At 42.5% G+C, this 60,948-nt stretch overlaps 2 protein-coding genes and 1 non-coding gene across 4 annotated transcripts; all 3 read right to left on the bottom strand.

Annotated features, from left to right (window-relative positions):
* Positions 1-3,876: 3,876 nt before the first annotated feature.
* On the bottom strand, positions 3,877-9,482 carry dnase1l1 (deoxyribonuclease I-like 1). The gene is made up of 9 exons (XM_061074376.1): positions 9,326-9,482; positions 7,607-7,775; positions 6,885-6,973; positions 6,700-6,789; positions 6,487-6,599; positions 6,273-6,385; positions 6,017-6,174; positions 4,833-4,929; positions 3,877-4,701 (listed from the first exon to the last, which is right to left on the bottom strand). Exons 2-9 carry the CDS (start codon positions 7,754-7,756, stop codon positions 4,552-4,554), a joined length of 960 nt encoding a protein of 319 aa, XP_060930359.1. The 5' UTR covers positions 7,757-7,775; positions 9,326-9,482; the 3' UTR covers positions 3,877-4,551.
* A 6,420-nt stretch (positions 9,483-15,902) lies between these two features.
* On the bottom strand, positions 15,903-15,985 carry trnal-cag (transfer RNA leucine (anticodon CAG)). The gene has a single exon. It is a non-coding gene; the product is annotated as a tRNA-Leu (tRNA).
* Positions 15,986-17,221: 1,236 nt separating this feature from the next.
* Positions 17,222-30,792, bottom strand: cfap206 (cilia and flagella associated protein 206). Of its 2 annotated transcripts, none has more exons than XM_061075423.1 (12): positions 30,685-30,792; positions 30,439-30,522; positions 29,973-30,063; positions 29,367-29,555; positions 28,500-28,658; positions 27,535-27,752; positions 27,255-27,374; positions 25,832-26,041; positions 25,544-25,679; positions 19,132-19,325; positions 18,087-18,230; positions 17,222-17,443 (listed from the first exon to the last, which is right to left on the bottom strand). In XM_061075423.1, the coding sequence occupies exons 1-12, from the start codon at positions 30,790-30,792 to the stop codon at positions 17,222-17,224; spliced, it is 1,875 nt and encodes a 624-aa protein (XP_060931406.1). The 2 variants fall into 2 exon arrangements, with proteins under 2 accessions (XP_060931406.1, XP_060931407.1); XM_061075424.1 differs by having other exon boundaries at positions 25,544-25,684; positions 25,843-26,041.
* Between the last annotated feature and the right edge of the window lie 30,156 nt (positions 30,793-60,948).

Raw genomic sequence — 60,948 nt, 5'->3', positions numbered from 1 at the left:
TTGCAACCCTAGTGTGGACTACTCTGTACTCTGTCCCTCAGTTTGTAGGCTATGTGTCTGTGCTCTCCCTCTGACTTTATTTTTCTTTGACTGAGACCTATATTCTACTCTATGCTCCCCCTCTCTCTCTCCACTTATGCTTCCACTCTGCTAGTATTTTCTTTTTTTCTGTTTCCCCTTCCTGTTTGTGTGTGCATGTGTGTGAGAGTGATTGTTTTAAGGGCCTTATTTAAACATGCCTGCACCTTTTATTGCAGACATGTGACTGAACGACTGGAAGGAGAGCAGTATCTTTCCTGTTCAGTGGTCTTACCAGCCTTGGACCACCTGTCCAGGGTGATGGAGTCATCTGATGATGATCCCATCTACGTGGTGAAATTCAAAGACAGCTTTACTGCAGACCTTGCCAATCACAAAGACAATACCAATCTGAAGATGCTGAAGATTGCGAAACTTTGTGACCCCAGGTTAAAGACTTGAAGTGCCTCCCGAAAGAGGTGAGGTGTGGGCTTTACTGCGCAACCTGATGCTAGAGCTTCTGCACCTGTGAGAAGAGAGACAGAGGATCCAAAAAAGCAGAGGATGTCTCCCTTCTTGTTGGCCTCCTCTGATACAGATTCAGAGGAAGGAGAGGAGGAGTCCATTGACAAAACTCTGGACCGTTACAGAGCGGAGCCAAAATTGCAGATGGGGGACTGTCCACTAAATTGGTGGTCAGGAATAGCAAAGAAACACCTGTCAACCCCAGTTACCACAGTGCCCTGTGAGCAGCTGTTCTCCCTCTCAGGTCATATTGTCCAGAACAGGAGAGCAGCATTGGCTCCAGAAAATGTGAACATGCTTGTCTGTCTCAGCAATTGGCTGAAAGTCAAAGATGATTAGATTCGCCTGCTCCAGTCCCCGCTCCAGTCCCTATCCCACGCCAGAGGGTCCTGGCAGACGCCACTTTAGTTCCGGTGTCGGAGGTCCTCGCGGTGTCAGCTCCAGTCCCTGTTCCACGCTGGAGGGTCCCGGCAGACGCCACTCTGGTTCCGGCGTCGTAGGTCCTCGCGGTGCCTGCTCCTGTCCCTGTCCCTGTCCCGCGCCAGAGGGTCCCGGCAGACGGCACTCTGGTTCCGGCGTTGGAGGTCCTCGCGGTGTCAGCTCCAGACCCGCTCCAGTCCCTGTCCCACGCCGGAGGGTCACAGCAGACGCCACTCTGGTTCCAGCATCTGAGGTCCTTGCGGTGCCTGCTCCAGTCCCCGCTCCAGTCCCTGTCCCACGCCGGAGGGTCCCAGCAGACACCACTCTGGTTCCGGCGTCGGAGGTCCCCGCGGTGCCAGCTCCAGTCCCTGCTCCAGTCCCTGTCCCGCGCCGGTGGGTCCCGACAGATGCCACTCCGATTCCGGCATCGAAGGTCTTCACGGTGCCAGCTCCAATCCCTGTCCCGCGCCGGAGGGTCCTGGCAGATGCCACTCTGGTTCCGGCATCGGAGGTCTTTGCGGTGCAAGCTCCAGATCCTGCTCCTGTCCCCGATTCAGTCCCTGCCCCACGCCGAAGGGTCCCGGCGAACGTAACTCTGGTTCCAGCGTCGGAGGTCCTCGCGGTGCCATCACCGGTTCCTGCTCCGGGGCTGAGGTCGGAGCCCTTGCCCTCTGCCCCTGACTTGTCTTCGGGCCGCCCGCCTGAGGAGCTCCCGTGCTTGGTCCCTGACCGGCCTCCGCAGCCTCAGAACTCTGCCTTAGAGCGGCCATGGCGCCGCCCTTCTCAGCCCCAGAACTCTGTCCCTGAGCGGCCACGGAGCCGTCCGCCCGAGCCCCTGGGCATGTCCCAGAGTCCCTCCTCCGGTCCCCCCCTCCTCCCTCCCGTTGCAGTTCATGTTTTGGGCCGTCTGGGATCCGGCCCTTGAGAGGGGGGTACTGTCATGTTCTGTCATTTTAGTTTGTTTATTTCTGTCTAGTGTTTTCTATTTTAGTAAATCTCTGTTGTGTGTGTTCTAGTTGGTTTCATGTTTGCACACTGTTTCTGTTTCCTGTTTTATTTTGTAGTCTCTGTTCCTTGTGTGTTGTTTCCGTCTTCACGTCCTGTCTGTGATTGTCAGCCCTGTCCTCATGTGTTACACCTGTGTTCAATTGCCCCTGCTTTCCCTGTGTATTTAAGCCTCTGTCTTCCCTTTGTCCTCTGTCGGATTGTCTGTGTTTCCTGCGGTGTTTGTTGGTGCTGTTTTTCCCTTCCTGCGTTCCTGATCTCCTGAGCCTCGCGTAAGCTTCCTTTTGTTTTGTTTGTTACCTGTTAGTGTTAATGTTTTGTTTTGTTGAAGAACTTATTTAATCAAATTACCTTTTATTTTTATAATCTCTGCATTTGGGTCCATCTCTTCATCTAAACCGTAACAGTCATCCCTAATTTTAACTGGTCTATTTGGCTTTTATGAATAATTATGTTGTATTTATGTCGTTATAGTTTTACGGTGTTTTTACGGCGCCACGATGAGTTGAATGAATAAAGAGCCGTGACATCAGTACAGAACTCTCTGCGTCGTGCTTGGACAAGCCAGGAGCTGTTACAGTAGTGATTAGCAGATTATTATTCTGCAGGAACAGATTTACTTTGATCAACTGAAACAGGAGTATTTGAAAGTCAAATCTGCATTTTACGAACAGCTGTTTAAAGTAGCATTACGTCTCCTAAAGCTCTTTATTGAGAGCATTGGTGTTGATGTGTTGTAACATGTTACAGTGAAAACTAAACTTGTCTGCTACATTCAGTTTTTACATCGATAATCTCAGGGAGACTTAACTGAATTATTGTGTTTAAGTTGACATGCAGAGTCATGTATTTGTTTGTCACATAAATAAATTATAGGAAGTGTAAATTTATTAGAATAGACAGTCACACAACTTTTATTTTTCTGTCTCTTATGGCAAAGAAGAAACAGTGTATCAAATCAGAAAGTAAAAGATGAACATGGTTGTGATAACTGTAATTTTTTTTTACCAACCATAATGAATATAGTAATTGACTCAATATTATCCATGACACTTAGCAATGACTGCCGACTCTAAACAGTTGCAGGCCATCTTTAAGGTGCTGTCCTTGATAGTTATGCGAAACCACATCGTTTTTAAAGATTTTTTGAGAATGTTTTTATCCCTCGTGTTGCTCCTGGGTCGGACTGACCGAGAGTGGGTGTGTGTGTGTCTCTGTGGGGTCATCTAGACCCACAGCTGATTCCAATTGTAATCTCAGGGCGTAAATTAGACCCGCAGAGAAGCCGGTGTGTTTCTCTGTGTGCTGTTCTCCCTGACCAGGTCACAATGTCAGGTCAAGTGCGTTTCACCAGAGAACAGGTTCTCCAACAGCTATTCTCCCAGCAACAATCTTCTGATCCCGAAGAGGACGCGGAAGAGCAAGACAGAGAAGCTGATGGTACGTGTGCGTGCTAATATGTGGTGGGCTATGTGAGGGAGCCAACAGCCAGGGGAAGCAGGGACAACACAAGGGTTGAATAAATAGTTCACAGAAAAATTAATATTCCCTCATTTTCTTCTCACCCCTAGTCTGATGGAGGGTTGGGTGAAGTATTTGAGTCCACAAAACACTGCTGGAGTTTCAGGGGTAAATAGTGTAGCAGCTGAATCCAATACAATTGAAGATATTAGGGGCTTATCTTCAGTTGTAAAAATACAGAAAAATAACATAACATGCCTCCATACTGCTCCTGTGCTGTCATCTGCCAGCCCCAACAGTCATATTGTGGAAACAAGGTAATTTTCACCGTGTTTTAAGGCCACGAGATGTGTACAGTTGCAATCAGAAATATTCAACCCCCTCACCTCAAAATACATTATAGTGACGTGGATGAAAGATAATGACAATAAATGACCAAAAACCTCATTTAACAACAAAAGATATTTATTGATACATATTTGAGTTATTTTGACAACAGAAGTTGACTTAACTTTGAAGTTCAAATGAGAAATGTCACTCTTTTAACATGTGCATGTGCAGTACTATTCAACCCCCAGCTTCAGTACTTTGTTGCGCATCCTTTAGCTTTTATAACTTCTAACAAACGTTTTCGGGAAGTGCGGACAAGCTTCTTACACCTCTCGATCAGAATCTTTGCCTATTCTTCACGTGCAAAAGCCTCTAGCTCAGTGATGTTTGATGGCTTCCCTGTTGCGACTGTCTTCGTCAAATCCCACCAAAGATTTTCAATCAGATTTAAATCTGGTGACTGAGACCCACCCCACCCCAGGACGTTCCAGGATCTTTTACTCAACCAAGCTTTGCTTGACTTGGAGGTGGGCTTTGGATCATTGTCTTGCTGGAAAGTCCAATGTTCACCAATGTTTAATTTGTCAACAGAAGGCATCACATTCCTCTTTAAAATGGCCTGGTATTTCTGGGGATCCATGATGCCATGTACACGATCAAGATTGCCAGTTCCTGCCGCATGTTTGGCACGTCTACACATTGGATAATTATACAGTTCTCATCCGTCCATGAAGTAATCTGTCCTGAGATTGTCCTCAGAAACAAAGCTGCACAGGATATATTGTTCAGTTGTCATGTGAACACTCGAGAGACAAGATGGCTGAGGACAAACAAAGAGAGGAACTTTGTGCTGGTTAGAGAAGTTGCATCATTGAAGGGGAATCTTGACTTGACGACCTTCAGCAGAACTTCCACTGGGTAGTGATCACTGACCTCCAGCGCCTGTGCAGAAACCACAGAAGAAACAGTTTGCAAACCCCACACACATCCACAAACCAGAGTTTTACTTTTATATTGGGGGTTTTGCATATTTTATTTGTTTACTTCAGTTGGTCTCACACACAAACTGTTACCTGCTCCTCTGTGAGTCTGTACTCTGTTTGGAAGTTATATGGTTTGGCGGAAAGAGGCACAATTTCTCTGGTAAATGCTGGCCCATGTACAACGATCCTGTTGTAACACAGAGAATGGACATAACTAAGTTCACATTTTAGTAATACAATATATTCTCATTTTAAATAAGAAAGGAATATTGAAGAATGATAAGTCTGCTATAATTGGTTTTCCTGTTAAAAAACAAAAACAAGAAAACAGGCCAATTTAATATTTTCCTAATATCTGTAAACATTAAAAGCGACAGTAAAAATAAAGTGGAAAAGCTTTTGGTTTGATGTAGTTTTCATTTTTCATTTTTCCCTTGCAAATCAAAGAAGACAGCTGAATGAGATGAAATTGTCATAATAAAAGGAAAAGGTGACAGAACTTTATTGTCCTGAGAACAATTCACCTGGAGAATGAATTGTTTCCCTCTGGCCTGAGATTAAGATAAAGTTCCATATTCCCTACCTAAATAAACCAGCAGAGGTAATCGTGAAGGTTGTTATATTGACATGGTTTTCAATAATAATAACAATAATTGATAAAATTACTATGATAATACATTTTACATTTTAAATTAAATCTTTAGACAGTGCATTATGACATTATAGACAAATGTTACTCTACATTGTATAGCAGATAAAGTAGGCTACTACCAAGTAAACCATATTAATTTGAGAGAATTTTAAACAGCATAATTTTGGTATGAAATAAATTCATTTGAAAGGAGTCGTTTGGATCAGTGGCTTTGCTATGTCGCACCTGAACAGCGCAGCAGGAGCTTCTCCGCTCGACATTTTCACAACAAAACAGGAATTTTCAAAGTATTCAGCTGAGGGGTGCTGCAGCAGGCAGAGGCAGGATGTTACCTATTCATCCAAGTGTTTTTGTTTACCGCACCAGCATTGGCCCTTATAATAAAAAGCTCTCTTGACATCTTTGTCAGTGTCTTCTAAGGTTCTATGTGTGGTTCTGCCTTTCGTCACAGCCTGTCAAGAGAATGCCTGGACAATATATTTACTGAGTTCAGTGCAACCAAGAGCCACTGTGACAGTGCACTAAGCAGTGCAAATACACCACCTTGAAGTTAAGTGAGTCCGAATTTATACGTACATGATGTTGAAAAGCTTATAGCCTGTAGTAAATAGTGTGAAGTCACCTGTCGTAGGTGCAGGAGGTGGTCGCTCGCACGGTGGTGTCAGTTTTATCTTTGATGAGCCAAACGAGATCTGTGTCTGTAATCAGACGAACATTCTTCCTGTTCTTCTTAGCGAGGTAGCCACAGTCAGCGTTGAAGTCACCAAGAAGCATCACATTCTGCTCACATGCATACAAACACAACAACACTCATGGTCACGAAATCTTACAAAACATCTTTTGAAATTCTGTTATTTCAAAAGGATCAAAGCTTTTACCTCAGTTTTCCACATCTTTTTCACATGTTGTAACACATCATACAGTGAATCAAGCTCCTTAGTGGTGTTGACTGGAGTGGTGTGCTGGGGTATGAGGACAAACTCCTTTATAGCTGAATATGTGGATAAGAGAGGAAGGATACAGGTGTTTATTTGCTGAAACATCACCATATGTATTATTGTCTTACATGGCAAACCTGAGTGCATAACTGACTTGTCTTGGGGGCTTTGAAGCGGACAACAAAAGGTTCTCTGGAGAAAGCATCAACATCTCCTGGTCGATCATCGGGATACTGATACTGGTCAGTGAGACTCACTGTATCAGTCCTGCACACATCGGTAAACAGTACAACCTCAACATTACAGTCTGTACTCAGATGCTCTGATCAAGCAGCAAAGTAGCACCAAAGTGGCCAGTTGAGCTCACCTGTAAACAAACACGTACTGCTCCTGGTATGATTCAGATCTGCCCAGCCTCTCACTGGCCACAGCATCGTACTTATGTGCGGTGTCATAGCTGAGGATCGAAGAGACACCAACAGGAAAGTGGACACAGCTGTTAATACTGCTTTTTTATTTTTGTGTGTGTGTTAAAACCAAGTGATTATTCACCTGTTGAGGCGTGTAAGCAGAATTGGTAAAGCTTTCTCCTTACTATCTCTCACTTCCTGAAGCAAGCACACATCACAGCGAGCGATGATCTGGAACAGATACATAATATAGAAAAAAACGAGGAAAAGGTTTTCTGCCAGCGTCCTATGAGTGCTGCAGTGTACTAAAGGAGTTTGCTGCTACATTGCAAGTGTCTTGTCTTGCCTGTTAGTACTGTCACTAAAGAGCTCAGCTAAAAACATTGACATGTCATTTGTTGAATATGTAAAACTATTATTCATACTGAGCATCCAGTAATGCTCAAAAAAGCCCCCTGAGCTGATGTCATGTTTTCTCACTGTTCATCATCATAGTTACTCAAGTAATAGCTGTTAAGGTACACCCTTTCCCACTGGCTCAGCCAAATGCTTTGTTTCACATCAACAATGATAGTGTATGCTCTTATATACTCATTGTCATTTATTTATTAGTCTCTCTCAGACACAAATTAGTGACCCCCTCGTTCACTAACCCCTTGTCCTCTTACTTTGCATTGTTTGCCTAATTTCAATATCCAGACAGTAATTTACTGATACACTGTACATACCAAATAATTACACAGTAATTCGAGGGCTATAACCTAAAAGGGAATAAATAAAATAATTTACCCATCATGTTCAAGACATAGATAAGAAATATACATTTAAGAGTATATAAAGGTAAACCATCTGAATTAGTCTTACCCTGGTAAGAGTGTGCATGACAGTGCTCTTCTTGGACTTGGAATCCCCAAAGTGATGGAGGTTGAAGGCACAGACTCTAAAGTCCAAACCCCCCCGAACCACCATCAAACCAGAGAGGAAGGAGAGCAGGAGGAGAGAGGAACACCTCATGGTACAGAGTTGTAAGACCCTGTAACATATGAGAACAATGACAAAAACACAGAGGCACCATTACATTTGTATCCCTATTCATTAGATTTCTTTTGCTGTAAATGTTCTGTCTGTATTTCTGCTAGGTCTTCTGTTATTGTGAGTGTTAATTGATGACACTGGTGTCTGATTCATTGTAAAGTGTGATTGTCTTCTAGTGGGGTAGGGCTCTTCCCTGCTTTTTTAATTAGCTGGGGTTGTGTTTTTTTGTTGTTGTTGTTGTTGTATGTATCCTTATACATCTAGAAAGTGCTCATGATTTAATTGGTTAATTGTTTTAGATGATAAATGGCTCATTATAAAGTAAAGAAACCCCCATTCTTAGTAATTATATGCTGATGAAAACAAGATTGTAAATATTTAAATCTTACTGTAGTGACATTGAGCAGCAGCTGTTCAATGAAGTATCAGTGGGCTTATGTAGTGTTTGTTAGTGAAATGTCAAAGATAACTGCAGTTAGACAAAGCCACTGCATACTCTGGTCTCAGTCCTATCTGTCCCTCAGCACTCACAGCGGAGCTTCCTGTTTTCTTTGATGGAAACATAAAATGACTTCCCCAAACATCAACACTTATGATGAGTGGGTGTGGAAGGCTAGCGCAGGGTGAGCTAACAGATAAACATATTGAGTCAAATATTGGTTAGTTGTTAAGAGTTAGATGATAAGATCAGTGACAGGTTTCAGCTTGACAGGTCCTGAGATAAGTGTTTGAGTGCCTGAGCAAAAGTAATACTGGCATGTTTGTTTGTAAAGTGTGGTACTAGAGCTGTTCAGACATGTAGCTTCCAAAGTTCAGTTAAGTACTAACATGTCAAGAAGCTAACTTACACAACATATCTGCAGAGATTATAGTGTAAAAATGAAAAGGTGTGTTATATTTGGTCAGTTGCTACATGCAGGGCTGTTCATAGATCCTTAAAATAGCATGCATTTTCACAATTTCTGCTTTATTGTGACGGAGCTCTGTGGCTGAGCATACGTCTACACACTCAAACATTAGATTGTTTGACTCATGCTACCCACAGCCACACAGAAAAATTAGCCATGTGGCAGATCCAGGGGCAGGAGAGGATTCAAATGCTGCTCATGTTCATATTCGGAATGCAGGGGCTTAAACAGAACATGACGTCATGGTAAATAGTGGGAAATTAATCATGTTCAGCTGTGGGTACTACAGCCACAGCCCTTCTGCTTTCAACCAGCACACCAATGTGGTTTTCTTACCTATACGCTATATATATATCATAACTATAATCATAACCGTTCCCATACTGCCTGCATACACTGTCCTTCTGAAGTGGAGGACTTGTTGAAATGTGAGCTGTTTCAGTATACCAGTCACACACACACACACACACACACACACACACACACACACACACACACACACACACACACACACACACACACACACACACACACACACACACACACACACACACAGACATTCGCTACTTAAAGACAGAAACCCAGTCACAGTTATTTCCTCGAGTCCTTCTTTAAAAGAATGAAGCCAAACGCCACTTACCAGCTCACTGGTTCTGGGGTTTCCTAGGTTTGTTTTGTTTTGTTTCTGTTTTTCCTCTTTCATGAAACCTGCGTGGAATCTGAAGCTGTCTCGGCCATATATTTCCTGTGGGAGGGACTTGAGCCGAACTGGAGGCTGCAGTCGACGTTGTGTTGGACTCCTGTCAATAATACGGAAATGTTGTTTCATGTCATATCCATGTCTAAAACAACTATGATAGGTAGGTCACTCTTGGTTATTGAGTGAATTAGGAGTAAGGATAGCAATGACATACACAATGATCTGTCCTGGCTGTAGATAGACAGGAGCCACTTACTTAGTTTGACACTACAGCAGGCTGCGTATAAATAGTATATTTCGAACGAATTAATTTTCTATTCCAAGTGCATGTCTAGTCAGGATGGCCGAGCGGTCTAAGGCGCTGCGTTCAGGTCGCAGTCTCCTCCTTCTGACATTGATGTTTTGTTTTGGTTAGGGAGCGGATGACTGTCACGTTTCCTCATTCTTCATCTTTAAATTTATGGAGGACCATACATGACTTAAGTATAAATAAATAAATACAGAAATAAATAAATAAATACAGCAATAAATAAATAAATACAGAAATAAAAAAGGAAATAAATTGATTAATACAGAAATAAATAAATAAATACGTTAATAACAACAGAAATGTCTAAATAAATGTCTTATAAATATATTTGCACATTTATTTATTCCCTGATTTATATTTTTCACGTTTTCAATCACCTTATGCTAATGAGAAAGGCGGGCCTAACCCCAGTCTCGAGCAGGATTGGTCAACTGAGCTATACACACACACGCACACACAGGCCCCGTGGCTCCGCCCCCCTCAGTGCCACACACTCGCACAGAGACAGAAGTGACTGAGACTTGAGCTCGTCACCGCGAAGCAGCTGCACAGTGACTTTGTAAAACAGTGGAAACAGTGAAAACACAGAGTTTCTCTGGTCACATCTGCTTAGAGATCAGCTGCTTCATGGGCAGAGCAGAAGCTGCAGCTGGTTTGTACCGAGCTGGAGTTTCTGCTTCCTCCTCCTCTCTGCTCGCTCCTTGTGCTCAGGAGAACACGAGACGTGACGCTCACAGTCAGGATTACTGACACCTTAATCATCCCAATAAAAAATAACCTGAACTAACCCTCTGAACTTGAACTAGTTAATTTTAAGTGTGAACTGGCACAACACTGCAAACAGCTACTGGACACCAGTCAGCATTGAAAGGCTGGATCATTACACTCCTGTGACCAATCCTGCATGAGACTGCGGTTAGGCCCGCCTTTCTCATTAGCATAAGGTGATTGAAAACGTGAAAAATATAAATCAGGGAATAAATAAATGTGCAAATATATTTAAGACATTTATTTATTTATTTCTGTTGTTAGTAACGTATTTATTTATTTATTTCTGTATTAATTAATTAATTTCCTTTTTTATTTATTTATTTATTTCTGTATTTATATCTACATTTATTTATTTATTTATTTATACTTATGTCATGTATGGTCCTCCATATAAATTGACCGCTGCAAATAGTCAATTCGTAGGTCGTCCTTCAGCTTTGACAGCCAATCAGTCAGTCCTCCGTTTTCCATATTTTACGTGACTTCACCGCCACTGACAGCCAATTGGTACGTCCGTTCTCCATCTTTGACTCGCGGGCGCTGACTGTAAATTTGACTTGTTTATCGTCCTCTTTGATATTTAATCCGGAGCTAAAATGATGCAAAAGTTATTTTACTCTGTCAGGCTTCTGGTCAGCTCATTTATTACACTGACAATAGACTGTAACACAAAGTTAGTGATTTTAATATATATTTAAAAAATTGTTGTTTATTCATTCATTCAGTCATTTCAGTCTGCATTTGTTACCTTGTTGGGGTATTTAACACTCCATATGCAGCTCGTCTTTATATGAATCAAGCCACGTTACATAGTTAGATCAAGACTGTACAAAATTAAGTATAATTCATAATCATGATCTTTAACTTCATTATAATGCATATTGTTATGCACTATATTATGGCACTTGTAAATGTATATACATATGTATAATATTGGTAAGTTACCATTGCTTACATTTATAATTACATATATAATACAATATGTATTCAAACTGAATTATACTATGTCAGTGGATTTACAATTATTTCATGTTAATTTGAATGAGGACTTTTTATTGTTTTATAATTATACTAAAAGTCAACTTTATTTGTAGCTGTGCACTCAAGAGACAGACAAATAAAAGGCAATTAATACAAATCTGAAGAATAAATACATTGATAAAAGCATAATACCAAAAATTACACTCTAATTAAATGGCATTTCATTTCTAGATTGCGTGTGAGCACACAGATATGCCCCCTGGACCACCAGCCCTTCCTGTTGGCTCTCCCCTTGTCCTGGGCAGACAAGGGGAGAGCCAACAGGAAGGGAAAGTACCATCGGCCTTCCAGCTCCTGTTTCTCAAGTGGGGCTCCTTCAGCGTCACCACCAGTCACCCCTGCTGCAGCTCAACAACTGCTGCTAAGTGATGTTGTTTTTGTATGATTTATCAAAATCGGTTTTACTTGTGTGGTGTGAGGTGGATTTTTTTTTAAATTTCTTTTCTATGTTTTTTTGGTTTCCCAAGCTTTGGATTCAGGGTATTGTCTGGCCCCTTAACTGTCCCCACCAGCTAAGACTCCATCCTTTCTCTCCCCACCACCCCTGTTGCACCAGAGCAACAACTGGTGAGTCTTTTTGTGACAAATTACACTGTGACAAGTTTGTTACTTTTGTGTCTGTGATGGTTTTTTTCTCCTTTTGATATACTCTTATATTTATCAGGCTGTGGATGATCGTTGTATTCTGGTTATGATGGCACCGCTACGGCAGGGCAGAGGACGGACACTGGCCAGTCACTGCAACAACCTGCAGGCCAATACTATTATGCTTGTAGACCGACAATCAGTGCAGTCAGTGTCACCAGCCCTGTAATCATGAAAATGATCAATATTATTATTATATTATCTATACTGTCCTTTTAACACTTACTGTATATAATCCACATGACCAGTGGATGGTTGAGATGCAGAGGAAGCGGGCAAAACAAAGATGATGTATTTCTTTGTTATTAGTGTAAATAGTTTTAAAAATAAAGTATTGTTGCAATAGTTGATTGCTGAAATTATTTTCTTAATATTTAATTTATTCTTTATATTTAATTTATTTATTACCTCCACTAAGGAGGTTATTTTTTCACTCCTGTCTGTTTGTCGATTGGTTTATTTTATTAATTTCTTCGTGGTGACTGTTGTTTGGGGTTCTTTGTGTTAAGATTCACAGTATATTTTGTCATAAATTTGTACAATTTTTCTACAGCATTATATTGTTTATTTCTCCCAAAATGTAAGCAATCTGTAAGCATTACAAACAGAATGTTTTACCATTTGGATCTGTGGTATTGTCAATTAGTCACTGTGCAATTTGTATCAAATATGAAGTGACTAAGTGGCATTTGAAAGTTTCATAATACTAGGTAACAGTTTTGGAAAATAGACACAGGAATTAACCCACTGACGTTTGGATCTACAGCTGCTTATAACTTCTGCCAGGCACCAGGATCAGTTTCAATTGTCGATTCTTTCAATTTTCACAAAATTTCGACTCTGCTGACTTCTCTGCCAGCCTGACTGTATTACAAAGGAAAAAGGCTATCGTTTTTATAAAGAGTTTTTAACCAAGGGTGGTATGTTCACTTACCGTGGCCTGTACACAAGAATTACTGAAGGCTTCAAGATGCACTGAACTCTGCATTATCTTCTGATATTCTCCAGAGGGGCTGTACGTGAGAACACAAATGCCAATACATGACCATATTAGGAACCATACATGACCATCATGAAAGATGGATGTCTTGGATTTAACTGAAAGTATATTGTAAACAAAGTAGGGAAATACTCTATTTAATCTTATTTGAATTCTGGTATCAATGCAAGGTGAATGTGTGTCTGGATGGGGATATGTTTGTCTATGTCGTGTACATACGTCTGATCTCCAATATCTGTCAATATATGTTTTTATGTTTATGATGGTATAAGAAAATGAACATAAACTTATTGTGGAAAAAATAAAGAATAAATAAACCAAACGTTTTCTTGGTGACGCTGGCTTCACAAGAACTTGTGATTTCTACAACAGAAAAAATGTCTTAGCCATTAGATTGCTGGTCAGAACAGAATCAAAGCCTGTAAATAAATTTAGCTTGAGAAGACTGTTACAGAATGATTACTGAACTGCTCTCCTGAAGTCAATTGTGTTGAGCAGTCACAGACAAACCGATCCACAGGTGTGAGCTGGTGTCTTCTTCTCGCAGCAGTGATTACTGAGAAACTCTCTGGGATAAATCTGTGTATTAACTAAGGGTATAGTAGTTGAATGCACTAATTGGAAGTCACTTTTGATAAAAGTGTCAGCTAAATGACATGTAATGTAATTTAATCACAGAAAATACTTTCTCTTCATTGGTCCTTGTGCCCTCTAGTGGGGGTTGTCGGTAGAAGGTTGTGGATAAGACAAACTTCATGAGTCATGCAACAGAAGGCATGGTCTATTTTAGGATCCAACAGGCACCATGTATAGAGGTACACTCTGAACAGACACTGCCCAAATGAAGACGTATGCTTTAATTTGTTATTTTTTTCCACTTAGCCTACAGTAGAGCTATGTGCGAAGTGAACTGAGATCCACGTACAGATGTCCAGAACTTTTGACATATTCATAACATGCTCTGTCCAGATTAAAAACACAATGTCAGAAGTGGGATTCGAACCCATCCAACCCATCCCAGCCATCCTGACTGTATCCAAGATCATATCACTTACTGTATACAAAACATCCAGCAGTAAGGGTCAGATTGCATCAGCAAGTAATAAGTTATATGCAATACTTAAGTGTGAGGAACTATGTATGAGTCTGAAATTAAGTTAAAGAAAGTTAAAGAATAAAGAGAGGTGGTGAAAGAGGCGGCTGCAGGTGCAGCGTGATTGACACATTCCTCAGTAATACACATTTTGCAGCCCTTGTTAAAGTTGGAGGCAATTGCCTAGTTCGCCTATACCGACATGCCGGCAGTGCATGTCAACGCCTTTAGCTCATCTATCTTATTGGGAGGATTCACCTCAAACAAGTGGGTGTGTATATGATGTTTCTAACACATGACAGCCACAAAACGGATGAAAAGAAGAATACAAATATCTCAGGATGAAAAAGAGGAGCCAAACCCGTAGACGAAGATGTCACAATATTTTGTTGACCCCGGTCTATGGTCTGGAAACATAGACATGTGATAGCCATTAGGAACTTTTAATGTTAAATTATCTCTCACTTTAATGCTACAGACATTTCTGTGTTGATATGAACACAACAGACCCCCTGCCACATTGTAGATATGAGAAACATCCTGATGAGAAGGGCTTACATAAAGTGAATCTCAGGTTCCACTGAGATCTGAACTCAGATCACTGGATTCAAAGTCCAGAGTGCTGACCATTACATCATGCAGGAAACATAGAACAACCGAATCATTACTGCCACTACTTCAGGATTGCTGCAGATACACAATACAATCAAAACTAAGCAGGAGACAAGTAATACATACAAATCTAATGAAAATGAATACAAGCACTATAGAACCAAAAATATAACGATAAAATGTTGCAGATTAAATAGGTCATTCAGATCAAAAGGTCTACTTGTGATGATCTGATAATTGATCACCAAATTGATTGATTATGTTTGACTGAAACCTGTCTGAATATGTGGGTTTAAATAAAGCAAAGCCCCCCACCCAAATTAAAACTCATAGTCCTCGAAACACAGGCAGAAGTGGAGGGGTCCCAGCCATCTTTAAATCTGATTTATCAGTCAACACTCAACCTACAGGTACATTTGAAAGTCTCATCGTTAAAAAATGTCTTAGCCAATAGATTGCTGGTCAGAACAGAATCAAAGCCTGTAAATAAATTTAGCTTGAGAAGACTGTTACAGAATGATTACTGAACTGCTCTCCTGAAGTCAATTGTGTGGAGCAGTCACAGACAAACTGATCCACAGGTGTGAGCTGGTGTCTTCTTCTCGCAGCAGTGATTATTGAGAAACTCTCTGGGATAAATCTGTGTATTAACTAAGGGTATAGTAGTAGAATGCACTAATTGGAAGTCACTTTTGATAAAAGTGTCAGCTAAATGACATGTAATGTAATTTAATCACAGAAAATACTTTCTCTTCACTGGTCCTTGGTGCCCTCTAGTGGGGGTTGTCGGTAGAAGGTTGTGGATAAGACAAACTTCATGAGTCATGCAACAGAAGGCATGGTCTATTTTAGGATCCAACAGGCACCATGTATAGAGGTACACTCTGAACAGACACTGCCCAAATGAAGACGTATGCTTTAATTTGTTAGATTTTTTTCCACTTAGCCTACAGTAGAGCTATGTACGAAGTGAACTGACACCACGTACAGATGTCCAGAACTTTTGACATATTCATAACATGCTCTGTCCAGATTAAAAACACAATGTCAGAAGTGGGATTCAAACCCACACCTCCAGAGGAGACTGCGACCTGAACGCAGCGCCTTAGACCGCTCGGCCATCCTGACTGTATCCAAGCCCGTATCACTTACTGTATCCAAAACACTTAGAAGATATGAAATGATAATCCTTTGCAATAATCCAGCGGTAATCCTAGTTACCCTCGTACATGCTAGTTTCAAATCACAATATTGCTAATGACAGCCTTAGCTCTGCATTTAATTCACTGATAGACTCCAGTGGTTTTATTTAACATGTAAATAACCACACTAACTCACTGTTTTAATCGCCCTCTTGATCTTGTTCTGACATATGACTTAGAAATGTAATATTTAATATTTTCCCTAAAACCTCTTCTGTCTGACCATTTCTAATTACATTTGAATTCACAATGATTAACTACACTATGGATCGACAATATAGATCTTTCCAAGGTGACTTTACTAGTCTTCTCATAAACCGCCAACTTGTCTATTAGACCCTAATCCAATAAAGTTTTTGTTCTTATCAACAATCATTTTGTGGAGGGTGATGCCAGCCTACAGGGAGCGGGCCAGTGGAGGGGTCGGGGTGATGTGCTGCCAGGCCTAGCGCTGAAGTCTGTCCAGAACATTGTTTGGTACACTGGACAGGACTCCATTGAGGTGATGAAGGCATGATGAGGGTTTCTGCCAAGGAGTCGGTGAGTGAAGGCCGTTGTCTGGATTTGTTTTTGAGGTGAAAGAAGGTGCATTTGATGTGGGATTGGAAGGAGAGGGTGGAGTCAAGAATGACACTGAAAATGAGTCAAGGATTCAATGTTGTGTCTCTATTTGTTGTTAAACATATACATATATATTCTTTAATTAAGGCGTGTATACAACATGAATTGAACCATCTATACATAGAAGCCAGCAACAGGAATACTAGATTATAGGCAATATTCCATAGAAAATAAAGTTCCTCTGCAGTTTCTCACTAAAATACACTGTGTGTAAAAATATTACAGCAAAGAAGTTATGACAGTTATAGGAATCTTGTAAGGATTGGATTATAAACGGATCTTTGACAAGCTACAGGTTAATGCTTATCATATTTTCCAGGCCACCACCCTTTTAATGTGCCTAGATTTAAATGAGGAAACATACAGTGTACAATTGAAGAAATGCATGTTTTTAATTATACATTATCTGATTCTGGCTTCGTCCTTTATAAAGATGTGTGCCGTCTCCTCAAGACCTCACAAGAGCAAAATTAATAAAAAATTATGATATGTATTACATAAGCTATTTTACTCGACAACAAACTGTTTTTACACACCTTGATTATTCATCCACAGATCTGGTCAGGTTAGTTTTGACCATGTGTCCATCTTTTTGTCCCCTCAGACCTGCCAGGTAGACCTGAGGCCTGGGCACGTTGCTCTCACCGTCTCTCTTGCTTTGACAGGCGGCGTCCTTGGGCAGCCAGGTCTGAGTGATGTTTTCCCGCCTCATGTGGCTCAGATCAGTCTGTGCTGAGTGCGTAACTTTGGTCCGAAGATTAGCCTGGAATTATGAAATGGAAACATTTATTGGTTATATATGGCAGAGCCAAAACAGGTGTTAGTAGACAGGGTAACTTGATTTGCCTCTTTAATGTGGTGTGTATATCTGTACATATTTTTGCTGGGGGTTATTTTCCTCTATTTTAATTTTTTCTACAGGTGTTAGTAGTGTTTTCCCTAATTCAGTGTCAATAAATTGCATCAGGCATTTAGATGAGAATCAGTGCTTTGTTATAACCGTGCACTTGGCTACATTGGTTGGGAGTGAGATATTATCAGGGAAGTTCATTAGTGACAGACTATTGCATTTATCAGACACCAATTCACAGTTCAATGGTGTGTGTTCTCACAGACAGTTAGCATGATGACAACTATTTGACAACTATTTTTTCTTCATGAGATAAATAGCGGTAATACAAAGTACCCGACCAGCATGTATGTGATAGGTCAGTGTAGCACCACATGACATTGTGCTGCATTTTGTTGCAATATAAGTTGGGCCAGGGCCATTCAAATCAATGTGTATTTTCAGTCTAAACTCCTGCCTATTTATCCTGGATGTTGTTTGATGCCAAAAAATAGCAAAAAGAGCAACTTATAAAGCTACATGGTCACTAGTGACATTGTGATTTCACCAGGCTCACCTGTCTGATAGCTTTTCTCCGCAGTTCCCACTCATTCAACTCATATGACTTGACTATGTTTGTCTCCACTGGGTGTAGGTCAGTCTGCGTGCTGCTCTCACACTTAGTGATGGGCTTCACCAGCAAACTCTCTCTTGGCTGCATCTGAAAAACCACAAGTGAGAAACAGATACTGTTAAGTGTTATTTTTAATGCGACCACCAGATCATGCCAAAGTCACGAGAAACGTTTTCAGATATGATCTCCAGAGGAACTCTTGGGTCCAGACATAGTCCAGAGGTCACGTTTCACACATTAACAACAGAGCAGGAAATTCTTTGCGGTTAATCCTAGGGAGGATCTCCTGCTGTGTTCACACATCTGCTGGCATTTGCTGACATCTAAAGGCCGATTTATACTCGGCTTTTTACGGACACACGCACGCACGCGAGCGACGCAACACGCCCCTCGCGTACTTGCGGGGGGCGTGTTGCGGCTTGCGTGCGTCAGCCAATTTTTCTGACTATACGACAAAGCGACGCGAGCCTCACGCAGCCCGCAAGGCTTGTGATTGGTCTGCTTAATACATCCCGTCCAGAGTCGCATTTCCGGTTTCAATCCCGGAAACTGCGGAAGCCACGGAAGATTTAGAAGAACGAATATGGACCAAATAGAAGAGCACTTGGCAGAAAAGATCCGAAACCATGTCCACTAGTATAACCCGTCACTAACCGGCGGATTTGTCCGCCAGAAAAAGGCTCTGAGGAGCCGCTGTGGCGATGTCAATAAACGTGTGCCACACACGAAGAAGAGCCGACTTCAACAACAAACATTACTCCGCCTAGTGGTCTGGCGGTGAATTGCGTTGCAACACGCGCCACTGTAGGGGAACTATAAACCAAAACGAGTCCGTAGAAGCTGCGTGCGTGCGTAAAAAACGACTATAAATCGGCCTTAAGTGCTTTCACACATACACCTCCTCCAGAGGATCTCCGGAGTTCAGTGCATGTTTGAAAACAGCTACACTGTCAAATCCTATGTTTAATTCCCGAGAAAGAAGACTCACCTCACAGTATGGACTGACACAGGAGAGCTGTTGGTGGAGTTTGAGAAACTGAATGAGTTCAGGAGAGAGCTTGGCTTTTTCTGCGACCTCAGCAATGAAGTCGTCTGGACGAGAGGCAAATTTCAAGGCTGCTTCTTTGGAGCTAAAAGCATAAAGCTTCTCTTTATGAATCATGACTCCAATCTGTGGATTACCTGCAAAAGAAATGGGACATTACTTAAAAGGACAAAATAGATAGAGGGCTTCAGATAGACAGGTGCTGTAACCTATATAGTGTTTGAGACAGAGGCTGAAAAGAGGAGCTGCAGGAATGGAAAGCATGAGCAAAGTGATGAGTCTGAACATTCGATTATGTAAACTTTTTATTATCTATTAAAGATAAGACCATGAGAGGGACGGCGGAGCAGCGACATGTGAAGACGTGTCTTGGTGAGCTCTGCTTAGATTGAACATTTACTTAATATTCCTCCTCTCCTTCTCGTCCTTTCCGGTGCGAAAGTGTCTCTAAAGTGCCAGGTCCCTCGAATTAGTCGTTTTTTATTTATTTCTAAGCTGCTCAGAATGCCTAAATGTCAAAAGCCGAAGTCAGGGCCGGACGCCACGGTCTCGCCTGATGTTGATCCGACCGCGGAAGCAAGTTCAGGGCCGGGTCTCGGGGCAATCATGGCGGCCATTAAGCAGTCGGAGCGGAGTGTGCTCACAAAGATCGAATCGTCTGTGACAGCGGCTGCAGATAAACTGCACAAGGAAATAGACAGCTTGGCAAGTGACTTAAAGAAAGAAATCCTGAAGGTGCGCGCAGAGTTTACGAGGGTGACGGAAGAAATTCGGAAAGAAAACGCCACATTCTCAACTTGCATTGGTGATCTCGAGGAGGAAGCTAATGTTCAGGCTAACCGAGTTATAGCACTTGAAGCTAAAGTTAATACGCTGTCTACACAAGTCGTCCGGCTGACAGATAAGACCGATGATTTGGAGTCCCGGCAGCGGCGAGATAACTGCAGGCTGATTGGAGTGGAAGAGGGACTCGGAAACATCCGACCGGAGAGTGCCGTTGCCGAATTGCTGAAGGAAGCGCTGGCCCTCGACTACACGCCGATGCTCGACCGTGCGCACCGGGGCCTGCAGCCGCGACCAAAGGATGGGGATGCCCCGAGGCCAATAATCATCAAGTTCCACTACTTTCAGGAGAAAGTGGATATTCTTCGAAAGGCCATGGGTGCAGGTCTCCTTTTTCCAGCCACACTGAAGATCACGGGCCCAGCTGGCGAGCGGGGATCTTTCGACGACCCGGTCAAGGCAAAGCACTACATCGAGACCAATCTGCACCCACGGGAGATGGAGGGAGAGTGAGAGTTAATTCACGGGGCCATAACAGGTATCATATGCTGCGTGTTAATATTGCACTAGTCTGCACATGCTGAGTTTTTTTTTTTTTGTTGACTGATGGTCGTCACCACACTGCAGTTGGATGCATTTTATGTTTGGACTATGGACAAGTTTAAGTGACATCTTTCAGTCATCTGAGGAATATAAATGAAAATGTAAAAAATTTGTTTAATTCACCCACCACAAGTAGTACTAATTCTAGTTGATTTTACTCTCTTTTTTTTCTGGTGGGGTAATCTTCCAACTGTAAATGTTAAGAACCTTATCAGCCTGTGAACAAATGGTGCCAGCACACACGCAGCAAGAATAGTATCGAGAAGAAAGCCCTTTTACATTTTGTTCTGCCTTTGCAGAGTTCATGCAAGAGTTTAAGTTAGTGTAGACGTGTTATATGCTTAGAAGAGAGAGGAGAGTTTTCAGGGCAGTCTCAGGTTTAAGGAAGACCAGCCCGGGAGTCCAGGATGGTAAGGGGTTTATATATGTCTATTTGTTTGTTTTTGTCCGTTTTCTTTTGGTTTCATTTGTGGTTTATGGTTTGACTCAAACATGCACTAAAGTACTCAGATATAGCCAACATGCAGGACCGGTTCACTACAGACTGTTGCTCTATGATTCTGAATAATGCAAATAATCAACAAGGAGCAATTTCGTTCATTAGCTGGAAAGTCAAAGGCCTGAATAACATGGTTAAACGGAGCAAAATATTTAGTCATCTGAAATCACTAAAACCTGATGTAATATTGCTACAGGAGACACATTTAAATATTAATTCCCAAAAAAGACTAAGTTGTAAATGGATTGGACAAATATATCATTCACGTTTTAATTACAAAGCCAGGGGAACAGCAATCCTGATTAGAAAGGGGATCCCATTTGAACACTCTGAAGTAATATCAGATGCTAATGGCAGATATATTATTGTAGTGGGCAAGCTATTTAATACACCAGTAATATTGGCTAACATTTATGGACCAATCTGGGACAATGCACAATTCTTTCTTAATTTTTTTTCAACTCTTCCGGACCTTAATTCCTACAAGTTAATTTTAGGTGGAGACTTCAACTGCGTCCTTCATACCCAGCTAGACAGGTCAAGTGTAAGGGCAAATAATACTCTCTCATCAGCCGCAGTGGTTATTAATTCCCTCCTCTACTCTTATGGCTTATCAGACCCCTGGCGGACAAAAAATCCAACTACGAAGCAATTCTCCTTCTTTTCCTCCGTTCATCATAGTTATTCCAGGATTGATTATTTCATTGTCGATAACCAGCTACTCCCCTTAATTTCCAGCAGTAAATATCACAGTATAGTGCTATCAGACCACAGCCCAGTACAGATGGATCTAGTTTTTCCAGCCAATGTAGCGCCTCAACGAACTTGGCGGCTTGACCCCCAGCTACTTTTATGTACACATTTTAGAACATTTCTCAACAATCAGATTGACTTCTTTTTGGAAATTAATGATACTCAGGATGTTTCAAGGGGAATTTTATGGGAGTCTATGAAAGCCTATATTAGGGGCCAAGTTATCTCTTATGTGGCACATAGGAATAAGGAGCGTTCCAAACAACTTAAAGAGCTTGCTGACAAAATTGCAGATATTGATAGGCGTTATGCTCTTTCGCCTACACCAGATCTTTTTAAGGAGAAATTACTGTTGCAAACTGAATTCAATAAGCTTATGACATGGAAAGCCGAGAAAAATATTTTTAAATCCAGACAGGTATATTATGAGCATGGAGATAAAGCGGGGAGACTCCTTGCACTTCAACTTAAACAGCAGTCAACTGCACAAATTATCCCAGGAATTAATACAGGCGCTGACTCGATATCTCGCAGTCCCAGAGTCATTAATGACCAGTTTAAGCAATATTATTCTACTCTATATCAGTCAGAGGTAGATGGTAGCTCATCTGAGATTTACTCGTTTCTTGATTCTCTTGATACCCCAAGGCTTTCTCCAGATGCTCAGTCATCTCTAGAGCAGCCATTGTCGCTTGAGGAAATAACGAGTGCCATCAGATTGTCTCGAACAGGAAGGGCGCCAAGTCCGGACGGATTCCCCACAGAGTTTTACAAGGAATTTTCTTCAAAACTCGCACCTATTCTGAAATCAGTCTATGATGAATCTTTGGCTAATGGAAGATTGCCGCAAACGCTTACCCAGGCCACAATTTCAGTTTTACTAAAAAAAGATAAGGATCCTGTACAGTGTAGCTCATATAGGCCAATAAGTCTTTTGTGCTGTGATTATAAAATTTTAACTAAAACTCTTGCAAAACGATTAGACCCTGTTATTCCTACCATTATTAATGAGGACCAAACAGGCTTCATTCCTGGGCGGCAATCATTTTTTAATGTGAGAAGATTATTTAATGTGTTATTTTCCCCCCATTCAACAGTACAACCTGAAGTTATTCTAAGCCTTGACGCTGAAAAGGCGTTTGACAGAATTGAATGGACCTATCTTTTCGCAGCTTTAGAAAAATTTGGAATGGGGCCAACTTTTTGTAAGTTGATCAAAGTCCTATATTCAACACCCATGGCGGCAGTCAGGACAAATGGCCTGATTTCGGAATATTTTCCGCTCCACAGAGGTACAAGACAGGGTTGCTGTCTGTCGCCTTTTCTATTTGATATTGCGATAGAACCACTGGCGATTGCTATTAGATCAGATGACAGGATAAAAGGTATATCCAGGGGTGAAACAAACCATAAAACTTTGCTTTATGCTGATGATCTGCTTTTGCAAATATCAGACCCAACTGAGAGCATGCCCTACCTTCTCCACTGGTTGCAAAAATTCAGTAGAATATCGGGGTATAAAGTTAATTTGTCAAAATCTTTATTATTTCCACTGAATAATCTGGCAAAACAGACCACTTATGAAAATTTGCCTTTTAAAATTGAAAATGACAAATTTACTTATCTGGGAATAGAAATAACAGGTTCAATTAAAGCTATTTTTCAGTATAACTTTAGGTCGATTTTGGACCGTACCAAAACTGATTTGGATAGGTGGTCAAATCTCCCACTCTCATTGGCAGGGCGGATAAATGTAGTGAAGATGACTGTAATGCCCAGGTTTCTTTATTTATTCCAAATGATTCCCATTTTTCTCCCAAAATCCTATTTTGCTAAGCTGGATCGCTTTATTTCTGTGTTCATATGGAATAAAAAACCTGCACGTATAAAGAAGGCAAGCCTGGAGAGAGTGAAATCTGATGGTGGTTTGGGTTTACCTAATTTTTTATTTTACTATTGGGCAGCTAATATTGTCAAGCTGACACATTGGATTACCATGTTCGCAGATAAGGAGGGTCCGGTCTGGACTGATATGGAACTGATAGCTACACTCCCAGTTTTTCCGATTTCGGTCCTAACTGCCCCTCTCACAGTAAATATCAAAGCACCTGGACTGAACTCAAATTTGGTGGTCCAAAATTCGATTAAGATCTGGCGTCAGTTCAGAAAACATTTTAATTTGACAAATATATGTAGCTTCTCTCCAATAATGTTTAATTATCTTTTTGCACCATCTCAAATAGATCAGGCATTTGCAGTTTGGCACAGAAGGGGCTTGGTCTACTTTCAGGATCTCTTTACCGATGATGGCTTTGCATCATTTAAATTTTTATGTGAAGATCATAATCTACCAAAGTCTCATTACTTCAGATATCTTCAGGCTCGAAGTTTTGCCTCTAAATTTTTCCCGGGGTACCCATCCCCACCCTCTAAAGATTTACTGTATTCAGTGCTCAATGTTAATCCACTCAATAAAGGAGCAATATCAAAAATATATGCTTTAATTCTGGATGGCTGCCCTCATTCGTGGGACAAAATTAAGGCAGCATGGGAGGGAGAGGTTGGAGAAGTAATACCAGAAGACACCTGGAAAAATACCATACAGCGTATACACACATCATCTTTCTGTATCAGACATGGCTTGATTCAATTTAAGGTTGTCCACAGGTTGCATTATTCTAACGATAGACTGTCTAAATTATACCCTAATGTTACACCAAACTGTCCTAGATGTCAATATTCTCCTGTTTCTTTAGGACACATGTTTTGGTCATGTCCATCTTTGTATGGCTTCTGGTCCTCAGTCTTCCAATCACTCTCAGCAATATCTGGCAAAACACTGCAGCCTGACCCTTTGATAGCTATCTTTGGTGTAGTAAGGGAGGAGCTAAAGCTGTCCCGTCTCCATAAAAATGCAATTGCCTTTGCATCATTGCATGCCCGACGTCTGATTCTGATGAATTGGAAGGGGAAGAATCCTCCTGCCTATATTCATTGGATTAGAGAGGTGATGTTGGGATTGGCTCTGGAAAAAATTAGATATACAGTACACGGGTCGGAGGTTAAATACGACAGAACCTGGTCACAGTTCATGACACATATCAAGAGTTTGCCTTTTGCCTGAATCCTTGTTCTTATTTAATATGTATTTATCTTTCCCTCTTTCCTTCTCTGATTGCCTTCCTAGTCTTCTCAATGCTTATATTCTGACTGTTGGGAATTTTTTCTTATGTTAAAGGTCCTGGATGTTGGTGTTATGAACATAATGATCAACATAGATTGGTTTGAGTCTTTTCTTTAAATTTATTTATTTATTATTATTATTATTTATTTATTTATTTTTTTTATTTTTTTTTTTTTCCTTTGGCCTGTCTCTTTTTTGTATCTGTCTATATTTGCTTTCTTCTTTTGGTGTTCTGTCTGTCAGTGTGATACGTGAGTGTTTTTGTGGATTTATTTGTTGGGATGCCATCTGGTTGGGGTGGGGGGCGGGGGGCGGGGGGCGGGGGCGCAACTTTTGTAAGAAATGCATAATTAATGATGTAAATGTTTTCAACATGGAAAAATGATAAATAAAGTTATAAAAAAAAAAAAAAAAGATAAGACCATGGATAAATGTGTCCAACATTATTCTTTTTTGCTGCACGACACTGACCCAAGTCAGTTGAGGTGGTTAATGATGAAACAATAATCAAAGAGTAATAAGGAGAGCAGTACCTGGAAGAAGAAGCCCATCCCGGTTCACAAGTGTGTAGCCACAGACTCCATTATACTGTAACAACAGATCATTACAACTAGATGTTGCTTCAGGCAGGAGCCATTCCTGTGTCTTCATCTCAGCTTGAATAATGCGCTCATCTGAAACATAAAAGCAAGAAATCCAGCTGCTTGTAAGGTCAAGTCACTTTGGCTTGGACATTTTTCTTTGTGGAATCCAGTTTTATGACCTTTGAAATGTGGAATTCATTTCTTAATAGAGACTGACACAGTGTGACTATGTGTGACATCAGACATACCTGAGGACTCAGTCAGTCTCTGTTCATCTGTCTTCACCTCTGATGCCTCCAGCAGGTCACCCAGATAAGCTTCAGAAAAAATGTTGGCCTGAGAGCTGAGGAGGGGCTGCAGACTGAGCTTGATGTTATTGAGGATGCTCAGCAGCTGACCCTCATCCCGAAGTCCAGACCACACGTCTGAGAGGGCTTTGAACAGTGGCTGAGAGAAAATATGAGAAATGACAAAATTGAGGCATTTGTTTATTATTATTATTATTATTATTATTATTATTATTATATATTTCACAAGTACAACATTCATCACACCTGATGAAAACACAAAGAGTTTTCAATTCAGCTGTAACTTATAACCAAGCGAGAGGAACCACTACTGTGAATCAGACTAAGACATTGACTTTATACGCAAAGGGACATAGACTCCAGGTCTGGAAATTGATATATACTGTGGCATCACAAGAGGGCGGGTTATAGAGGGGCGTTATGTGACTCATCAGGAGAGTGGCTAGATCCCCACAAGATGGATGCCGGGGGAACTGCATCTCCCAGAAAGCACGGCTGGGGGAGGTGCAAAGGCCTCAGCCCTCATTAAAGCTGGAGCTCAGGTGTGGGAGCGAGAGAGGGGAACAAAGGAGTGGAGACCAGCCACAAGCAAGGAGCAGGAGACATGGAGGAAAATCCCTTGGACAGGATCCCACGGAAGAAGCAAGTGGATGGAGGACAACTAATGACCGGTGGATGAACTTTATGCTTTGCTTCAGGAAAGACTTTTTGTTATTTAATAAACCGGCTTTTGTTTAGAACCCTTATTTGACTTCTCTACTTCTGTAACGCACAGCCCCACACCCTGCTAAGTGGTTCAACCCCTGATGATACCACAATACAAATATATACTTATATGGCGCTGGACAAAATGCCAAACTCTGTTATCACAGAGGGTTACCACTATAGGCTTAACACATCCTGAACAGGCAGAGGGCTGTTTAAACTAACTCTCAATGTAGAAGCAATCATATGTACTTGCCGAAATGTTGAACTGCTCCTTTCGGAGAAAACCTAGTAGAGTGCAAACCTCCGTCACAGCCAAGCAATCTATATTTTTAAGGCTTTTACAATAGAAAAATAACAGCTAAAAGGAAGTAGTCTGATAATCTGCACCAATTTGTACAAATTAAACAATATAAATTCTGTGTGTCTGATATTTATTTTATTTTAATATATTAATTCTAGAGAAATTAAGAAATTCTCCACACCAAGAATTGAATTGTTCTTCCCTGGCCCATGTTCCATCATTTCACCAGGTTTGGTACAAATCAATGGCATTCTGAATAATCCTAATTACAAATGACCAAATATCCCAACAAACAGTAAGCTCCTTGGCAAAGGTAATGGTTACAGTGATGGAAAACACTCACAAAAACATTTGCAGTGGGTACAGCTGTCTTTGACTGCACGGTTTCTTTCAGCAGTTTCATCTGTGACAAGAGCTCCGTCTGCAGGAATTCAACACGCTTGGCACACAGACATGCATCTGCCTGATAGTGAAAATAAAACACATTTATTCTTTAAACATATCACTCAGGAACGTAATACATCACTTCAGCTATTCTTCATTTATACAGAATAAATTAGAAAAATTTGTATTGAAAAAAACACAGTTACCCAGAGGATAACTACCAGCTACTGTTACCTCACCAGTAACATTTTGAGGAATACTTCATGCTGCCTGATGTTGTAGAGAGCCTGTCTGAGCAAGACAGAGGAGGACACTTCAAGTTCTTCAGGCTGATGGTCAGAGTCCGTCAGCTTCTCCAGCACTGCGGTGTATTTCCATGCCAAACTCTGTGACGCACTCAGTTCCTTCTCTATGCTGTTACTGATGACTGGAAGAGTTCCATTTAGAACATCCGGCACTACAGAGTGAATAAAGAGGAAATATTAAAATGATTAAAGGCAGTATTGTTGATTACAACCGTCTGATAACGAAGTTGGAAAACACATGTATGTATGTGTAACTTTACACAGTGGTTTAAAAAAAAACACTTTTCTGGGCTGGATTCTCAGATTGTACCAACAGCTCGTCTCCACTATGGGAACTTAACATCACCTTTAACCTGGACTTCACACTAAAACCTGCTCACTTGGCTGATGACTTTAGACCTACTCAAAAGAACATGAGACGCTTTACCCTCTACCAGCCCCTCTCTGTAATCTAAGCAGAAGGGGCTATTTTTACATACAATGTTTTAATAATAATATCTTAATGTCTGTATTTATCTAGTGCCTTTCAAGGTACCCAATGAGGCTTTACAGAGACAGAGGAAAACAACAAGGACAGAAAATAATACTAGAAACACTAGCTGGGACTAGACTAAACTCAGTGTCCAGAGACGGGACATTGTGGGTTTCTGCTGAGAGAGTATTCCAGAGGGTTGGGGCTTCTGCACTGAATGCAATGTCACAATAGGCTCTGAAGGGATGGGATGCAAATCTATGTCTGAGGGCCGTAGATTTCGGAAAGAGAATAAGGTGGAGGACGTCAGACGAGTACTAGGGGGCCAGGAAGGGATGAAGGGATGAAGGGATATGCAAACAGGATATTTCAGAGCAGTGAACATTGCTTTTTATGTCAATAGGCTGGTGTAGTGTACTTAGTTCACGAAGGTCAGTTTCCTGCCCCCTCTTCCTGCTGGCTTTGTTGAAGATTCGGATCCCTGTTACAATCATGGTAAGTTCATTAAGCTGCTTCTCCTTCTCCTTCTTTAAAAGCACCATGAAGGTTCCCAGTTCAGTCGGAGGAAAGACGCTTTGCAGAGCAGCTGGCACAAAGAGAAACCAACAGTCAGGATACAATGTTTTACATTACATTAGGCGACGTACACTTAGTGCATTCAACATCTATGAGGGGCCATCTTTAGGGGTTCAGTATCTTGCCCAAGGACACTTCAGCATGCATGTGGAAGAGTGAGGATTGAACCGCCAACCTTCTTGTTGGAGGACGACCACTGTACCCCTAGGCCACACCGCCCCCCACAAACTACTCGTTTCATTATAATTGCTAAGGAAGTTATGTTTTTGCCTGTTGGTTTGATTGTTAATGAGCAGGATTAAGCTACTGAATGGATTACCACGAAACTTGGTGGAGGGGTGTGATATGGGTGAGGAAAGATCCCATTAAATATTGGTGCGGATCCTGGTCATTTGGCGGATCAAGGTTGTTTTTTTTCACTTTATTAAATATATTTGTTTTAAAAACATTTTGTGAATTTTTTACAGAAATAATCTGTATGTGCTCTCTGAGTGCCATTCTTGTTTTCTGTGGGACAGGCTGTGATTTGGTGTATTTTATATACTTTAGGAACAATTCATAGATCTGGTTTGTGTTATCTGCAAAACTGGAACAATATTTGTGTGTTGTTAAAATTGGTGGCATTTCCCTTTATCCCCCATTCCCACATAATGCTGTCTCTACATTTACCTTAATGCATATTCTCTAGACACAGTGAAAGAACAAGTTGGTGTAAAACCTGTAGCCTCTTGCATAGTGTTGTCATCTGTAGGTGAACCCATGCCCGAGCGCAGCACGATGTATGTCATGATTTTACGGTACAGAGCATCTAGTTCCTCTCGTGTTTTCCCCCTGCTGTCAGTGATGTCTCTGCTAACTGGGCTGAGCATGGAGTCCAACACCCGCTGGATTTCCTCAAGAAACTCACCTGCACAAACACATAAAGTACTTGCCTAGTCATGACATCCATAAGGAAAAATATACTTTCTTACTCATTTACATCAATTCTAAACACACTCTCAACACACAACCAGTCAAAAGTTTTATATATGCTCCAGTTTGACAGGTTCAAAAGACATTCATTTTTTGCATTGTTTGATCGGTTTATGGCTTATTGAATTAAGCAGGTAGGACAACATGTGATGATACTCCTGAAACAAGACTGGACTAGAGTTAAACATTTGTGTCTTAAATAAAAATTATTGAATGATGATTTTCCATTTCAGTTTTTTGGCACCTATATCTCTGAATGTCTTCAAGATAGGATCAAGAGGTTCAGGAGAAGTCTGTAATCATGACTGCAGTAGCAGGAGACATTAGTGTAAATGTAGTTGCAATTACTTACGTCGGGAAGCATAATTTATATCAAAATACACTTGCATTTTGATTGTGTCGAGGGAGGGGCTGCACTTTTCCATCAGTTTATCCAGACACAACTGAAAAAAATATTGCAGATTAGAAACTGGGCTGTTGTTTTGATTAACTACTCAGAGGTAATCTGCTCTGTAGAGGGCTCTACGGAAAGGATTTTAAATTATACTATTAAAAACTTTACAAATGTATCTTTGATATAATAAAACACTTTAAATGTCAACACTTTTGGACTAGGAGTAAATAAAGAAAGTAAATTAATTCCCAAGCCAAAGTTTTATACACTGTGGACATAGGCTTGGTGCTTTTAAAATAAATGCTATAGATCAGCAAAATAAAATGTACAGTCAATATTATACTTTATATTAGTCAATACAATATATAGCATATACATATTTTACATTATTCTGAACATTTGTTAAAAACAGATCAAAACTAACCTCCTCAAGTTTTTGGACATCTTGTTTTGTCAGTGTGCGATCAACATTGAATCCATTTCTTGGGTCCAGAACAACAGCTTTCACCTAAACGTGCAGTAACAGTGTAAAAAAATGAGCTGACACTCAACATGGCTGACGGGACACATCACAACACACCACTAAACGTTTATAAATTCAGCGTGTATTAACCACGGGGCGTTAGCATCTAACGGTAGCTAGCTAGCTTAGTATTCAGGTAATACTGACCATGAAAGCAACCAAAGTGTCCGACACGACATGTCCCCTCACCGCACACTCCTGCACGATCTCACGGATGATGTTTTTAATCACGTTTTCCGCGTGAGCCCGCGACATTTCTAAAAGTAACTGTAACTTATCCTAACCACACCGTGTTGCTAACGGCACAGCTAGCTACAGTCTCCGCAGGTTGTTGATAGCTGGTTGCCACGGTGACAGTGTTCACGTGACAGTGGGCCAAAGGACATTTTTCTTCCAGGAGGAATTACACGAGAGTTACGCGTGTCTTCAACTTCCTCGTCAGACGGTTGTAATCACCAATACTGCCTTTGACAATTATAATATGTCCTTCTACATTCACTCCGCAGTGCCGGACGTTCTAAATGAAACTCTTCCAGTCATCAGTAACAGCATAGAGAAGGAGCTGAGTGCGTCACAGAGTTTGGCATGGAAATACACGGCAGTGCTGGAGAAGCTGACGGACTCATGTCCTCCTCTGTCTTGCTCAGACAGGCTCTCTACAACATCAGGCAGCACGAAGTATTCCTCAAAATGTTACTGGTGAGGTAACTGGTAGTTATCGTCTTGAGAACTGTGTTTTTTTCAATAAACCATTTTTCAAATTTTTTCTGTATAAATGAAGAATAGCTGAAGTGATGTATTACGTTCCTGAGTGATATGTTTAAAGAATAAATGTGTTTTGCTTTCACTATCAGGCTGATGCATGGCTGTGTGCCAAGCGTGTTGAGTTCCTGCAGACGGAGCTCTCGTCACAGATGAAACAGCTGAAAGAAACCGTGCAGTCAAAGACAGCTGTACCCACTGCAAATGTTTTTGTCAGTATTCTTCATCACTGTAACTATTACCTCAAGGAGCTTACTTCATTTGCAATTCGGATTACTCGTACCGCCATTGATTTGTACCAAACCTGGTGAAATGATGGAATATGGGCAAGGGACGAACAATTCAATTCTTGTTGTAGATCACTTTTTAAAAAATGGCTCCGGAAATAACGTAATAAAATAGAATAAAAATCTGATACACAGGATGTTTGTTGTTAAATTTGTACAATTTGATGCAGATTATCAGACTACTTCCTTTTTGCTGTTATTTTTCTATTGTAAAAGCCTTAAACAAACGGATTCATGAGACAGAAAGTAAAGCTTTATGCTTTTAGCTCCAAAGGATCTGCACAGAACTGCACTGAGATCTTCTGGAGGAGGTGTATATGGAATGCACTTAGTATAAAGTTAGCAGATGTGTGAACACAGCAGGAGATCCTCCGCAGAATTAACAGCGAAGAATTTACTGCTGTGTTCATGTGTGAAGCGTAACCTCTGGAGAAAGTCTGGACCCAAGAGTTTTTCTGAAGGTCATGTCTGAAAACGGTTCTCGTCACTTTGGCATGATCTGGTGGTCGCATTAAAAATAACAGTGTGACGGTATCTGTTTCTAACTTGTGATTTTGCAGATGCAGCCAGGAGAGAGTTTGCTGGTGAAGCCCATCACTCACTACGTTTACATGATGGTATTAACCCGATTTCGGCTGAAGCCCGGTTTCTCTATCCATGGGGGGTTAACTGCTCTATCTCAGGGTACATGGCACTGAGAAATCCAACTCTTGTCCGAAAGCATTTCATACCTCGCTACGATAGGTGGCGCTGTTTTCATTACAGCTAGTGGTGACTACCAACAAAAAACAACAACAGCCTTCAACTCAGCATGCGAGAAAGATGACGAACGGAGAGCAAGGTGAAGCTACGTCCCTCTACATGATGTTGTGCATGTTTACTCTAGGAGTACTGCGAATGCGAACGGCGCATTTGATTAGAATGGTCCGGGTCACGGCCAGGGAGGGAGGGGGGGGGGGCAGGATCTCAAGCATGCGCAAAGACGTCATCTCCAGTTGTTGTCTAGCTTCCAGAGTTACATGCGCGCGTTGTCCGATATACAGCCAAATCCAATCTACTTATCTGGGGGTGGTTATCCGACTTCAGTCGGACACAAGAAATCTAGATTTGTGGAGTTACATGAAATGGATCTTCGATTGAAACCCGACAACGCCAGAAATCGGGTTCCAATCGGACACATGTAACTGCAGTGACTAAGAGTTAGAGCAGCATGCAGACTGACCTTCACCCAGTGGAGACAAACATAGTCAAGTCATACGTGTTGAATGAGAAGGAACTGCAGAGAAAAGCTATCAGATAGGTGAGCCTGGTGAAATCACACTGTCACTAGTGACCATGTCGTTTTACAGGTTGTTCATTTTGCTATTTTTTGGTATCAAACAACATCAAGGGTAAATAGGCAGGAGTTTAGATTGTGAAAAAATAGTTGTCAAATAGTTGTCATCATGTTAACTGTCTCTGAGAACACACACCATTGAACCGTGTATTGGTGTCTGATAAATGCATTAGTCTGTCACTAATGCACTTCCATGATAATAAGTGCACGATTTTAACAAAGCGCTGACTCTCTTCTAAATTCCTGATCTCATTTATTGGCACTGTATTAAGTAAAACACTGCTAACACCTGTAGGGTAGGACAATCCAAAAGGTTTTGCTTGGCATGGCATAAACATGTTCAGTTGACCTGTCCTTCAGTTGATATTTGTCACATTTTTTTTCTTTTTTATCTTTGCCATGCATTAGCTACAATAACAAGCCTTTAAATAACAGCTTGTGGGATTTTTTCACAAATATTTTTCCATTACTTTTTCATCTACTAACACCTGTTTTGGCTCTTACAAATACCTTGTTCATTTATTGACCAATAAATATTTATATTACATAGTTCCAGGTTAATCTCCAGTCAAAAGTGACGCACTCAGCACAGACTGATCTGAGCCACTAGGCAGCAACACGTCACTCAAACTTATGAAAAAAGTTTGCCCAAAGGTTTGGCCAGTTGAATCATATATAACACAAAACACATAAAGTGAGGGATAATGTAACATATAAAGGTCGCTGTGGCTATCACATGTCTATGCTTACAGCACATCAACACCAGCGTCCACTAAAGCTCTCGATTCTTGTTGAGATCTTCGACTGTGTGGTCTACGCGAATGTTTTCTCACATAGCCAGGACAGACGCAGGAGAATGTCCAGAGCCTCTGAGCCTCTGAGTTGGCATTTGTTTCTGCCGACACAGTAAATGCTTATCCAGTGAGGAGATGGTGTTGCTATGTAAGCTACATAAGACACAGCAATGGCTGCTAACTACTTCTGATTAGTGTCTATTGGTAACATGTAAAATGAGCGCAGGTCAGCGGGTGAGTGAGGAGGGAGGACATGCAGCAGCACGGTAAAAGGATACCTGCTCTGTAATGTGTATCTGCAGCAATCCTGAATTGTTCTCGGTAATGATTCTTTCATGGATCAGCTGGTAAAGCACTTGCTGTATTTTAGTTGTTTTGAGGTATGCAAACATATTTCCATCATTTCAATTCTGTAGATGCCCAACTTCTGGTGACTGTTAGTTTTGGCCTTCAGTGCTCTGTAGCGCCTACATGAGGGGAGGACTTGGACCTGGTTGAGTCCAGGGTGTGATGGGTCTGCAGCGATGTTTCCTGCCTTTTTCCTGACTCTGGAGATGTACAAGTCCTGGTTGGAGGGCAGGCTGGCACCAATGATTATTCCTGCAGACCTGACAGTCCTCTGTAGTAGGGATTTCACGAGAACCGATACTTACGATACCTGTCGATACTAAGATAACAAAACACAGACGATGCCCATTTTTTGAAGCACCATAGGCACCGCGAGCTTCGATGCCAGCAGCTGTTAGCAACTTAGCATTAGCATCGGTGCTGCGCCAGTCAACGTTTACATTCAGAAAACCAAGACGGCAACTGCGGCTGCAGCGTTCTCCCCACCTCGACTTGTTTATTAAAAAGGCACAAAGAGTCGTGTATGGAAGTACTTTGCGTTTGACGCCGGGTTTACACCGGACACGGAAGCAACGCCGCCGCGCCGCGCTAATCCTTAGCGCGCCGGCACTTGGTTATTTACACCGGAGGCTGAAGTGGCGCTTCAGCCTCCGGTGGGACCCGCACAAAGGTTTAACATGGGAGTGGATGGGAGTCAGCTGTTATGTAAGGCTTGGTGCTGCGCTTACGCGTCGCTTTGGCGTCGCTTCAGCGTCCGGTGTAAACCCGGCGTGAGGCAGATGTATCATTTAATGCATAACGTGTCTCACAACAAAGCGTCACTCACATGCGTCCGCAACTACCGTATAACCCTCAGTATATGCGCAAGCACATTGCACTACCGTATATGACATTAACAACATCCAAAGAATGCACTTTTTTTTACCGTGGTATTGAAATTGGCATAGAGAATCGTGTTATTTTACTGGTATTGGCACCGACTACTGAATTTTTGGTATTGTGACACCCCTACTCTGTAGTCTGTTCCTATCCTGTTTGGTGTCTGATCCAAACCAGACAGAGATCTTCGACTGCGTGGTCTACGCAAATGGCACCTCTTTTCCATCCTGAACTATTTGTATTCTTTTTGTTTTTTTAAGTTTGGCGTCTGTCATGTTTTAGAAACACAGCCACTCACTTGCGGTTTATCTTCCAGTTAATCCCCTGGTGTTTTCTCACAGAGGCTCGATCGGACATAATCTGGAGTTTTTACTCGGGGGGGGGGGGGGGGGGAATAGCGGTGCAAAGTTCAGTGCATCTTAAAGCCTTCTGTAGTTCTTCTAAGTGTTCAGGCGACGGAAAGCGTACAAACCGCGCTTCAAAACCTGATAAAAATGTGAAGAAATCAATAGTCTTTTGATTAAACATGGTCAGGATGGCCGAGCGGTCTAAGGCGCTGCGTACAAGCTGTCCGTACGCAGTCCGTCAAAGATGGGGAAGAAGAGGGAAGGAAGGGGGAGGAAGAGAAGAGGAGAAAAGAGGAGAAAATGGAAGAAAAAGGGAAAGAATGAAAAAGAAAGGAGCAATGTGAAGTTTTATATCCTAGAAACAAATATAACACTTTTTATGTTTTTTGACATTGCACGCATGGGACTCGAACCCTGGACTCCGGGAATGCGAAGGTGCGTGCTCGTTCCTCATAAAATGACGAATTGCCTCCTACTTTTTCACACATTATGTTGTTATGAGAATAGTTCCTTGTGTAATAACACCTACCTGCACTACCTCCCACTCCACAGGACTCATCACATGACAGGAGTGGATGATCTTTCCATTTGGGTCCCTCATTAGGACATTTCTTCTACTGTACATCAGAGACCACCTCCCATATCAACTTGTAAATCACATACCATGTTTCTGTTATTAAATGTTGTCATCTGCTTCATCATTATAATAATCACCATTATTATTCTTATTGAGGTTGTTGTTGTGCTGCTAACTGTCATTAAAAAAACCAACTCATACATTGCTGTAAACCAGTTTTATGTGTTCATAGAAATAAGAACAATAGAAAAATTGAATTTAAACAGACAGATAAAAACAGGGCATATGGAATTAACTAACACAGTAGTCCCCAGAGTTAAACAGGAACATTTAAAAAAACTATTTACAATAAAACTATTATTTACAAATATGAACTATTTACATCTTTTTCCTCATTTCCTCCAACCATTGGTCTTTTGTTAAGGCTTCAGAGTTAGGGCAATATACCCTTCCATGGTAGTGGCTGTGTTTTTTAAACAGACAGATAAAAACAGGGCATACGGAATTAACTAACACAGTAGTCCCAGAGTTAAACAGGAACATTTAAAAAAACTATTTACAATAAAACTATTATTTACAAATATGAACTATTTACATCTTTTTCCTCATTTCCTCCAACCATTGGTCTTTTGTTAAGGCTTCAGAGTTAGGGCAATATACCCTTCCATGGAAGTGGCTGTGTCCAGTGACAGCAGTGCGGAACTGGCCACACTTTTTGCATGTGTTGGCAGTCACAGTTCGCCTATATGGCCTTTTAGGGGGGGGGCCAGCTTCCACTGTGCTGGTGGGCGCACTGGTTTGAGGACAGCTGGCCTGACCTACTGGCACAGGAAACACAATCTGAACCAGTCCGGAAGATGTGAGGAGGTGAGGTGTGATGAGGGGTGCTGGTGCTGGTGGGGTGGCAAATAACTGCCTCTTCTCTGGTCCCTTTGGCCTGATGTTGACTGGACGCTGACCAGATCCCGTCGGCCTCTGTTTGGCCTGACCTGCTGTACTCTGCGGCAGCTGGTATTGGTGTTCTCTTCGGGCCGGCGTGGGTAAAGCAGGGAGCACTCTTGCCTCCTGAAGAGGCTCATCAGATTCTGCCAGGGCTGGAGGCAATGCAGTGCCCTGGAGCAGCACAGATAGCTCCTGTTTCTTCTGCCGGTTGTTATGCCACTGGATGAGCGTGCTCTGATTCACCTCCACCAGCTGAATTTCAGAACCCTGCATCACCCGGCAGTTGCCAACAACAAGCTGCCTTATCTTGCGGTAATCCCTCAGAATTAAGGACCACCGAGAATCAGCCCTCTTACCCTTTTTTGCCGGGCTTTGGTGTATATTGCAGAGTCTGATGAAGCAGGTTTCCACCAACCGACAGCAGTCAGGCCACTGGCCAGGTAAGCTACTTGCACCTAACATGCAGCGGGTGGTACTCTCCACACCAGGGTTTTTTGAGGGCTTCTTTGGCGTTCTGAAGCGTCCACTCAAAAGTCTCACCTGATGTCGTGCGGCATAAACCACCCGCTGCTTGTCACCTTCGCTCAGCTTGTCCCAAAGTGACACTATTCCATTCGCCTGCTGGTTGCTTAGACAGAGAGAGGTCTGACCCCGAAGCTCCACCAAATACTCAGCGAGTCTGTCCACGTGCTGGTATCCGGGGAGATTCTGGTCATCAACAGCCTGTGAAAAAGATTCAACAGTTCAGAAGATGTAAAACTTTCACTCACAGTACTTTGTTTTTAAGTATTGATCAAATATGTTAACATATGTAATCAAAAATAGTGAAGAAGCATGCTCATAACTACATACATATTCTAAAACGAACACAGCTAGACTTACCATGTCTTCATCAACAGCATGAATATCATCTTGCTCTTCAGAGGATGAACTAGAGGCTACAGTGCAAAGCGCCACAGAAGATGAGCCAAGTGCCAGGGTGGATGAAACAGGAACCTCTGTGGATGTACCAGGAGCCAGGGTGTATGTGCCAGGAAGCAGGGACAGAAGACCAGATGAACTGGCGGAGGGATTAGGAGTCTGAGAGGCTAAGGCCTGAAGAACGCCTGGGTTCAAAACTGTGGGATCTTCAGTGATATCAGCAAAGCCCTCATCTACCTCCATGTCGTCCTCCACGTCATGCTGTTCAATCAGGTTTGCAGCTTCCTCTGAATCAGGGTTTATATCCTGCAGTGCCTGACCAGACTGCCGGAACAGATACTGCATCCCTATGAGCTCTCCTGAAACACAGAATTAAATTGGATTGTTTACAAAAGTTGATACAGTTGATAAAGGGTTTAAAAATGGAGGTAAATTACCAATTCAATCACAAATGCTTACCAGTGTACGGTGAGGGTGGACAGAACTCTGGTACCAACTTCCTGCCATACAGCTTCTGATGATACTCGTTGACTGCCTGAACCAGGTCACCCGAGTAGCTGTGCAAAGAAGATGGTCCAGTGGACAGAGCAGCAACCCCACGGTCCTGGTTCCATCTATGGAGCCCTTCCAGGAGATACATCTGAAAGTTTAGGCTGCTTGCACTCGTCCCTAAAAGTACACATTAAATACATGATTAAATATCAAACGATGAAATATTATTGGACTATTCAGCATATAAACTTAAATGTCTGATTGACACAAACCTGGTATGAAGCGGTTGAGTTGTAGATGAAAAGACTCTAGTGATGTAGAGCCTCTGGCACATCTGTACACAGGTAAGCACACACCTCCCTTTGTGAGCTCCCCTGTTTTGATGTAAAGAGCAACACCTGGTGGGTCCTGGATGCATTTGACGTGCTTTCTCTGGACACGCCAGATGTGGTCCATCCTCTCGCTGTCAAACAGGGGAACACCAGAGGAGTCGTTACCTCTGCTGCCCATCAGCAACCCCAGCAGTTCCTCCAGCAGGCGAATGGTGGTCTCCTCACCACGGGTCCTCCTCCGACAGTGGAGAGCCATCTCATCCCTGGAGAGTTGTTTAGTGATTTCGCCATCAGTAAGGGAGGGCAGACCTTGGGACCGAAGCTGCTGCCTTTTTGCTTCTCGCAACATAGCTAAATCAGCTGCATCCCACTCAAATATGCTCGCTGAAAGGCGAGACATAAATCCTGGGTACAGCTGATGAGCATCTGTTGTGCATCCCAGGGCAAGTCGGCGCATGAAGTGCCAGATATCCAGCCTTACAATAATGTCTGACCACCCGCTGAATCTGGCCTTCAGCTTGGTCTCTCCTGCCTCTGTGCAGCAGCCACAGTCCACATATAAGGCAACAGGGGGATCCACACCAGCCTGCTGGTACCTCTTCACCTTGTCCTCTGCCATAAAGTCCAGGCCAGCTCCCTCCTGAGCGGTCATCACACTGATGAGAACCTGACCGTACTCATTGCCCACAGAGGTTAGCCAGTGCGCCGTTCCTTTGGCTGTTCCAGCAAGCTTCTTGGTGATCTGAAGCACACAAAATTTAGAGGACCTCTGTGAACAGGATTCAGAAATTCAGGCAGTAGTTAATAATATATCTTTAAGACGATACAACCACCTTTGCCCCTGGTAAAACTACATACAACCCCACTATGGACTGTCACTTTAACACTTCTCAACGGTGCAATATTCACTATACTATGTTTCTATATACTTATTTATATCCCTCACCCAAGTACTGCATGCTACTTATTTTTATGTTTTCCTGCTGCTGTAACATTCTAAATTTCCCCATTGAGGGACTAATAAATTACTTCTTAATCTTAATATGATTAGCAGATTTGAAAGAAAAAGATTCTTTAACATTTCTGGTGGAATCCATCTTGAGGACAGTGCCATATATGGATGTAATCCTGGCCTTGATGTCCTCCACTCTCGTCAAAATGTCCTTGCAGTACACTGACAGGAGCCACTTAACGCTCGGCACCACAGCAGGCTTTGGGGCCTCGGGGAACGACAGGGGCAGCAGTGCAGGTCGCTCGCCGAAGTCCATACACTCTGTGGTGTACATCATCGAACGGCTAAACCACTCCTCTGTGTGGTTCTCCTGCAGCTTTTTTAAAAGCTGCGTTGGGCTGTTGCGGAGGCCTCTATCCCGCAGATTTCGGATCACCCGGATGTCACATGCATACCTTTATCATAGACAGATATATCAGTTATTGCATTTTTTATACTGCATTTCTACTTGAAAAGGCAAGAGAGTAAATTAACGTTAATCACTTTTGTGTGAGGATGACCCGGAATTTTGTCTGGCGTGCCTTGCTCAGTTGTTTCAGGACAGTCTCACTCCAGGACACGTGGCTGGATCTACATTTGGTGCAGGTTATTGTCTCTGTCACCATATTATACATCCTGTCCACGTCCAGGACTCGGCGTGCCCTCTTGTGCAGACCCGCTCCTGTTAGTTGGTGCCCTCCATAGGCAAGGTTTGGGCAGACCACCTTCACCTTCCACAGCTTGTAGGACATCCAGACCAGAAGTGGATGGGCAAAAAAGGGGTCTGGAGCCAGAGCCTGATGGTAAAGGTTGCTAGGCTGTGGTGGAAAGTGCCAGAGCTTCAATTTATCTTTAAGCACTAATTTTCCTTTTGGCCCCATCTTGAAAAGAGACTTCACAATCCATTTGTGGTCTTCAGGAGGCAAGCCTTCTGACCACAAACGGGGCAGCTGAGTTTCAGTCTCTGTCCTGGAGTCAGCAGTCTGTGCAATAACAAAAGAATGGATCAACATAATATTTTATTATGATGAAAGACGCTGCTTATGCTCCACAGAATGAATTAAATGTTAAATTACTCACTGACACAGTGGCACACACTGCTGTGGTACTGAGGGCAGGCACCGAAGCCTGAGCAAGTGTCTGAGGGTCTGGAGCCTGTAAATACATAGCAAGGAATATACATTTACAACACAATCAAACCTTAAGGTATTAGTTCAAACAGCCGCTCTACATGAAACAATAATATTGAAGTTTCAAAAGTTATTTTAGACATGAATGGTTTTTAATACTGTTAATAGTCTTGGGAAAACCTATACCTAAAATACTTACTAAGATAGCAATGCTGGCCAGAGAACTTGTGGGGAGGTTGGTGGCTTGGGTCTGTAAAGCAGGTCGCACGTCCGTAGCAAAGCACTTGCTATCAAGAAAATGTCACCGCTCTTCGAGTCAGTGCTTCACCAGGCCGTGAAAATAATTAAACATATTAAAGCTCGTCCACTTAACTAACCTTTTTTTTTGGGTCCTCTAACAGGATATGGGTTCAGGGCACGAACAGCTGTTGCTGCACACTGAAGTTCGCTGGCTCTCCAGGGGATGGGTTTAACAACGGCTGTATGAGCTGCGAGAGGAGGTAAAGTTGTTTTTGACTGAAAGTTGTTGCGGGTGGAAATCAAAAGCAGGAGGCGTCGTTCTCAAGTTAAAATTAAGCAGGTTCATTCAGAGGTCACAGGTCAGGAAACTGCTGTGTCTAGCAAATGATCATGCATGGTCCACTGATCCTACACAGTAAGCTGCACAGGAAAAATGGCGCTTAGACAGAGTGCTCACAAAGCTTATATATTGATCCTGGGCATGACAGAGGTTCTTCTTGGATTGGGATTGGTCGGAGCACAAGGCAGTCCTGCCTTCCTGGCTGGTTGGGTCCTCCTCCTGGCATTTCGTGTTGATGATCTGCATGCCACTGTTGTGGCCACCAGAAGTCATAAACATATTGCCTGAGTGTGTGCTCATTACATGTGTGAAGTGAAGTGAAACCAGAGGTCATGGTGTCCCGGCCTCAAAGCATTCTAAGACTGATAATTTCACAGGAGAGAGGACATCTCAGAATTTAATATAATGAAGTGATTCATGAAAGCACTGTGAGAGAAAGCCTCCCCTACGTCTAATCTGCTGTGTGTCCCCGCCAAAGGTATGAAATACCTGAAGTTGAGAAGCAGAAGAAGAATGTATGTGTGTTTACGCTCAAAGGACATTATATGTATCTGACTACACGTTAAAGTATGTGTATGTGTGTGAACAGTGGTGTATTGTCAATAAAGTCAAACAGGTCTGGCGAAGCACCTGGATGACGCCATGTGGCTTTCATCTCTCTCCTATTTGGTGGATATTTTTGACCGGCTGAATGGTCTTAACCTGTCTTTGCGAGGCTACGAATCTAACGTTCTGCTCCTCGCTGATAGAGTGAATGCCTTCACGCAAAAAATTGCTCTCTGGCATGGTTGCTGCGACGTGTTTTTCAGCCTTGCAGACTTCATTGCCGATGCACGTGGCACTGATTTCTCCTCTCTCCTCCAATCAGCTGCTGATCACCTTTCAGCGCTGAAGAATCAGTTTGGGTCCTATTTCAAAGAGGACTACCCTTCATTTGCCTGGGTACGGGATCTCTCCTAGAGATGAGCCGGATACTCGGCTGAAACGAGTATCCGGTACGGATAAAGCACTTTTGCCGATCACGAGTATAATACGAGTAATCGGAGTCATTATCTGTGATCGGACTGAATGAAAATCCTCACACAGCATCACAGCGCTCCTCCCCTTCACACACGGCTCTGCTCACTCACTCACAGAACAGCTCTCTGTCTCTCAGTCACTCAGGTTCACTGCGCATCGGGACTGTTCCATAGGCTCAGTCAAGGAAGCAGAAATGATTCGTTCATTTCCCGACTGGGTCTTCGGGTACGAGTCTTTGGAAAATTTTTCACGAGACCTGCATTGGCTCAGTAGAGGAGCGCTGGAGATGCGAGGGACGTTCACTGTCTCCCGGAGAAATGAACACTGTGTTTTTAGTATAGAAAGACGTGAATTATATTTGTTCACAAGTCATAATGACTGGTTTTGTTATTTTCACTTTACATTTACACTTACTTTACAGTAACGTAAACCTCTATTAAATACAGTACAACATGACAGTTTGTATGGTTTGAAATTGTCATTTATTATCACACTGGCATTTAATTATCACGGCAAACAATTACACTGCACTAAACTTTAAGTGTTAATGTAAAGTGAAAATAACAAAACCAGTCTGTATGACTTGTGAACGAATATAATTCACGTCTTTCTATACTAAAAACACAGAGTGTTCATTTCTCCGGGAGACAGTGAACGTCCCTCGCATCTCACTCACACACACACACACACCTGGTGTGGAAATAAATTTAAAAAAAATAAAAATAAAAAAATCATAAAAAAATGTCAAAGTTAAAAAAGAAAGTTATGTTGAACCAGCCCACTTCCGGGTTAAATCACACCTACTTCCGGGTTAGGCCCCGCCCACTCCGAGTACGGATACGGATAATTCATATGGTTAACAGATACAGATAATGCTGTACTCGCTCATCCCTAATCTCTCCTCAGCAGACAAGCTGTCAATAGACATAAAAGAGCAGCTTATTGAGCTGAAGAGTGACAGTAGACTAAAGCATCTGTTTACCACCTCCCCTCTTTCGTCATTCTGGGTAGCAATGATGCCGGAATACCCTCAGCTTTGCGACATAGCCTTAAAAATGATCCTCCTTTTCGCGTCGATTTATTTGTGCGAGGCAGGCTGTTCAAGGCTGACTGCGCTCAAAACTAAATATGGCAACCGTGCACAGATTGAGGATGACCTGAGGATATGTTTGTCAAACATTGCACCAAGATTTGAGGACCTTTGCAAGGCAAAGCAGGCTCATGTCCCACATTGACAGACCTGCAAGATGACTTAGACTGAATGCTTTACAGACCCAAGCCACCAACCTCCCCACAAGTTCTCCGGCCAGCATTGCTATCTTCGTAAATATTTTAGGTGTAGGTTTTCCCAAGACTATTGACAGTATTAAAAACCATTGGTCTAAAATAACTTTTGAAACTTCAATATTATTGTTTCATGTAGAGCGGCTGTTTGAACTAATACCTTAAGGTTTGATTGTGTTGTAAATGTATATGCCTTGCCAAAAGGAAAACTAGAGCTTCAAGACAATCTGAGGCTCTGGTACTTTCCACGACAGCTTACCATCAGGCTCTGGCTCCAGCCCGCTTTTTTGCCCATCCCCTTCTGGTCTGGATGCCCTACAAGCTGTGGAAGGTGAAGGTGGTCTGTCCAAACCTTGCCTGTGGAGGGCACCAACTAACAGGAGCGGGTCCGCACAAGAGGGCACGCCGAGTCCTGGACGTTGACAGAATGTATAATATGGTAACAGAGACACTAACCTGCACCAAATGTAGATCCAGCCACGTGTCCTGCAGTCAGACTGTACTGAACCAACTGGACTTGGCACGCCAGTCACAATTTCGGGTCATCCTCACACAAAAGGGAATAACGTCTCTTTACTCTCTTGCCTTTTCAAGTAGAAATGCAGTATGTAAAATGCAATAACTGATATATCTGTCTATGATCAAGGTTTGCATGTGACATCAGGGTATACCGAAATCTGCGGGAGAGAGGCCTGGGTAACAGCCCAATGCCGCTTTTAAAGCAGCTGAAGGAGAACCACACAGAGGCGTGGTTAAGCCGTTCAATGATGTACACCACAGAGTGTATGGACTTCGGCGAGCGACCGGCACTGCTGCCCCTGTCGTTCCCCGAGGCCCCAAAGCCTGCTTTGGTGCCGAGCGTTAAGTGGCTCCTGTCAGTGTACTGCAAGGACATTTTGACGAGGGTGGAGGACATCAAGGCCAGGATTACATCCACATATGGCACTGTCCTCAAGATGGATTCCACCAGAAAGGTTAAAGAAACTTTTTCTTTCAAATCTGCTAATTATATTAAGATTAAGAAGTAATTTATTAGTCCCTCAATGGGGAAATTTAGAATGTTACAGCAGCAGAAAGACATGAAAATAAGTAGCATGCAGTACTTGGGTGAGGGATATAAATAAGTATATAGAAATATAGTATAGTGAATATTGCACCGTTGAGAAGTGTTAAAGTGACAGTCCATAGTGGGGTTGTATGTAGTATTACTAGGAGCAAAGGTGGTTGTATACTAGTCTTATAGATATATTATTAACTACTGCCTGTATTTCTGAATCATGTTCACAGAGGTCCTCTAAATTTTGTGTGCTTCAGATCGCCAAGAAGCTTGCTGGAACAGCCAAAGGGACAACGCACTGGCTAACCTCTGTGGGCAATGAGTACGGTCAGGTACTCATCAGTGTGATGACCGCTCAGGAAGGAGCTGGCCTGGACTTTATGGCAGAGGACCTGGTGAAGAGGTACCAGCAGGCTGGTGTGGATCCCCCTGTTGCCTGATATGTGGACTGTGGCTGCTGCACAGAGGCAGGAGAGACCAAGCTGAAGGCCAGATTCAGCGGGTGGTCAGACATTATTGTAAGGCTGGATATATGGCACTTCATGCGCCGACTTGCCCTGGGATGCACAACAGATGCTCATCAGCTGTACCCAGGATTTATGTCTCGCCTTTCAGCGAGCACATTTGAGTGGGATGCAGCTGATTTAGCTATGTTGCGAGAAACAAAAAGGCAGGAGCTTCGGTCCCAGGGTCTGCCCTCCCTTACTGATGGCGACATCAATAAACAACTCTCCAGGGAGGAGATGGCTCTCCACTGTCGGAGGAGGACCCGTGGTAAGGAGACCACCATTCGCCTGCTGGAGGAGTTGCTGATGGGCAGCAGAGGTAACGACTCCTGTGGTGTTCCCCTGTTTGACAGCGAGAGGATGGAGCACATCTGGCATGTCCAGAGAAAGCAGGTCAAATGCATCCAGGACCCACCAGGTGTTGCTCTTTACATCAAAACAGGGGAGCTCACAAAGGGAGGTGTGCGCTTACCTGTGTACAGATGTGCCAGAGGCTCTACATCACTCGAGTCTTTTCATCTACACCTCAACCGCTTCATACCAGGTTTGTGTCAGACATTTAAGTTTATATGCTGGATAGTCCAATAATATTTCATCGTTTGATATTTAATCATGTATTTAATGTGTACTTTTAGGGAGGAGTGCAAACAGTCTGAACTTTCAGATGTATCTCCTGGAAGGGCTCCACAGATGGAACCAGGACCGTGGGGTTGCTGCTCTGTCCACTGGACCATCTTCTTTGCGCAGCTACTCGGGTGACCTGGTTCAGGCAGTCAACGAGAATTATCAGAAGCTGTTTGGCAGGAAGTTGGTACCAGAGTTCTGTCCACCCTCATGGTACACTGGTAAGCATTTGTGATGGAATTGGTAATTTACCTCCATTTTTAAACCCTTTATCAACTGTATCAACTTTTGTAAACAATCCAATTTAATTCTGTTGTTTCAGGAGAGCTCATAGGTATGCAGTATCTGTTCCGGCAGACTGGTCAGGCACTGCAGGATATGAACCCTGATTCAGAGGAAGCTGCAAACCTGATTAAACAGCATGACGTGGAGGACGACATGGAGGAAGATGAGGGCTTTGCTGATATTACTGAAGATCCCACAGTGTTGAACCCAGGCGTTCTTCAGGCCTCAGCCTCTCAGCCTCCTGATCCCTCCGTCAGTTCATCTGGTCTTCTGTCCCTGCTTCCTGGCACATCCACCCTGGCTCCTGGTACTTCCACCCTGGCACCTGGCACATCCTCAGTGGTTCCTGTTTCATCCACCCTGGCACCTGGCTCATCCTCTGTGGCGCTTTGCAATGTAGCCTCTAGTTCATCCTCTGAAGTGCATGATAATATTCACGCTGTTGATGAAGATATGGTAAGCCTAGCTGTGCTCGTTTTAGAATATGTATGTAGTTATGAGCATGCTCCTTCACTATTTTTGATTACATATGTTAACATATTTGATCAATACTTAAAACAAAGTATTGTGAGTGAAAGTTTAACATCTTCTAAACTGTTGAATCTTTTTCACAGGCTGTTGATGACCAGAATCTCCCCGGATACCAGCACGTGGACAGACTTGCTGAGTATTTGGTGGAGCTTCAGGGTCAGACCTCTCTCTGTCTAAGCAACCAACAGGCGAGTGCAATAGTGTCACTTTGGGACAAGCTGAACGAAGGTGACAAGCAGGGGGTGGTTTATGACACACGATATCAGGCGAGACTTTTGAGTGGACGCTTCAGAACGCCAAAGAAGCCCTCAAAAACCCCTGGTGTGGAGAGTACCACCCGCTGCATGTTAGGTGCAAGTAGCGTACCTGCCCAGTGGCCTGACTACTGTCGGTTGGTGGAAACCATCTTCATCAGACTCTGCAATATACACCAAAGCCCTGCAAAAACGGGTAAGAGGGCTGATTCTCGGTGGTCCTTAATTCTGACGGATTACCGCAAGATAAGGCAGCTTGTTGTTGGCAACTGCCGGGTGATGCAGGGTTCTGAAATTCACCTGGTGGAGGTGAATCAGAGCACGCTCATCCAGTGGCATAACAACCGGCAGAAGAAACAGGAGCTCTCTGTGCTGCTCCAGAGCACCGCATTGCCTCCAGCCCTGGCAGAATCTGATGAGCCTCTTCAGGAGGCAAGAGTGCTCCCTGCTTTACCCACGCCGGCCCGAAGAGAACACCAATACCAGCTGCCGCAGAGTACAGCAGGTCAGGCCAAACAGAGGCCGACGGGATCTGGTCAGCGTCCAGTCAACATAAGGCCAAAGGGACCAGAGAAGAGGCAGTTATTTGCCACCAGCACCAGCACCCCTCATCACACCTCACATCCTCACATTTTCCGGACTGGTTCAGATTGTGTTTCCTGTGCCAGTAGGCCAGGGCAGCTATCTTCAAACCAGTGCGCCCACCAGCACAGTGGAAGCTGCCCCCCCCCCCCCCCCTAAAAGGCCATATAGGCGAGCTGTGACCGCCAACACATGTAAAAAGTGTGGCTAGTTCCGCACTGCTGTCACTGAACACAGCCACTACCATGGAAGGGTATATTGCCGTAAAAAGATGTAAATAGTTCATATTTGTAAATAATAGTTTTATTGTAAATAGTTTTTTTAAATGTTCGTATTTAAATCTGGGGACTACTGTGTTAGTTAATTCCATATGCCCTGTTTTTATCTGTCTGTTTAAATTCAATGTTTCTATAGTTCTTATTTCTATGAACACATAAAACTGGTTTACAGCAATGTATGAGTTGGTGTTTTTAATGACAGTTAGCAGCACAACAACAACCTCAATAAGAATAATAATGGTGATTATTATAATGATGAAGCAGATGACAACATTCAATAACAGAAACATGGTATGTGATTTACAAGTTGATATGGGAGGTGGTCTCTGATGTACAGTGGAAGAAATGTCCTAATGAGGGACCCGAATGGAAAGATCATCCACTCCTGTCATGTGATGAGTCCTGTGAAGTGGGAGGTAGTGCAGGTAGGTGTTATTACACAAGGAACTATTCTCATAACAACATAAGAGGCGGTGGACTAGTGGCAGAAACTTGGACTATGGGCAGAGAAGGTCTCTGGTTCGTCTCTGGTTTGACTCCACGGAGAAACAACAACAACAAAAAGACGAAGCTGGATTGATCTGTCCAAAAATCCAAGAGGATTCTCCCTACCCTGTCTAATGCCCCTGAGCAAGGCACCTTACTCCCCGGGCGCTGTACACGGCTGCCCACTGCTCTGTGTGTGTCTGGCACCAGATGGGTTAAAAGCAGAGGTTAAATTTCCCCTTGCATGAGTGTGCCTGTGCATGTGTGTGGGATAAATAAATGTATCTTAATCTTAATGTGTGGAAAAATAGGAGGCAATTCGTCATCTTATGAGGAATGAGCACGCACCTTCGCATTCACGAAGTCCAGGGTTCGAGTCCCATGCGTGCAATGTCCAAAAACATAAAAAGTGTTATATTTGTTTCTAGGATAAAAAACTTCACATTGCTCCTTTCTTTTTTCTTCTTTCCCCTTTTCTTCTCTTTTCTCCCTTCCCCTTCCTTCCCCCTTCTTCCCCGTCTTTGACAGACTATTGTTCCCCAGCTTCCCTGTTGTACGGGTCTGAAGAGGCCAGCAAAACAGGATGTCCTCCTCAATTTCCTTTTCCTGCACATACCTGACGTAAGTGAGAAGCTGGGCCTGTCCAGCGATGACAGTGGATTCGTCCAGCTGCAGTGCATAGTAAGGACTGATTTGTATTAGTTGCTCTTTGATATCACTAGACATTTCTGATATTCAGCTTGACACAGTGTCATTTGACATGGGTATTGCTCTGAGTTTAGCAGCTGCACCCTCTCCTATCATTATTCTACACATGTCTTGTGCGGCCAGCAAAATCAGTGTTTCGGCAATTGTATGGGGTTTGCCAAGCTTAGCAATTCTATGAGCAACTGTACGATGGCTCCAGACACTGCTTGGAGACAGTGCTATGCTTGGAGATGGTGGTTTGTTGTTGCTGGAGGCCATCACGTTTACATTTAAAGAAGTCCACAGGCTTCTCTTTCAAGTCAGGGTGTTTGGCGCGAGGAGCCTTTTTAATTTGCATGGTGTTGCTCAGTCGTGCCAGTGACGGTGAAACCAAACTGCAAATAGCTCTCGTCATATTTGCGAAGCTTTGGCTTCTTCGCAACTGGCGCATCGGTTGCCTGACTTTGACGAATCAGAAACTTGTCCATAGTTGTTTGTTTGCTGATACAGTGTGTGTGAAGTTAACAAAGTTCTAATTGCAACGTCGTGGTCTTGTGAGTGTGTTTGTATGCGGGGCTGTGAGCGACTTGCACACGAATAATGAATAAGGCTGTGCTAGGCAATGGCTCCTAACAAAACGAACAGTACACAATGTAGACAGGGACAGCACAGAATAGTATTCAAGTGCTGCTGTTGTATTTGTTGTAACACAGTGAATGATTGAAGATGTAAAGGTAGTTGTTAAGGAGAAAATGGCTAGCTGCAGTTGGAAGAAGTTAGTTAGCTAGAAGGCTAGCTCTTGGGGCTACGACCTTTCTAAAAAGACTGTGGAGCAAATTACTCCTTAGATTAGGCTATGAATAGGCCTACTACAAGTGCAGGAAGGTATTACTAAGGGAGGAGTGTTAGGCTTTCTCAGAGTAAGGACCCAATCGCAGACCTAGATGCAAAAAATACTTATTTATTTCAAAAATAGGAAAAACCAAGGATCCAAAAAAGGCAAAAACTGAAAATCCAATTAAATAATTGGCAAAACAGAATTCCAAAAAAGGGAAAAAACAAAGAGGATAAAAAAATCTGAAAGTCAAATATCATACCAGATAAAAAGACCTCAAACGATACAATCCGACAGGGGACAACAGAAAGACTGGGCTTATATAGAAGGGGGAACAGAGACAAGACACAGGTGAACAAATCAGGCAAACACTCAGGATGATGATAGGGAACAGGTGAGGGAGAAAAAGAGCGGGAAGCAGCAGAGGGCGGAGTCCCCAGACAATAACAGAACACACATGGCCTGACAACATAAACACAACAAGCACATGACAACATAAATAAACAAAACACATGCAGGAGGCACAAGGGAAAAAGTCTTAAATCGCTGGGATCTTAACAAGGAGTGAGTCTTTAAAAAGACTGTTTATAAAGCAATGAATATCTGAATGATAGAGGAAACAAGAGCAATCGCACAAACTCTGCAGGGTGTCGTCTCAGTGAGGGTGAGCGCTGACCATGCCTGCGGTTACTTTTATACTGGGAAGCGTACAGGCAACTCGCGTTCAAATGACAACACTCCTCTTTTGATTGGTGGATCAGGAACGAAACAGTATTTGATTTGTTTGTGTCAGTCCAGCCCCTTCCATTTCGCCACTGAGGGAGCTTTCACTAACCAGCGACAGGTCGGCGGTCGTTTTTTTTTCTTCTTTTTTTTCTCCGTCTGTGACATCGGGCACAGTTGCCCCCCACTTTGAGAACCACTGGTCTAAGTGATTTGTATTAAAAACACAATGTAAACAGTTACAATTTGATCTTTATTCGCCTGTGTTACTCTCCTGGTTGCACTTAGATTTGGCTTTGCAACCGTTACATGGGAGCCACCAAATCTAGGCTCTGTAAACTGAAAGGCATAGAGCAAAAGGCTGTGTCAAGAGAGGGTTATATTGTAAACAATCATTCAGTGAATGTTAATAAATCTCCATAATACCATTGACAAATTCAACAAGGGTCGCTGCTTTGGGACCTCACTGCCTCAGAGCTGCCAACTCTTACGCTTTCGCCGTGTGACACACGCTTTTGCATGTTTTCACACGCACTCACGCCACACATCCAATTTCTCACAGCAAAAAAAAAATCTGATTTTGGGCCGAGATGCGTTTGTTCTTTTTCAAACTCCCCGACAGTAGATGGCGCTAAGGAGCGCATCTGTAACCCTATTCGCTGCATAGACATCCAATTTACCCCAAAGAGTATAGGAGTCCCGAAGTTAGACAGAAAAAGAGTTACAAAGACAACCGCGGTAGAAACTCAGGAAGAGAATCTATCGCTAAAGAAAATCTTCATCTCCAATCTAAGCGGGGAATAGGTATGTTTATGACATGTGGTTCAATGAAGTACTCACTCTTAAACATTAAATCTTGAAAGAAATTATTCATTTGTGTTTGTGCGTGTGAACTTGATTTAGTGTGGTGAATGTAAACTCAGCTGTCATAACAAGCAGCAGGAGAGCACCTTGTTAACCTTGTGGTATACTGCATGCTCAAAACATCATAGCATTGTTTATTTAGGCTGCTTACATAGCATTTATCTTTTTATCAACAGGCCAAAGAAAAGGACTCACTCTGAAGACTTTTCCAAACAGCACTATGAACAGGTAAGTCGATGTATTCCAAATAATTTAACATAAAGACAGGGAATTTGTGCAATAGAAGTAAGCATGTTTTTGTAACAGAGTAGAGTTATTAAAAACCATTTGAATTCTTTAAGGTAGCAAAGATGCCCTATGTGTCAAGCTGATATTGCTGCATCAGTATGTTAAACCATTTATGTTAACCTGATATGCTGTATCTGTACAGGGGAAAAGTTGAACATTGGGTTCACAACCAGGGCTTAACTTAACAGATATCTTGATGATGGTGACATCACACCACAGCAGGTGGATTCATTCCATGAAGCTGTGTTGAGTTTCCTAACAAGTGCTGTGGGCTATGCACTTAAGAAGCTTCCATTGGAAGAGCCACTGATCAAACACGCAAAATTTGTAGATGTGCGGCAGAGGGCTGAAAGTGGCATTGAAGATGTCCTGTACTTTGTTGAAAAGTTCGCTTTTTTCTTTAATTTTGTCTATCATCTCAGCTTAAACGCTTATGCTGAGGTATGTTCACTCCTAAACTGCACAAGTTATTCTTATATGGCTTTTCCTCAAAAGTGTGTATGAACTGTGCTGGTTGATGACAATATACCTATAACTTAACAAACTGTAACTCTACTTTCATGAAGAGGTTTCCCCATCTCCTCCCATACCATGGGCCAGAGGAGCATGACCACCTGGGTGAGGAGTTTCTGAATTATCAGACCATGCCAACAACCTCCCTTCAGGACGAAACTGAGATGGAAAGCTTCTGGGCTGGAATGGTAACACGGAAACATAAGGTATACAAGGTATACATTTTTTTGTCTTTCTTTTTGGCAGGTGTGGCTTGGCTACATCTGTTACTTTTATTGATGCATGCATATATTGTGTCATACAGTGTTGGGAATAACACGTTACAGTAATTCCACTACTTTTAGCGGTAACAAGCATGTAACAAAGTATTTTTTTAAATAAAGTAACGCAGTTACAATTATTGAAATTTAAATGAGTTTGTTACTCTTTTGTGAAAAATTAACACTTTCAGACAAGAAGACAAGATAAGCCTACTTTAGCTGCTTCTGATCTGACATCGCAGGACTTTGGTGGCGCAATGATACTGTAACAGCCCCTGGCTGGCAAAGCATAACGAGAGTTTCAAACTGATGCGTCACTGCTCTTTATTTAAACATCACATCGAGGCGCCGTAGAAAACACCGTAAAACTAGAAGACAACAAGTAAACATTTAGTAAAATACAAATGTTAAAACACCTAAACATCAGCTAAAAGAAACAAATAACCGTGTGAGACAAGTTTGAAAGGTTATTGTGACAGCGACTCCCGTTCCGCGCTACCTGTAGCAAAGGGACTCAAACCAGCTTCGTACCTCATTCCGCTCGGCGAGGGGTGTTAAACGAGGATAAACCGTACGGCAGGTGTTTATGTCTCAGGCTCGGACCGGAAGCGAAAGATTTGGTGTGTCTATTAAATCTGTCCGCTCCGTGAGAGCTACAGGCATTTACGCAAGGTGAATCGCTATGCTTAAAAAGACAACAAATTTTTAACTTAAATAACATTATACATACTTGGAATATAAAGAACAAAATAAATCGAACCCAAATAATAAATTAAACAATCTGCATAACCTATCAGGTTTAGCAGCCAGTTACAGATACACCAATCGAATCAATCAATGAGCATTAAAATCACATCATGGCCGACAGTGCGGATAGAATGAGATTTCCCACCTGGAAGTATGGACATTACTTTTCGCTCGTCGAAATTAAAGACGAAAATGTAGTGGTGAGTTGTAAATTATGTGCAGGTGCAAAGAAGCTATCCACATCTAAGAGTAGCAATTCAAATCTTATGAAGCACCTGTTGAAACAACACGCTTCGACAAAGCTAGTAGCGCAAGACCCCAGCCCTACGGATGCTGAAGGCGCCACTCCATGCAAACAAGCAAGGCTAGACTTTACACGGACTGCAGTGCAGAAGATAAGCCAGGCTGACTCGACAGTTGACAGAGGATGCATGTCATCGACAACATACCTAGCAATCAATTGATTCAGTTCCTGGCTCAAACTGTGTGGCAGGGCGCGGAGGCATAACAGGTGGGGCGCACGACCGGGAGGAGGAAATGTGAGGCGGAACTAATATTATAGCCGAATTAATGTTGTGACGTCTGCATCTCTTTAACGGCGGAGCAGTAAACAAATCGCTCTTTCGCCGTAGCCAGTGGTCGGCAGCCCGTGGCTTCAGCCCATCTGCAGCGGCTCCCTGTGCAGTGTTGTGCATGTCGCGCACACACTCAGGCCTCCCGGTTGTGCGCCCCACCTGTTATGCCTCCGCGCCCTGCCACACAGTTTGAGCCAGGAACTGAATAAATTGATTGCTAGGTATGTTGTCGATGACATGCATCCTCTGTCAACTGTCGAGTCAGTTGCCTTCAGGCAACTAATAAGCAAAATACCAGTGATAAATGTAGGCTAGGGGCAAATGGGCAGGAAGTTTTCCAGCTATTTAGACAGAGAATATGCGAAAATGCAGGTCGAGCTAAAAAAACATTTGAGGGTTTACAACATGTCTCTACCACAGCAGACATCTGGACTGCTTACAATAAAAGCTTTCTAGGTGTAACTGCACACTGGATTAATCCGAACAACATGCTTCGTGGGAAATCAGCCCTGGCGTGCCAGAGATTTAAGAGCCGACATACGTATGACATTATTGCAACCGAAATAGACAACATCCACTCATCCTATGGCCTATCTTTCAAAGTGACAGTAACTGTTACTGACAATGGCTCTAATTTTGTCTAGGTGTTTCAAATGTACCAACCACCTGAGTCAGACACTGAAGATCATTTGGAGGAGGATGAGGCGACTTTTACAAACATTGGGGATGTGCTAGATGCTGTCGATGTCAATGACGTGGTTTTACCCCCGCATCACAGATGCGCATTGCACACATTGAACCTCATCTCATGCACTGATGTCGATAAGTGGCTAATGTCAAAGCCGGAAACGTAATCTATCTACAGAAATGCTACCACAAAATGCAGTTAGCAATGTTGTGGCTACTGGTCAGAGAGATGAGAATTTTTTTGAATGTTTTGAGAATCTCATCTCTTATCTCTATTTAGCTTTGCCTTATGAGGCATGTTTGTTAAACCATTTTGTTAACCTTTTGTTAAATCACATATTCAACTTTATGCAGCAACTCAAGGCACCTTTGTTTTCTCTTTTGATTAGTGTTAATACTGTAGGCCAAACACTTTTATTTCATTGGGCCTTATGTGGTAAAAAAAAACACTGTTTAATGACTGAGACAGTTATTTTGTATTAAGTTAAGTATTAAAAGTGACTTTTCTACTACTGCTTGATTTGAAGGCCTGTTGCCCTGTTGATTACAATAAATAGGTCTAAAAAATATGTTTATTGTGTTTGACTGTTCAGTACTGTTCATATTCATTACATTTAAAAAGCAGACATAAAGGTAACTTAAAGGTACTTTCCCTAGTAACTAATTACTTTTGATATAAAGTAACTGGTTAAGTAATTCAATTACCTTTAAAAGAAGTAACTGTAACTTATTACTAATTTTCAGTAACTAGCCCAACACTGGTCATACATGATGCAAACTATGCATGTTGTATCTGAACTTTGTTACAGTATACTTACAGTATTAATCAAAATATGGTATGTTTTTCCATTTTGTTCATTTTCCATAGGTGCCAGGAGCCAAAGAATTTGAGAGGCTTGCTGCCGTCGCCAAGCTGGTCCTGGTGTTGCCCCATTCAAATGCAGATGCTGAGAGGGTGTTTTCAGTTGTGGGACTGAACCAAACTAAGACCAGAAATAGCCTGGCATTGGATGGCACCCTGTCCTCAATAATGGCCATAAAGATGGTGGCCTGGAGCCCTGTTTCAGATGGGAGCCCCCCTCAGAGGTCATCAAGGCCTCCAAGAAGGCCACAGGCCAGTACAACCTTGCCCACAGATCTTAGAAAATTACTAACCAGCTTCTGATCTGCATCTGATACCTCATTTTTAGTTATTTTTGTCATGTGTGATCCATTGTATTGCTTAAAAAGGCTACTGTTTAAGCACTTTATTTGTTGCACTTTTTGTTTGATGGAACGTGTGGTGGGAGGCTTTGAATAAAAAAAATATTTCTCCCTAACTTATCTTGTGTCATTTTTTGCTGAACATGAATCATTAACTGCTCTTAAGAATACAATTATTAACAATATAGGTTAGGTTAAGAATTAGTTGAACACCATTGTAATCAAAATGTCAATCAACCTACCTTGGTCAAATCTTAAACACAGGTCTTTTAATTAGGCTATATTGTGGTACATAGACAGTCATTGAGGCACAACAATAGTTTTCTGGTTGAATGTTCAGCTCAAGTCTAGAAGGCCCTACAAGTTATGATCAGATGAACATGAATCAGAATAAGTTCAGGTATTGCAGATCTTTAGCATACCACCCAAAAATCCACTAGAATGCAGGAAATAACATCTACTTAAACCAGTGGTTCTCAAACTTTTTCTGTCATGCCCCACTTTGGGTCTAAAATATTTTTCATTCCCCGCCCCAACAAAATGGGCCAAGTATAACATGTGTATTTACATAACATACACATGAACATTAAATCCACATTACTTTCATGAATTTCTGACAAAAAACATAATTGAAGTACTTTTGGTGACATTTATCTCTACATTCCTCCATCAGTCTGTACTTTTTCAATAATAGAGAAAAAATTAATTCAATTAAAATCACTTTGTTACAAAGATGATACAGCTCAACCAAAAAGAACACATGAATGTGACTGGGGTGTAATGTTTCTAAGTGTCTTCTTAATTTGTTTGGTCTCATAGATTTTCACTTTTCATAAAATACACACTTGTCTCTCCTCATGTCCTACCACATTGACTGTGAACCCAAGAGCAAGACAGGTTTCATCGTATTTTCTTTTCAACTTGGTTTTTGAACACTGTCTCTTGTTTATCCCTGACCGGCTGCTTCACGTGAACGAGCTCTGATGTCTGTGTGTGTCTCTGAGCGAGTGAGTGGGGGCGGGGCGGAGCCCCGGGGCCTGAGTGTGTGCGCGACATGCACAACACTGCACAGGGAGCCGCTGCAGATGGGCTGAAGCCACGGGCTGCCGACCACTGGCTACGGCGAAAGAGCGATTTGTTTACTGCTCCGCCGTTAAAGAGATGCAGACGTCACAACATTAATTCGGCTATAATATTAGTTCCGCCTCACATTTCCTCCTCCCGGTCGTGCGCCCCACCTGTTATGCCTCCGCGCCCTGCCACACAGTTTGAGAATCACTGACTTAAACCAAAATTTCCTGGGGGTGGACCTTCAGCTATGTCTTTGCTTCACAGAATGTAACCAATGTTGTCCATCTCCAGTCGGGCCCAGTTGGGCCCAACAAACCACCAGAATGCAGGGCACAACATGGGTACAATGCAAAATTAATTCCAATTCCCTGATATTTGAGCCATCAACGTGTGTGGCTGCGTGCCCGGAAAAATTTTGGTCACCCCTGACAAAATCTCACTCCAAGGTTTTTTGAAAAGTTGGCAGCTCCGCTGCCTGCTGTACTTTGTTTCTGCCCCACAGTGCCTGGAAGGACAGGAGCCACTGCTATTGCCTCTATTGCCCCATGGGACCCTGAGCAGTACTTGCATTAGGGTTGTGTATATACATAATACTTATATTGAAAAAGGGTTACCTTCTGAGTATGGAATCCACATGTACACTGTCTCACATGACTAAACAAAGACTGATGTGAATTTCCCATCCTTGGACATTTCTCAATCAAAAAAATAATAGATGTACATTTGAATTAAGTTCATACAGCTTAAGTTACTGCCTTTCATTTACAAAATCAGTTACATTTATGCAAATTAGTGCAATTTATGTACATATACCTTTTGATAAAGCTGGTACCACTTGACCTGGTCTGTTTCCCTCCTCTGCAGGCCAGGACCTAGTGTTGGCAAACTTCCTCAGTCGTGAGATCCACTCTGAGTCTGCCATTCCTGTGTGTGATTTCAAAGATGTTGCCTTTGGTGACAGAAATGCATGACCTTTTTAAATACATTTTAAATTGTAAATACATGAAAACAACAGGTGGAACAGGAGAGCCAGACCATCACTCTTGTAACGTTGTTATAATCCTATGAAAAACCCAGTTGTGGCATAAGGGTATTATGACAGATGAAAACAAATTCTGTTATAGAAGGTAGCTTAATAAATGTTTGAGAACATGACATATTAATATATATATATATATATAACCTATTATAATAGCAAACAACAGCAGCAGATTAAAAGTTAGATAATGGTGAAAGTGTTTGTAAGAAAACTAAATAAATGTATATGATAACATTACATGACAGGAGAAATAACTTATATTTATAGTTATGTCATACCACTGTATTAAATGTGTAAATACTGAGTGTAAGCTGTATTCATACTGTAACCCCACCCCATGCCCCCCAACCCGACACAAAAAAAGCAAGCCAGTTTATCACAAAAACGTAATAAATGTCGCTGACAACAGGAGAAATTACTTATATGTTACTACCCTAAATCCTAGAACCAACTTAAATAAATAACATTAACAAATGAGTTTTTGTTAATGTTATATTTTGATGTGTAACTTCGGTAGTTTCAAATGAATGACTTGGTAGCTTTAGCTTCGAACCGTGCTCACGTAAAGCTAGCGTAGTGTAACCTCTGGCGCAGGTTCTCTCGGGTCAGCACATCTTCTAGGACTGCCCCGTCACGTTACCCAGTGTCTCACGCACCGGAGGCAGCTCCGCCCATAGCTGCTGTCTCAAATATTTCCAACATTTCAGCCTTGTGATTGGTCAAATGTTGGAAATGTTGAGGCGAGGGGAAGAATTCGCCCCTGTGGTTGGCCACTGAATGTTGAGGACGCGAACGTGATTGTTATGGGGTCCGAAATTCTTAAACATTTCAAACATTGAAATTACCCTAACCCTGCTTAGCTTTCGAGATTGGGCGTGTTCAGGGTGGTATGGCCGTAAGCGATTAACTCAACCCACAATACCTTATTTATACATCTGAACCACCACCATCATCCATAGTATTGTTGCTTTGTGACCATTGAAACTTGTCTCTTATTGTTATATAATGGTAAGGAAAAAGAAGCTCTAGGTGCAATTTTGTCATAATATTGCAAGAAAAAAATCCGGACGACGCGAAGATCACAACTGTGTTGCTGAACTTCAAGTCCAGTGTTCACCACTACCTGACCTTTTTTTGACGAACCTCTTTCTTACTCTGACTTGACTCTGTATGTAGATGGGTCCGCCTCACATGACCCTGTCTCTGGTACTAACTGTGTTGGTTTCTCTGTTCAGATAACGACATTCACCTCTCAAGTTCTCTTCCTCATCACCTCTCAGCGGCAGAGCTTTTTGCACTCACGTCGGCATGCAAATTGGCTACTGGTAAAACACTTGCAGTCTACACTGACTCCAGATATGCATTTGGTGTAACTCATGATTTGGGCGCCCTTTGGCAAAACAGAAACTTTTCACATCTCCTCACATCTTCTGGGTAAAAAGATAACACATCACAGTCTCTTCACAGCTCTTCTGTCTGCCATTTTGCTCCCAAAGACGGTTGCTGTATGCAAATGTCCTGCACATACACGTGCTACGCAAGTGGTGTCTCGAGGCAATGCCAAAGCGTATGCTGCTGCTAAAGCTGCGGCTCGCCTACCACTTCCTCTTTCAAACAACAGGCTGTCACACTCACATCTGACACGTCACTTCCTCTTTTTGATACACAGACAGTATTTACCCTTTCTGATATGTCCTCCTCTCTCTCTACAGTACAGTCCACTGTCATTCCTCCTGATATCTCCCTATGGAAACCCTCTGGTGCTATGTACCGGTGTGTGGTATGGTCCTGACAACAAACCATGATGGCTTAAACATTTCTTCCCTCATTATGCTAAGTTAGCTCACGGTAAAGATCATACATCTAAAATGGGGATTCTATCTATGATCACAAAACATTGGTTTGCGAAAGGTTTCTTCACCTACGCTCAAAAATAGTCAGGCATGCGTTGTCTGCGCCACACACACCTGTTCGACCTTTTTAAACATCTGATGTTGGACTTCATAGAGCTATCACCATGAGAAGGTAAATCTCACTGCTTATTGATGGTCGACATTAGGGCTGCCGCGATTAGTCGACGTCATTGATGACGTCGACGCTGAAAATGCGTTGACAATATTTTTTATTATCACAGATGTTCTTCTTCAATATCACTAAGTGACGCTGGGTTTACACCAGACGCCGAAGCACTGCGCCGCTCCGCGCTATTCTTAAGCGCGCTGGCGCCCGGCTGTTCACAAGGGACGCGCATTTCTCAGCGCCGGTCAGCCCGCGATCCTGCTTTCTCCGCTTGTTGTTGTATGTAACCCGTTAAATGTACTGGTTAATGATGATGGTCTTCATAGCCGCCCCCCCCCCCCCCCCCTTCCTATCTACTTGTGTGCTTGTAGTGGATGTGCAGAGGGGGTCATTTAATTATGATTTGGGAAATAAAAACTCCAGGACCACAGAAGGGGAATACAAAGTATGGGATGCATATTTGATCATTTATACCATATAAAATATGTCATTAATATCGTTTAAAATCATTTTCCAATGTGTTTCCTGCCGCAATACGCTTGAGGCGAGCAGAAAAAAAAGACCGTGGTATTGTTTAATGTTATTCACAACAGTTGATTGACATGTAGGTTTAGCTAATAGGAAGCCCCTATGTTGGTATGTGTGGACCAATAGGAGGAGGCAATTAATGTGGGGGACGGGGTCAGACACAGAAGTGAGGACCCGAATAGAGATGTCAACATTAGTAGACAGTCTGTCTCATGCACATTATTAAGCGAACTCGACAGACTCGCGACAAAACCATCGGTGCAGGGCGAGAGGCGCATCGCAGCCCATGTGAACCGCACAAAGGTTTAACAGGGGGGTGGATAGGAGGCGCCTGGCTTATTTTGGCGCTGCGCGGTGCGGCGCTACGGAAATTAAATGAAAGTGTCAATTTGACTTTTTTGGAGGAAAATTAATCATTTAGATTAATCGACTAATTGGTAAAATAGTCTTTGTGGCAGCCCTAGTCGACATGTGGACAAAATGTGTTGAAGCCTGTCCTGCCTCAAAACAAACTGTAAAGGCCAATTTATGCCTCTCCGTTTCTTCTATTACGGACAGATAAGACCGCCCTATCCGTCGTGAAACGCCCTCTCCGAATGCTTCGTACAGCTTTTCGTACACGTCTGATTTTTCTAACTATCCGTCTTCATGTTTGAGACCCGACGGACCGCTCTTGGCTGTGATTGGTCCGCGAACGACATCATTTCCGTATGACGTCATTGCCGTATTTCCGGACCTCAAACTTCC

The sequence above is a fragment of the Limanda limanda genome, chromosome 7 (genome assembly GCF_963576545.1).
Source record: "Limanda limanda chromosome 7, fLimLim1.1, whole genome shotgun sequence".
Classification (NCBI taxonomy): Eukaryota; Metazoa; Chordata; class Actinopteri; order Pleuronectiformes; family Pleuronectidae; genus Limanda; species Limanda limanda.
This window is presented reverse-complemented; position numbering and strand designations above follow the sequence as displayed.

What these genes read in the sequence shown, in the direction of transcription:
- dnase1l1 (XM_061074376.1), bottom strand. Translation starts at nt 7,756, where the DNA reads ATGAGGTGTTCCTCTCTCCTCCTGCTCTCCTTCCTCTCTGGTTTGATG. An exon ending in CAGTACGTGTTTGTTTACAG is followed by an intron (nt 6,600 to 6,699) that starts GTGAGCTCAACT and finishes CGATGTGTGCAG; the next exon opens with GACTGATACAGTGAGTCTCA. An exon ending in ACAGACTCACAGAGGAGCAG is followed by an intron (nt 4,702 to 4,832) that starts GTAACAGTTTGT and finishes GTTTCTGCACAG; the next exon opens with GCGCTGGAGGTCAGTGATCA.
- cfap206 (XM_061075423.1), bottom strand. Translation starts at nt 30,792, where the DNA reads ATGTCGCGGGCTCACGCGGAAAACGTGATTAAAAACATCATCCGTGAG. An exon ending in TATTCCTCAAAATGTTACTG is followed by an intron (nt 27,375 to 27,534) that starts GTGAGGTAACAG and finishes TTTCACTATCAG; the next exon opens with GCAGATGCATGTCTGTGTGC. An exon ending in AGTCCTCAGGTATGTCTGAT is followed by an intron (nt 25,680 to 25,831) that starts GTCACACATAGT and finishes GTTTCAGATGAG; the next exon opens with CGCATTATTCAAGCTGAGAT.